The 72,089-nt window shown below is 40.5% G+C and overlaps 1 protein-coding gene across 1 annotated transcript; it reads right to left on the bottom strand.

Annotated features, from left to right (window-relative positions):
- Positions 1 to 33,317: 33,317 nt before the first annotated feature.
- LOC308254352 (polyunsaturated fatty acid lipoxygenase ALOX12-like) lies at positions 33,318 to 54,956 on the bottom strand (the record flags this gene model as incomplete). The annotated part of the gene is made up of 14 exons (XM_080680329.1): positions 33,318 to 33,497; positions 33,625 to 33,795; positions 34,348 to 34,448; positions 46,295 to 46,416; positions 46,915 to 47,084; positions 47,297 to 47,383; positions 50,301 to 50,510; positions 51,161 to 51,304; positions 51,854 to 52,014; positions 52,279 to 52,382; positions 52,476 to 52,598; positions 52,702 to 52,783; positions 54,077 to 54,278; positions 54,822 to 54,956. The coding sequence occupies 14 exons, from the start codon at positions 54,954 to 54,956 to the stop codon at positions 33,318 to 33,320; spliced, it is 1,992 nt and encodes a 663-aa protein (XP_080536455.1).
- Between the last annotated feature and the right edge of the window lie 17,133 nt (positions 54,957 to 72,089).

The raw sequence follows: 72,089 nt of genomic DNA, 5'->3' as shown, positions 1-72,089 counted from the left end.
TAAAATGTTTTTTATTTTTTAATTAAATGTTATTTATTTACTTATTTTGTTAATCCTCATCTGAGGATTTTTTTCCATTGAGTTTTAAGAAAATGGATGGGAGAGGGAGAGACAGAGGAACATCTATGTGACAGAGACACATGGATTGGTTGCCTCCCACAGGTGGCCCAGATGGGGCCTTGATTGAGCCTGCAACTGAGGTATGTGCCCTCGACTGGAATCAAAGCTGGCTGACACTCTATCCCCTGAGCCAAACTGGGTAGGGCTAAATATGTTTTTTATTGATTTCAGAGAGAGGAAGGGAGAGTAAGAGAGAGATAGAAACATCAATGATGAGAGAGAATCATCCATCAGCTGTCTCCTGCATACCCCCTATTGGGGATTAAGCCTACAACCCTGGCATGTGCCCTGACCAGAATCAATAGGTCCATGCTCAACCACTGAGCCACTCTGGCCAAGCAGAAGGCACTTCTTGAGTGACACTCCAGAGTTCAGGGATAAGTTAGAGTATTTCCTGTAATAAGATTTTTGGTGTCCATGCACCTAAAGTAGGTAATGTATCCCTCTTCTCCCTTTTGTTTTCTATCCACACCCCCACTCTAAGACAGACAACCAATGTCATATCTACTGTTTCTGCTTGCCCCCTTTTTTCTGTTACTAGGATTGCTTCATATGGTTTGGGTCATTTACTCCACAAAATGAGGTCACACTCTAGATTTTATTTTCCACAGCTAACAGTGCATAGCCCTGGCTCGTGTGGCTCAGTTGGTTGGAGCATCATCCAGTACAGCAAAGGTTTTAGGTTTGATTCCCATATACACAGGTTGCGGGTTTGATCCCTGGTAGATATTCATACTGAAGGCAACTGATTGATGTTTCTCTTTCTTTTCTTTTCTTTTCTTTTCTTTTCTTTTCTTTTCTTTTCTTTTCTTTTCTTTTCTTTTCTTTTCTTTTCCTTTTCTTTTCTTTCTTTCTTTCTTTTCTTTCTTTCTTTCTTTCTTTCTTTCTTTCTTTCTTTCTTTCTTTCTTTCTTTCTTTCTTTCTTTCTTTCTTTCTTTCTCTCTCTCTATCTCCCTCTCTCTCACCCTCCCCTCCTATCTAAAACAAAAACATGTTGACAATATCTTTAGAATCATAAATGGAGATTTAACTGCTCTCTTCACTAGCTTGAAAGTTTACTCTCTTTTTAAAACAACAACACTATTATTTATTTATTTATTTATTTATTTATTTATTTATTTATTTATTTATTTATGATTATCCTCACCCAATGGTATTTTTCCATTGATGGTTAGAGAGATTGGAAGGGAGAGGGAGAGACAGAAAGAAACATAGTTGTGAGAGAGGCACATCTATTGGTTGCCTCCTTCACACACCCCAACCAGAACGGGGGAACCTGTAACCAAGGTATGTGCCCTTGACCAGAATCGAACCTGGGACCCTTCAGTCCGAGGACTGATGCTCTATCCATTGAGCCAGACCAGCTAGGACAAGGATTACTCTCTTCATGGGTGTTTAGTATTAACTATCATGAGTGCTTTAATGAATACCTGTGTATGTATACCCTTACATTTATAGGATAGATTCTCATAAATGAGATTTTAGACTAAAATATATGTATTTATATATATATTATATAGAATGTTTTGTTTTTTTTGAAGACCAACTTCTTAAAAAATGTCTTAATTGATTTTCTAGAGAGGAAGAGAGAGAGAAAGAAACATAGATATGAGAGAGAGAAACATCGATCTACTACCTCCCATATATACCCCGACCAGGGATTGAACCTGCAGTCGAGGTATGTGCCCTGATCAGGAATAAACCATTGAAAGTTCGGTACATGGGACCACAATCAACTAACTGAGCCACAACAGCTAGGGTGTGAAAACCACCTTTTCAGGTATGCTTGACATGTAAAATCTGTACGTATTTGATGTCTGCAATTCAATGAGTTTGCCAATAAATATATACCAATATATATTATTATTAACTTGTTTAACAAAAAGGCTGTGGCATGGTACCAGAGGTCCCTTTTCTCTGCATCTCCACCAGCATAACAAGTGATCACTTTTGAATTTTTGCTAATAGGATGGGTGTAATTTTCAAGAATGGTGAAGGGTCTTTAAAAACTAGTTAGATATGACTAGTTGTTGTTTGAGGGATGGTAGCAGAAGACAGAAAACTTTTAGTTCAGTAATAAAGGGGACATTACTACATGGAGCAAAAGCAATAGCCACAGCTCACATTCACATCAGTCCCTCATGCCCTCCCAAGTCCCATGAGAATGATGCAGGTGGGTGAATGTGGATGTCAGCATACACAGTGGGCTGCATTATAGGAAAGGACCACCAAGTTTGGGGGACTCACCACTCTTGTGATAAGCAGGTCATGTCCATTTTCTGTCTTCAGGAACATGACCTCATTGCTCACGATTGCTCACTGCAGAAACATCCTTGATAAATACAAGTAAAGGCAGTCAGGGCGTTGCATTTCTGACATACCCAGCAGGAAGACCAAGCTGCATGCAAGGCCCATGACCAATCCCACTAGAATGATGGTGTCAGCTGCTTAACCCCTTCTAAGAGCTTCCTAATGAATATAAAATAAAACCTGTGTTCCTCACTAAGGTGTGGTTGTCACACACAGTTAAACCTGCTGTCAGTGAAATGATAAGGAAATATGTAGAAAAGGGAAGTATAGAAATGTAGCCCATAGAAATTTCTATACACATTAAGAAGGTGAACACCTGAGTTTTGATAGATTATGGCCTACACCTGTTCATGAAGCTAATCCTAGCAGCAAGCCTGTTTTTCTAGGCTCTCTGCCCTGGTGCATCTTCACTCTGCCTGAGTATAGCCACCACTGAACATCTAGCACGCCTCCACCAGAAAAAGGAGTTATGGAATCACAGCTACTTCACTCCACCAGACCTCTATGCCTGATCTTCACTATGTCCTTTAACCTTATACTTGCAGACTCAGCAACAGACTGACCTTAAGCCAATCCCAATCCCACATTTTGCCAACTTCTAATCCAGACATCTTTATGCAATATTTTACTTCTTAGGTATATTCAGGCTAATAAATGAAGCAGGAATGATGGAGTTAGAATACCAACAGTTTGTAAAACCTAATAAAATAATATATCTAAAAATGATTATCTATAGTGGCTAAATTCACAGGAAGAGATATTGACAATAATTATGTACCTATAGCAGAAATATTTAGCACCAACTATGAAGGCAACTTGAAACATAAAATTGTTAGCAATTCTTATAGAATCTATGGATATAACCACTAATGTGTATGAAGTACAGATGATAAGGGAACATGTTAAACCCCTGGAAATAATCAGCAAAATCTGTTTGAGGAGACAAACAACTTGTTTCATCACCAGAAATATGGCAAGAAATGAAAAGAAAGAGAAAAATGAGACACATAGATGAAATACAAGTGACTTCAGAAACAATTGCAAAGCATGAGCCATAAATAACATTGATTATGGGGTTGGGAGTTGGCAGGGGACTGTTGCTCTTCACTACAAATCTTTTGTGTCAGTAGAATGTTTGAACATGGTTTTGTGAGTGATTCATCGGCATGAAATTCGTGCAAGAGCAGGCCTTCCTTCCCCCAGCTGCCGGCACTGCCTTCCCTCTGGCACCCGGTACCTGGGCTTCCCTCTGGCTGCTGGCAGGCACCTGGGACCTGGGCATCCCTAGTAGCCCAGGCTTCGTCTGGAAGGTCATTGGGAAGGACATCTGGTCTAATTAGCATATTATGCTTTTATTATTATAGATAGTCAGCATGATTGCACTTACTGTAAGACATTTATATTGTTAAATGTGTTATGGCTATTCCTGACAACAGGATTTCCTTGTGCTGTCTTTATTCTTAGTACTCCCCTTACACCAAACACACACACACACACACACACACACACACACACACACACACACACACACAAACACACACACACACACACACAAACACACACACACACACACACACACCATGTTGCTCAGATCTCTCACTCTCTCTTCTCTTTCTTTATTTCCAGTCACTCTCACAATGCTCTCCCTTTCCCCATTTCTATTTTAATTATCACTGGAAAGCAAAAATTCTCCCATTTTATTTTAAAGAAGAATTCAAATAATTTGACCATTTATTGTTTGAGCAGCATAAAGTAAAGGCAGAGAGTTTGGGAGATCATTAACAGGGTCAATTCTTTGCCATCACCTCTTTCCCAGCAGTTGTAAATAGAAGGAAGTATAAATTGATTCTCCCAATTGTATGATTTAAGCACCACCAACACTCTCAAAGAAAAAGTGGCTACGATCAGTTTTCGGGTGGAACAAAAATATAAAATACCTTTCATTTAATCCTTGCAAAAAGTCAGTGAGGTAGCTCTTGTTGTACCACTTTTTAAAAATTATGTTTTATTTTTATTGTTGACATTATTACAGATGTTCCCCATTCCACCTTCCCATTTACCACCCACCCTGCCCTCCCCTCCCTCTGGTCCTCACCACATTGTTGTCTGTGCCCATGGGCAATGCATATATGTACTTTGGCTATTCTCTTCACCTTCTTTCATCCTGTCCGCCCCACCACCTCACCTCTGACATCTGTCAGTCTGTACCATGTATAAATGTCTCTGGTTCTATTTTGTTCATTAGATTCCACATGTAAGTGTGATCATATAGTACTTGTTTTTCTCTGGCTGGCTTATTTGTTTAGCATAATACTCTCCAGGTCCATCCATGCTATTGCAAAAGGTAAGAGTTCCTTTATTTTTACAGCTTCATAGTTTTCCATTGTGTAAATGCACCATAGCTTTCTTTATCCACTTAACTACTAATGGGCACTTGGGCTGGTTCCAGAACTTGTCTATTGTGAACAATTCTGCTATGATAGGGGTTAATATATTCTTTCTGATTGGTGTTTCAGTATTCTTAGAATATCTCTCTGATGATTCGTTATGTTGAGCATTTTTTCATGTCTATTGGCCATCTTTACGTCCTCTTTTGAGAAGTGTCTATTCAGGTACTTTTCCCATTTTTAAATTAGATTAATGTTGAATTGTACAAGTTACTTATATATTTTGGAAATTAACTCCTTATCAGATATATCATTGGTGGATATGTTTATCCATACAATGGGTTCCCTTTTCATTTTGTTGATGGTGGCTTACTGTACCAGTTCTTATAAGACACTCAAGTTCAAAGAGATGAAGAGATATCCCCAAAGTCACCTGAAATGCTGGTGGATGATCCCAGAAAGTGTCATGAACACTCACTGATTCAGATCCTAACCACCAATTGTCTATTTGGCCCTATGAGTATTGGCTTCTGGCCTTAGTTTTCTACTGAAACTTCTCCTAAAGCTTCTTGATGGCATGTTGATTCTTAAATCCCAAGGTTTTTTCTCAGTGATCACTGTTGTCAAAGCCTGTGATGCTTTGACATTTTGTCTTTTAGCTGTGCTGCTGGCTGAGGTTCCTGTTGTAGTTCATTGACCTCTGGCCATTCTTCTGTTTCATTTGGAGTTCAGGGAGCAAAGGAAATGTATGTCCACAAACCCACATCTCCTTCAGCCTCACCAAATCCCAGGCTATTTTATTTCCTATCCTCGACTAACCAATCCTAGAAGAGTAATCTGAGAATATACAGTATATATCCCTGTACCACCAAATCTACAATCACAAAATAAATTGCTCTGATGCTGATAGAGTCCACAGGGTCTATACTTCTACCTGATTACATATGTGTGTTTTTTTAAAATCTTTGTTGTTCAGATTATTACAATTGTTCCTCTCTCCCCCGCATAGCTCCATCCACCTGGTTCCCACCCCATCCCATTCTCTTACCCCCCTCCCCACTGTCCTCATCCATAGGTGTACGATTTTTGTCCAGTCTCTTCCCGCACCCCCCACACCCCTTTCCCCCTGAGAATTGTCAGTCCACTCCCTTTCTATGCCCCTGATTCTATTATATTCACCAGTTTATTTTGTTCATCAGATTTTTTTATTCACTTGACTTTTAGATTCACTTGTTGATAGATATGTATTTGTTGTTCATAATTTTTATCTTTACCTTTTCCTTCTTCTTCCTCTTCTTAAAGAATACCTGTCAGCATTTCATATAATACTGGTTTGGCGGTGATGAACTCCTTTAGCTTTTTCTTATCTGTGAAGCTCTTTATCTGACCTTCAATTCTGAATGATAGCTTTGCTGGGTAGAGTAATCTTGGTTGTAGGTTCTTGCTATTCATCACTTTGAATATTTCTTGCCACTCTCGTATGGCCTGCATAGTTTCTGTTGAGAAATCAGCTGACAGTCGTATGGGTGCTCCCTTGTAGGTAACTAACCGTTTTTCTCTTGCTGCTTTTAATATTCTCTCTTTGTCTTTTGCTCTTGGCATTTTAATTATGATGTGTCTTGGTGTGGTCCTCTTTGGATTCCTTTTGTTTGGGGTTCTCTGCCCTTAGTGGACTTGTAAGTCTATTTCTTTTACCAGGTGGAGGGTTTTTTTTGGTCATTATTTCTTCAAATAGGTTTTCAGTATCCTGCTCTCTGTCTTCTTCTGGCACCCCCATAATTTGGATGTTGGTATGCTTGAAGTTGTCCCAGAGGCTCCTTACACTATCTTCATATTTTTGGGTTCTTTTTTCTTTTTGCTTTTCCAGTTGGGTGTTTTTTTGCTTCTTGTATTTCAAATCTTTGACTTGATTCTTGCGATCCTCTAGTCTGCTGATGGATCTCTGTGTATTATTTTTTATTTCAGTCAGTGTATGTTTAATTTCTAGTTGGTCCTTTTTCATATCCTTGAGGGTCTCGCTAAATTTATCGGCCTTTTCTAGAAAATTCTTGAAAAACCTTATAACTGTGGTTTTGAACTCTATATCCAGTCATTTGCTTCCCTCCATTTCTTTCATTTGGGACCTGTTTCTTTGTCTCCTCATTTTGGCTGCTTCCCTGAGTTGATAGAGTGGCTTTGTGTGCTAGGTGTCCTATAGGGCCCAGTGGCTCAGCCTTCCTAGTTACCTGAGGTGGACACTCTTGGTGCACCCCTTTGTGGGCTGTGTGCACAGTCTTGTTGTAGTTAAGCCTTGATTGTTGTTGGTATCACTGGGGGGAATTGACCTCCAGGCCAATTGGCTGTGAGGATCAGCTGTGTCTACGATGGGGTAACTTCTGTGCTGGAGACACCCTTATGAGGCAAGACTTGCTTCAGTGGGGCTTTGGTGCTCACTGAGTCTGCCGCCTGAGTATGTCCCTTATGGATCTGAGGAGTTGTAATCAGGATGGTCCTACTCTGACCTCTGGGTACACTGGCTCTAGGATCTCCAAGGAGGTGCTAATTTAGCCTCTGCCTGAGGCCACCCAGCAGGAGCTACGGAGAGATCTGCAGATTCCTCTTCTTTGTTTGGGTTTTGGAGGTGCCCAGATGAGGCCCAGCTGTGAAGCAATGCAAGCTGCTGTGGGGCCTTGGGCCTTCTTTTGGATGTTCTGGGTCTTTCTGACTCAGCTGCAGTTTGTTAGGTAAGTTGAGCTTTCAAAGGACCAGGCCATTCATATGCAAAAGCCTCTGTGCACAGCTTGGCTGGGGTGGAGTCTCAGGGTGGAGCAAACAGCAATGGCTTCTCGTCAGTCCTGCCCTAGGGTCTCAGTGTCCCTTGGTAGTCACTGCAAGCACCTCTGAAAGAAAGCCGCCCTCGACTTCCGCCCGCTGCCAGACAGTCCAGTTTCTCCCTGTATGAGTCTGGGTCCCCAGAGTCTTGCCCGGGACTGGAGTTCAGAGCAGTCAGGAGCTTGTGTTTCCCTGCGGATTGAAAAAGCCAGCTGCGTACTCAGTTGCCAGCCCTTTCTGAGCGCGTGTGCACCTCCACACCTCTGCACTTTACTTCCGCAGCTCCTCTGAGTTTCAGTATGCTTTTCTCTTTCCTCTAGTTGTAGAACTTCCTCTCAGCCAGCCTTCCTGTGGTTCTGGATGATGTCCGTTTTGTCTTTTAGTTGTATTTTTGAAGTGGTTGTGCGAGGCAGCAAGTTCAGGTGTTTACCTATGCCACCATCTTGGTTTCCTTCAATTACATATGTTTTTAAAATAAACACCTAAATATGGTAGGATCTTTTAAATTTGGCAAATATCAACCTGATTCACAATTCTAAAATCTGAGTGTTGTATATAGGAGTCACTATGATACTGATTGATTATAATTACACCAAAGCATACATGCAGTATTTTATTTCTGAATATTAAATATATAATTTTTTTCCTGTTTTCTTTTTAATTGATCTATTTTATCACTTCATCATTTATGTTGCATTCTTGTTCATTAGTCTAAGTTATTATTTGATTTAAATTTTTTGTTTTATAAAGTACTGAAGGTTTTGCTTTTTCCTTTGTGGTAAAATAAACATACCATAAAATTTACCATTTTAACTACTTTTTAGTTTATAGTTGAGTGGAATTAAGTATATTGACATTGGTGGACTCATCCATCACCAGAACTTTTTTCATCTTCTGTAACTCTGTACTCATTAAACAAAAACTCTCCATTTCCTCCTCTGACCTGACCTCATCAACCACTATTGTACTTTCTATCTCTATAAATTTGGCAACACTAGGTACCTTATGTAAATGGAAATATAGCAGTATCTGTCCTGTATCTGGCTGATTTTACTTGAAATGTTCTCAAGGTTAAGCTATGTTATATCATGTGACTGAATTTGCTTCCTTTTTCAGGCTGAATAATATTTTGTTATCTATATATATAAAAAGCCAATGCCATAATGACCAGAATGACTGGTTGCTATGACACCCACTGCAGCCAGCAAACTGGCCTGATAGGGGGGTGGGGCTGGCTGGCCAACCTCCTGTGGCTCCTCCCTCCAGCCAGCCCCACCCCTGATCGGCCTCTCCCACCCCGATAGGGGGGTGGGGCCGGTGGCCAACCTCCCCCTTCCCATGGCCCTTACCCCCAGCCAGCCTTGCTCCTGATTGGCCTGCCTCACCCTGATCAGCCTGCAGCCCCTCCCTCCTGCTGGCCCCATCCCTGATGGACACCCTACTCCAATAGGGGGTAGGGCCACCGACCAACTTCCTGCAGCCCTCCTTCTAGCCAGCTCCACCCCAGATGAGCCCCCACCACCCTGATTGGCCCACAGCCCCTCCCCCTAGCCAGCTCCACCCTTAATCGGGCCCCCTACTTCGATCAAGGGCAGGGCCAGCTGGCCAACCACCCATAGCCCCTACCCCAGGCCGCTGGCCCCTGATCGGCCACCCCACACCAATTGTGGGTGGGGCTAGCTGGCCAATCACCCACAGTCTCCCCACCCCCCAGCCAACCTGGCCCTGATCGGGCTCAATAGGAGTGGACCCACCAGCCAACCTCCCGCCATCTCCTCCTTCCGACAGGCCCGGCCCCCATCCACAGATCAGGGCCAGGCTGGCCGGACCCCACCCCTGCACGAATTCATGTACTGGGCCTCTAATATGTATATATGACACTTTGTTTATTCATTCAGCTACTGATGGACACTGGATTGCTTTCACCTTTTGGTTTTTGTAAATGCTGCTGCGTGAATGTAAGTGTATAAATAACAAATGAAACTATACTTTCAATTCTTTTGGGTATATACCAGAAATGGGATTGGATCATATGCTAATTCTGTTTTTAATTTTCTGAGGACTCACAACATTGGTTTTCTTACACCATTTTATATTCCCAGCAGCAGTGCATGGGGATTTCAATTTCTCCACATCATTGTCAGCACTTACTATTTTCTGTTTTATTGATAGTAGGCATCCTAATGGGTGTAAAATGATAGCTCATTGGGGTTTACACTTGCATTTTCCTAATGATAGAAGTATCCTTTATTAATTGGACTTTAATAACTTATTTGATATATCATTAGTACATGTTTTCTCCCATTTTATGGATTCTGTCTTAATCCTCTTGCTAGTGACTTTTGATGTACAAAAGTTTTAAATTTTGATGTAGTCAAACTTATATGTTTTAAAATTTTTTGTTACCTTTACTTTTGGTATCATAGCTAAGAAATAATTGCAAACCAGTGACATAAAGTTTTCCCCTAAGTATTTTATAGTTTTACCTCTTGCATTTTGGTATTGTTTCATTTTGAGTCAATTTTGTATATGGCTTAAGGGTCCAACTTCATTCCTTTACATGTGGGTATCAGTTTTCCTAGACAGCACCATTTGTTGAAAAGACTGCCCTTTCCCAACTTAATGGTCTTGATGTCCTTGTTGAAAATAGTTTGACTATCTCTATATGCAAAGGTTTCTTTCTGAGTTATGTATTGTGCTCCATTGGTCTATATGTTTGTCTTTATTTCTGTACCACACTGTTTAGACTACTGTAGTTTGTAGTATTTTTTGTAATAACAAAATTGGGCCCTCCAATTTATTTGTCTTTATATGGTAGTTTGGCTATTTGGGGTTCCTTGAGATTCTGTATAAATTTTAGAATATATTTTTCTATTTCTGAAAATATGTCATTGGGTTTTTATAAGACTCATGTAGATTGTATTAGGTAGTGGTGATATCTTAACAATATTAAGTCTTTCAATTCATAATCATGCAATGTCTTCTCATTTATGGGTGTCTTTTTGTCAGAAACATTCTTTTAGAAACATTTATGGATGTAGTTTTCAGTGCATACATCTTTTGCTTCTTTGGTTATGTTCATTCCTAAGTAGTTTGTTATTTTTTAAAAAATATATTTTTTGTAATTTATTGATTTTAGAATAGGAGAGAGAGAGAGAGAAAGAGAGAGAGAGAGAGAAAGAGAGAGAGAGAGAGAGAGAGAGAGAGAGAGAGAGAGAGAGAGAGAGAGAGAGAGAAAATTGAACCCATGAACTCCTGGGGCAGGCGACGGTGCTCTAACCAACTGAATAGGTTGGCTAGGACGGTTTATTCTTTTTTGATCTATTGTAAATGCAATGGTTTCTAATTTCTTTTTTATTGTTCATTTATAGTAACACAACTGATTTTTTTTTACTTCTCTTTACTTTTTCTCTTTCTTTTAAAAAAACTTTATTGTTGAAAGTATTACATATGTCCCCCTTGCCCCCACCATTGACCTCTTCTAGCTCGCCCCTGCCTCTTGCCCCAGACCTTCACCACCCTATTGTCTGTGTCCATGGGTTATGTATATATGCATAAAAGTTCTTTGGTTGATCTCATCCCATCCCCCTAATTCTGCACCTCCTTCCCTCTAAGATTTGACAGTCTGTTCCATGCTTCTATGTCTCTGGCTCTATTTTGTTAATCGTTTATTTTGTTCCTTAGATTCCACTGTGAATGAGATCATTTTATATTTGTCTTTCTCTGGCTTATTTTGCTTAGCACAATACTCTCCAGGTCCCTCTATGCTGTCTCAAAGGGTAAGAGATCCTTCTTTATTACTGCTGCATAGTATTCCTTTGTGTAAATGCACCACAGCTTTTTTATCTATTCATCTACTGATGGGCACTTGGGCTAGGTGCAGATCTTAGCTATTATAAATTGCACTGCCATGAACATAGGGGGTGCATACATTCTTTCTGACTGGTGTTTCAGATTTCTTAGGGTATATTCCTAAAAGTGGGATCTCTGGGTCAAATGGCAGTTCCATATTTAATTTTTTGAGGAAACTTCATATTGTTTTCCATAATGGCTGCATCAGTGTACATTCCCATCAGCAGTGTTTTAAGGTTTCCTTTTCTCCGCATCCTCACCAGCACTTGTCATTTATTGATTTGTTGATGGTAAACATTCTGACAGGTGTGAGGTGATACCTAATGGTCATTTTAATTTTCATCTCTCTGATGATCAGTGACTTTGAGCATTTTTTTTATATGTCTCTTGGCCATCTGTATGTTTCCTTAGAGAAATGTCTATTTAGGTCCTTTGCCAATTTTTAAATTCCATTTTTGTCTTCCTTCTCTTAAGTTGTATGAGTTCCTTATATATTTTGGATATTAACCTTTTATCAGATATATCATTGGCAAATATGTTCTCCCATACAGTGGGCTCCCTTTTCATTTTGCTGATGGCTTCTTTTGCTGTGCAGAAGCTTTTATTTTTGATGTAGTCCCATTTGTTTATTTTCTCCTTAGTATTCTTCGCCCTACTGTATCTGCAAACATATTGTTACAAGAGATGTCTAAAATTTTGTTGCTTATGGTTTCTTTGAGGATTTTTATGGTTTCATGACTTACATTTAAGTATTTCATTCATTTTGAGTTTATTCTTGTGTATGGTGTAAGTTGGTGGATTAGTTTCATTATTTTTCCAACACCATTTACTGAAGAGACTGTCTTGACCTCATTGTATGCTCTTGCCTCCTTTGTCAAATATTAATTGAGCACAATGGCTTGGGTCAATTCCTGGGGTCTCTATTCTATTCCATTGATCTATATATCTGTTCTTGTGCCAGTACCAGGCTGTTTTGATTACAGTGGCTTTGTAGTATAACTTGATATCTAGTATTGTGATCCCTCCAACTTTGTTTTTCTTTCTCAAGATTGCCTTGGCTTTTCAGGGTCTTTTATGGTTCTATATAACTTTTTTTGGAGTATTTGTTCTAGTTCTGTGAAATATGCCATTGGATTGCATTGAATCTATAGATTGCTTTGGGTAGTATGGACATTTAAATGATGTTAATTCTACCAATCCATAAACATGCTATATTCCTCCACTTGTTTATATCTTCCTCTATCTCTTTTTTCAACATCCTGTAGTTTTCTGAGTATAAGTCTTTTACCTCCTTCGTTAAGTGTATTCCTAAGTATCTTAATTATATTTGTTGCAATGGTAAATGGGATTGTTTGTTTAGTTTCTCTTTCTGAGAATTTGTCATTGGTGTATAAAAATGCCATAGATTTCTGGGTGTTAGTTTTGTATCCTGCTGTACTGATGAATTCATTTATTAAATCTAGTAGATTTTTGGTGGAGTCTTTAGGGTTTTCTATGTATAATATCATGTCATGCATGAATAATGAGAATTTTATTTCCTCCTTTCCAATTTGGATTCCTTTTATGTTTTCTTCTTGTCTGATCACTGTGGCTAGCACTTCTAGTACTATGTTGGATAAGAATGGTGACAGTGGATATCCCTGTCTTGTTTCTATTCTTAGGGGAATTGGTTTTCGTTTTTGCCCATAGAGTATGCTATTGGCTGTAGGTTTATCATTATGGCCTTTATTATGTTGAGGTATGGAGGCTTCCTCTGTTCCCACTTTGCTGAGAGTTTTTATCAAAAAAAGGGTTTGGGGGCCCTTGCCAGTTTGGCTCAACAGATAGAGCATTGGACTGTGGACTGAAGGGTCCCAGATTCAATTCTGGTCAAGGGCACGAACCTTGGTAGCAGGCTCCTCTGAGGCCCAGGCCCTGGACGGTGTGTATGCAGGAGGCAATCATTCGATGTGTTTCTCTCACATTGATATTTTTCTCTGTCTTTCCCTATTTCTTCCACTCTCTCTGAAAACCAATGGAAAGATATCCTCAGGTGAGTATTTAAAAAAAAAAGTTCTTGGGTTTTGTCTAATGCTTTTTCTGCATCTAGTGATATGATCATGTAATTTTGTCTTTCAATTTGTTTATGTGATGTATCATGTTTATTGATTTGCAAATATTATACCAGCCTTGCCTTCCTGGAATAAATCCCACTTGGTCATGGTGTATGATCTTTTTAATATATTGCTGGATATGATTTGCTAATATTTTGTTGAGGATTTTAGCATCTATGTTGTTCAGGGATATTGGCCTGTAATTCTCTTTCTTTGTAGTGTCTTTATCTGATTTTAGAATTAGAATAATGCTGGCCTCATAAAAAGACTTTGAAAGTGTTCCTTTTTCTTGGATTTTTTGGAATAGTTTGAGGAGGGTAGGTGTTAGTTCTTCTTTGAATGTTTAGTTAAAGTGTCTGTGAAGCTGTCCAGTCCAGGGCTTTTGTTTGCTGGGAGTTTTTTGATTACTGCTTCAATTTCATCAATTGTTATTGGCCTAGTCAGGTTTTCTGAATCTTCCTGATTTAGTTTTGGAAAATTGTATTTTTCTAGGTATTTGTCCATTTCATCCACATTGTCCAGCTTGTTGGCATATAGTTGCTTATAGTATTTCCTTACAATCCTTTGTATTTCTGTGGTGTCAGTTGTTACTTCACTGTTTTTGTTTCTGATTTTATTTATTTGGGTTCTCTCTTTTTTTATTCATTCCAAATTGAAATAGATTTATTTATTGTGTCAAATGTTACAATTTTTAAAAAGCAATGTCAGGAAGATATCACTTTCTTCCCTTCTATTATGGAAGGTGAAGCCTATTTGCTGTCGAACTGTTTCCAAGCATGATACTATTCCACAGGTAATATTTTACAAGAGTATCCTAGATAGGCATGCTGCTACTTCAAGAGCTTCTCAAAGCAAAGTTTTACTCCAGGAAATATACCAGTAGTGCCTTTACAAACTGCCAGTCCAGATATATTCAAGAGGCATCAAAGTAATTTAGCACTTAAATAAAATGAAATAGAGTAGAACTCAGCTATTCAAGATGCAGTCTGAGAGACAGAAACATCCACTTAGGAGTTTGTTAAAATGTAGCCCCCTACCCGCCCCTCCCAATCCCAGATACCAAACCAGAATTGCATATTAACAAAATCCCTAGCTGTTTAACAGGCACACTGAAATCTGAGAAGCACTAGAAAATAAAATATATGAAAATATGACATATAAGTGTGTTTTTTCATGAGCCTTGTTGCAATTATCCTATCTAATAAAAGAGTAATATGCAAATTAACCATCACTCTGCCACACCCACAAGCCACGCCCACCAGCCAATCAGGAGCGAATATGCACATAAACCCAACAAAGATGGCTATTGCCACGGAGAGCAGGAGGGAGGCATGGGTTTTTCCGGCAATGGAGGAAGCCAAGCTTTCTGCCTGCCCTTGCCGGCCTGGGCCTCCACTCAAGGCTACAAAGTTTCAATGATAGAAGAAACATAAATCCAAACAGAAATGGTGGCAGCCATGGAGCTGGAAAGAGCAGGAGGCTAGGGTTGCCCACAGTGATGGAGGAAGCCAAGCTTATGCAGCCCTGGCTGGCGTAGGCCTCCGCTTAAGGCTACAAAGTTTCAATTAAAGAAGATACATAAATCCCCCCAAAAATGGCTGCTGCCATGGAGCAAGCAGAAGGCTTGACTCAGCTCCAGGCTACAAAGTTTAAATTGTAGAAGATAAATAAACCCCAGATACCAGGGCCTCCGCTTGCGTTGCCAGGGGGCGTGGCCAGCCTGCAAACCACCACAGGCCCCTCACCCAGGCCACACCACGCCCCAAGGGAACCCCCACCCTGATCCAGGACACCCTTCAGGCAAACCAGCTGGCCCCCACCCATGCACTAGGCCTCTATTCTATCTAATAAAAGAGTAATATGCAGATTGACCATCACTCCAACACACAAGATGGCTGCCCCCATGTGGTCAAAGATCCTGCCCCCATATGGACACAAGATGGCCACCACAAGATGGCCAGCAGGGGAGGGCAGTTGGGAGGGACCAGGTCTCCAAGGGAGGGCAGTTGTGGGCGATCAGGCTAGCAGGGGAGGGCAGTTAGGGGTGACCAAGCCAGCAGAGGAGGGAAGTTGGGGCGACCAGGCCTGCAGGGGAGGGCAGTTAGGGGTGACCCGGCTGGCAGAGGAGGGAAGTTGGGGGCGACCAGGCCTGCAGGGAAAGGCAGTTGGGAGGGACCCAGGCCTGCAGGGGAGAGCAGTTGGGGGAGACCAGGGCTTCAGGGGAGGGCAGTTAGGGGTGACCAGGCCTGCAGGGGAGGGCAGTTGGGGGGACCCAGGCCTGCAGGGGAGAGCAGTTGGGGGTGACCAGGCCTGCAGGGGAGGGCAGTTAGGGGTGACTAGGCCTGCAGTGGAGGGCAGTTAGGGGAAAACAGGCTGGCAGGGGAGCAGTTAGGCATCAATCAGGCAGGCAGGGGAGTGGTTAGGGGGTGATCAGGTGGCAGGCAGAAGCGGTTAGGGGCAATCAGGAAGGCAGGCAGGCGAGCAGTTGGGAGCCAGCAGTCCTGGATTGTGAGAGGGATGTCCGACTGCCTGTTTAGGCCCAACAGGGATTGGGCCTAAACAGGCAGTCGGACATCCCTTGAGGGGTCCCAGATTGGAGAGAGTGCAGGCTGGGCTGAGGGACAACCCCCAACCCCCGTGCACGAATTTCGTGCACTGAGCCTCTAGTCCTATATAATAAAGAGGTAATATGCAAATTGACCCTCACACCTTCACACAAGATGGCCACCCCCATGTGGTCAAAGATGGCCACCAAAAGATGTCTGGCAGGGGAGGGTAGTTGTGGGCAATTAGGCCAGCAGAGGAAGAAAGTTAGGGGCAACCAGGCCAGCAGGGGAGGACAATCGGGGGGGACCAGGCCTGCAGGGGAGGGCAGTTGGGGTGACCAGGCCAGCAGGGGAGGGCAGTTAAGGGTGACTGGGCCAGCAGGGGAGGGCAGTTGGGGGTGACCAGGCCAGGATGGGAGGGCAGTTAGGGGCGACCAGGCTGTCAGAGGAAGGCAGTTGGGGGCAATTGGACCAGCAGGGGAGCAGTTAGGTGTTGATCAGGCTGGCAGGGGAGTGGTTAGGGAGTGATCAGGCTGGCAGGCAGGCGAGTGCTTGGGAGCCAGCAGTCCCAGATTGTGAGAGGGATGTCTTACTGCCTGTTGTGGGATCAGGCCTAAACTGGCAGTCAGACATCTCCCGAGGGGTCCCAGATTGGAGAGGGTGCAGGCTTGGCTGAGCGATGCCCCCCAGTGCACGATTTTCATGCACTGAGCCTCTAGCATACATATGAAGATAAGAATTTGACCATAATGAAAAAATGTACTTTTTTTTTTCTATTTTATTCACCAGTTTATTCTGTTAATTAGATTTCTTATTCTTTTATTTTGATTTTTAGATTCAATTGTTGATAGGTATGTATTTGTTGCCATTTTATTGTTCATATTTTTTATCTTTTTCTTTTTTTTTCTTCCTCTTCTTAAAGAATACCCTTCAACATTTCATATAATGCTGGTTTGATAGTGATGAACTCTAGCTTTTTCTTGTCTGTGAAGCTCTTTATCTGACATTCAATTCTAAATGATAGCTTTGCTGGATAAAGTAATCTTGGTTGTAGGTCCTTGCTATTCATCACTTTGAGTATTTCTTGCTGCTCCCCTCTGGCCTGCATAATTTCTGTTGAGAAATTAGCTGACAGTTGTATGGGCATTCCCTTGTAGGTAACTAACTGCTTTTCTCGTGCTGCTTTTAAGATTCTCTATTTGTATTTAGCCCTTGGCATTTTAATTATGATGTGTAGTTGAGACTTGATTGCTGTTGGTGCCACTGGGAGGAATTGACCTCCAGGCCAATTGGCTGTGAGGACCAGCTGTGACTACAGTGGGAGAGCTGCTGTGCAGGAGACACCACTATTCAAGCAGAACTTGCTTCTATGGGGCTTTGGTGCTCACTGAGTCTGCCTCTAGAGTGTGTTGGTTATGGGTGTGTAGAGTTGTAATCTGGTATAGTCTGACACTGACAACTGGGCACACTAGTTCTTGGGTCTCCAGGGAAGTGCAAACTCAACCACTGCCTGAGGCCACCCAGCAGGAGCTACAGAGAGATCTGCAGATTTTTCCTCTTTGTATTAGGTTTGAAAGTGCCCATATGAGGCCCAGCTGTGAAGCAAGGCAGGTTGGGGCTGGTGCCAGGTCTTGGGCTTTTTATTGATAGGTTGGGGCTCCCTGACCTAGCTGCAGCTTGTTTGAGATATTTTAGCCTGAGCAAGGACAAGCCATTCATATGAAAAAGCTGCTGCACACAGCTTGGGTGGGGTTGTAAATTGGATGAGGCGGGGTCTTAGGGAATCACCAGGGTGGAGCAAAGAGAAATGGCTACCAGTCAACCCTGTGACTGGGAAGGTTGCAGCATAGGAATAATGATCCCAACTGGGAGAAAGCAGCCCCTGAGTTCCTGCCCCAGTGCCAAACAATCCAGTTCCTCTTCATATGTGTCTGTTCCCCAGAGCCTCGCCCTGGTGCTGGAGCTCAGAGGAAGCAGAACCTTGTAAGTTCAGTTCATGGTGCTGATCTTTTAAGAGGAACAGCTGGGTCTCCAGTAGCCTCTGTGTCCCTGAGCTCCAATCCACACTAGTTTTTACAGCCCATAATTCTTACTGCCTGTAGAGGCTTCTTTTCCCAGCTTTGGGACCCTGGGCTGGGGTCTGGTGTCAGGTTGGGACCCCTTGCTTCTCCAGGCAGCCTCCGTGGAGAGGATCTCCCTCCCAATTTAAAAAGCAGCCCACGTGGGTGCTGGATCAGCCTGTTCTGTACCTCTGCACCTCCTACCAGTTTCCGTGTGCTCTCTTCTTTACTTCTCTAGTTGTAGGACTTCCATTCAGCCAGCTTTCTAGCAGTTTTTGATAATTATTGTTACGTATTTTGGTTATAATTTTGATGTGGTTGTGGAAGGTGGCATTTACCTACGCCACCATCTTCCTGGGTCCTCTGTCTTTGTTTCTTAGTGAGTCTGGCTAAAGATTAATCAATCTTGTTTATATTTTCAAAGAACCAGCTCTTAGTTTTATTGATTTTTGCTGTATCTTCTTTTAATCTCTATGCCATTTATTTATGCTCTAATCTTTATTATTGCCTTTATTCTACTTTGGGCTTTTCTTGTTGTTCTCTTTCTATTTCTTTAAGTTGTAGGGTTAAATAGTTTATTATTAATTCTTCTTATTTTTTGAGGTAGGCCTGTAGTACTATGAACTTCCCGCTCAGACTGCTTTTGTTGTGTCCCAGAGATTTGGGGTGTTGTATACTCATTATTATTTGTTTCCAGGATGTTTTTTTATTTCTTTCTTGATCGCATTGGTAACCCATTCATTGTTTAATAACATGCTATTTAGTCTCCATGTATTTGAATGTTTTTGAGTGTTTTTTTACTGTAGTTGATTTCTAATTTCATTTCTTTGTGATCTGAGAAGATCCTCAATATAATTTCAATCTTCTTGAACTTGTAGAGACTTATTTTGTGTCCTAACATGTGGTCTATCTTTGTGAATGACCCAGGTGCACTTGAGAAGAATGTATATTCTATAGGTGGGTCTCTTGTAGACAGCATATAATTGGGTTATGTTTTCATATCCATTCAACTACTCTATGTCTTTTGATTGGAACATTTAATCCATTTACATTTTTTCTTTTTTTATTGTTTACAGTATTACAAATAGTAGTACATATGTCTCCTTTTTTTTTTCCCCATTGACCTTCCCCCAGCCTCCCCTACCTCTCGGCACATGCCCTCACCCCAACCCCACCAGTGTCTTATGTCCATTGGTTATGCTTATATGTATGCATACAAGTCCTTTGGTTGATCTCTTACCCACCCACCCCCAACACTCCCCAGCCTTCCTTCTGTAGTTTGACAATCTGTTTGATGCTTCTCTGTCTCTGTATCTATCTTTTTGTTCATCAGATTATAATCCATTTACATTTTAAAAAAAATATTTTTATTGACCTCAGAGGGGGGGGGGAGAGAGAGAGAGAGAGAGAGAGAGAAACATCAATGATGAGAGAGAATCATTGATCTGTTGCCTTCTGTGCATCCCCTACTGGATGTTCCCTGAGTGGGAATCGAACTGTGACCTCCTGGTTCATAGGTTGACACTCAACCACTAAACCTTGCCAGCCAGGGTAATCCATTTACATTTAAGGTTATTATTGATAGGTACTAATTTATTGCCTTTTTAATTCTTTATGCCTATGTTTCCCTCTCTTCTCATTACAGCAGTCTCTTTAGCATTTCTTGCAGTGCTGGTTTGGTGTTAATAAACTTTTTTAGCCATTTTGTATTTGGTCTGGGAAGCTCTTTATTATACCATCTATTTTTAAAAAAATATATTTTTATTGATTTCAGAGAGGAAGGGAGAGGGAGACAGAGACAGAAACATCAATGATGAGAGAGAATCATTGAACAGCTGCCTCTTGCATGCCCCACACTGGGGATTGACCCTGAAATCTGGGCATGTACCCTTGTCCAGAATTGAACCTGGGACCCTTCAGTCCGCAGGCCAATACTCTATCCACTGAGCCAAACCAGCTATACCATCTATTTTGAATGATAGCTTTGATAGCCTTACTGGATATAGTAATCTTGATTTCAGATCCTTAATTTTCATTACCTTGAATACTTCATGCCATTCCTTTCTGGCCTGTAGAGTTTCTGATGAGAAATTGCTTTTCTCTTGCTGTCAAGTCCTTTTTTTGTTGAATTGCATTTAAAATTTTATTTTAAAACTAGGGCCCAGTGCACAAAATTTGTGCACTGGGGTGGGGGGGCGGGAGGCGGCGGGTCCCTCAGCCCAGCCTGCACCCTCTCCAATCTGGGACCCCTCGGGGGATGTCTGACTGCTGGTTTAGGCCAAGTGGAATCAGGCCTAAATCAGCAGTTGGACATCTCTTTCTCAATCCGAACTGCTGGCTCCTAACCGCTCACTTGCCTGCCAGCCTGATAACCCCCTAACCACTCCCCTGCTGGCCTGATTAACACCTAACTGCACCCCTGCTGGCCTGGTCGCCCCCAACTGCCCTCCCCTGCCAGCCTGATCTTGCCCCCAACTGCCCTCCCCTGCTGGTCTGATCTTGCCCCCAACTGTCCTCCTCTGCCAGCCAATTTAGTTCTGATTGGTCGGTTTCTACGCCAGTCAGCGTCAAAAGCTCCACCTCCTAGGCAGCCATTGGCTCCTCACAGTTGACCCAGATTTGGTTCTGATTGGTCAGTTTCTATGCCAGTCAGTATAAAAAGCTCTGCCATTGGCTCCTTGCAATTCACCCAGATTTGATTCTGATTGGCCAGTTTCTATGCCAGTCAGCATCTCCGGGCCTATCTCCAGGCCTGATCATAGAGGCAGGGCTGATCAGCAGCTGCCCCAGGCTGCTGGCAAGTGGCTGAACTGCTGACCTCTGGGAGAGAGAGAGAGGCTTGGCTGCTGGTGAGGGAGAGAGAAGCAGGGTCTGATCACCCTGCTTCTCTATCCAGGCCTCGCCAGCAGCCACTGCTGTTGCTGATCAGCCCTGCCTCTCTCTCTCTGAGAGGTCAACAGTTCAGCCTGCTCACCTGCTGCGCATGCAGCCTGGCAAATGGTCGAGCCTCCCAGTCGTTGCAGATGTGACGGACCCAAGGTTTTTACATATTAGGATTATAGTTTACAATCAATATTATTTTGTATTAGTTTCAGGTGTACAGCACAGTAGTTAGACAATTATGTACTTTACAAAGTGTTCCCCTGATATTTCAAGTACCCACATGGCACTGTACATTATGAATTCAATATTATTGATTATATTCTCTATGCTGTACTTTACATCCCTATGACTATTTTCTAATATCAATTTGTATTTCTTAATTCCATCACCATTTTCACTCAGACCCTCAGTGGCCCTCCACTCTGCCAACCTATAGTTTGTTCTCTGTATCAATGAGTCTGTTTCTATTTTGTTTGTCCATTTATTTTTTTCTTTAAGTGAAATCATATGTTATTTGTCTTTATATAACTGACTTATTTTACTTAGTATAATACCATCTAGGTCCATTCTTGCTGTCAAAAAATTTTAAGATTTCATTTTGATGGTTGAGCAATATTCCATTGTATATATGTACCATAGCTTTTTGTATATTCATCTATTGATGGGCTTAGATTGCTTCCATATCTTGGATTTTGTAGCTAACACTGCAATGAACATAGGATTGCATATATTCTTTAGAATTCATGTTTTAGTGTCTTTGGATATATCCCCAGAAGTAAAATTTCTGGGTCATAAGGCAGTTCCATTTTTAGGAACCACTATACTGTTTTCCATAGTGGCTGCACCAATTTGCTTTCCCACCAATAGTATACAGAGTTTTGTTCCACATCATACCCAACTAGCTATCATCAGGATTCAGTTTTCTTAAAACTAGAAAGTGAGGTAAAGAGAGATGGAGGAAGCAAATAACAGAAATTGATAATATAGGAAATGGGGAAACAATAAGAATATGAGAATATACATAAAACATTTAAAATTGAAGCAAGTGAAATAAATATTAAGCAAGCTCTACTTTTTTTTTTTTTTTTTTTTTTTTTTTTACAAAATTAGAGAGAAAAGCAAAATTGTCTGAATCCTTAAAACTTCTAAGTGACCAATGCAGATTTTGGAAGTAAACTTTAGTAGATTATAGGTTATCTCTGAGACTCTCTTATATTATGGGAAGACAAGTTATGAGCTGAAGCTCCACATCTCCTGATTGGAGAGACAGGATTTGGAGAGTTAAAAATAAATTGACTATATATGTGAGGATTTATTATTATTTTTTTTTTGTAAGTAAAGTTTTATTAGAACACAGCCACATCTGTTTTTTGACATGTTGTTTCTGGAAGCTTTTTTTTTTTTTTTTTCTAGGTATCTTCATTCGAACACCTCTTACAGGTTTCTCTTTTTCTTAAATTTTTTTACTAAGGTATTATATGTGTACATATCTTACCATTGCCCCCCCCACCCCACTCCCATACATGCCCTCACCCCCTAATGTTTTGCATCCGTTGGTTACTCTTATATGCATGCATATAAGTACTTCAGTTGATCTCTTATTTCCCCCACCTCTCCCTAACCTTCCCGCTGTAATTTGACAGTCTGTTTGATGCTTTACTGCCTCTGTATCTATCTTTTTGTTCATCAGTTTATACTGTTATTCATTATCCCCAAATGAGTGAGATCATGTGGTATTTTTCTTTCATTGACTGGCTTATTTCACTTAGCATAATGTTCTCTAATTCCATCCAGGTGCCTACAAATGGTAATAATTCCTTCATTTTTATGGCAGCATAGTATTCCATTGTGTAGATGTACCATAGTTTTCTGATCCAGTCATCTGCTGACGGGCACCTAGGCTGTTTCCAAATCTTAGCTATTGTAAATTGTGCTGCTATGACATAGGGGTGCATAATCCTTTCTGACTGGTGTTTCTAGTTTCTTAGGATATATTCCTAGGAGTGGGGTTACTGGGTCAAACAGGAGTTCCACTTTCAGTTTTTTGAGGAAACTCCATACTGTTCTCCACAGTGGCTGCCCCAGTCTGTATTCCCACCAGCAGTGCATGAGGGTTCCTTTTTCTCCGCATCCTCACCAACACTTGTCGTTTGTTGATTTGTTGATGATAGCCATTCTGACAGGTGTGAGATGGTATTGCATTGTCGTTTTGATTTGCATCTCTCGGATAATAAGTGACTTTGAGCATGTTTTCATGTGTCTCTTGGCCTTCCTTCTGTCTTCTTTCGAAAAGATTCTATTTAGGTCCATTGCCCATTTTTTTATTGGATCATTTATCTTCCTTTTATTAAGTTGTATAAGCTGCCTGTAGATTAAACTTTTATCAGTGATAACATTTGCAGATATGTTCTCCCATACAGTGGGGTTTCTTGTTGTTTTGTTGATGGATTCTTTTGCTGTGCAAAAGCTTTTTATTTTGATGTAGTCCCATTTGTTTATTTTCTCTTTGGCTTCCATTGCCCTAGGGACAGTATCAGTGAAGAAGTTCTTTCGCATATGTCTGAGATTTTGCTGCCTGTGGATTCCTCTAGTATTTTTATGGCTTCCCGTCTTAAGTCCTGTATCCATTTTGAGTTTATTTTTGTGTATGGTGTAAGTTGGTGATCCAGTTTCATTTTTTTGCATGTATCTGTCCAATTTTCCCAACACCATTTATTGAAGAGACTGTCTTGACTCCATTGTATGTTCATGCCTCCTTTGTCAAATATTAATTGCGCATAGTGGTTTGGGTCGATATCTGGATTCTCTATTCTATTCCATTGATCTATATGTCTGTTCTTGTGCCAGTACCAGGCTGTTTTGAGAACAGTGGCTTTGTAATACAGCTTGAAATCTGGTATTGAGATCCCTCCTACTTTATTCTTCTTTCTCAGGATTGCTGTGGTATTCGGGGTCTTTTTTTTTAATTCCAGATGAATTTTTGGAGAGTTTTTTCTAGGTGTGTGAAATATGCCGTTGATATTGTAATGGGGAGTGCATTGAATCTATAGATTGCTTTGGGTAGTATGGACATTTTAATGATGTTGATTCTACCAATCCATGAACATGGTATGTTCTTCCATATGTTTACATCTTCCTCTACCTCTTTTTTCAGTATCCTGTAGTTTTCCACGTATAGGTCTTTTACCTCCTTGGTTAGGTTTATTCCTAAGTATCTTAATTTTTTTGGTGCGATGGTAAATGGGATTGCTTTTTTAGTCTATCTTTCTTTAAGTTCACTATTGGTTTATAGGTATGCCATAGATTTCTTGGTGTTAATTTTGTATCCTGCTACATTGCCGAATTCATTTATTAAGTCTGTTAGTTTTTTGATGGAGTCTTTCGGGTTTTTTATGTACAATATCATGTCATCTGCAAATAAGGACAGCTTTACTTCTTCTTTTCCAATTTGGATGCCTTTTATTCTTCTTGTCTAATTGCAATGGCTAATACTTGCAGTACTATGTCAAACAGGAGTGGTGAGACTGGGCATCCCTGTCTTGTTCCTATTCTTAGGGGAAATGGTTTTAGTTTTTGCCCATTTAGTATGATGTTAGCTGTGGGTTTATCATATATAGCTTTTATTATGTTGAGGTATGATCCTTCTATTCCCACCTTGTTGAGAGGTTTTATCAAGAAAGGGTGTTGGATTTTGTCAAATGCTTTTTCTGCATCAATTGATATGACTATGTGGTTTTTATCTCTCAATTTGTTTATGTGATGTATCACATTTATTGATTTGCGGATATTGTACCATCCTAGCATTCCTGGGATAAACCCTACTTGGTCATGGTGTATGATCTTTCTGATGTACTGCTGGATCCGATTTGCTAGAATTTTGTTGAGGATTTTGGCATCTACGTTCATGAGGGATATTGGCCTGTAATTCTCCTTCATTGTGTTGTCTTTATCTAATTTTGGTATTAGGGTGATGCTAGCTTCATAGAAGGAGCTTGGAAGTATTCCTTCCTCTTGAATTTTTTTGGAATAGTCTGAGGAGGATAAGTTTTAGTTCTTCCTTGAATGTTTAGTAAAACTCCCCTGTGAAGCCGTCTGGCCCCGGGCTTTTGTTTGTCAGAAGCTTTTTGATGACTGTTTCAATTTCTTCCATACTTACTGGCATGTTGAGCTGTTTAGATTCTTCCTGATTGAGTTTTGGAAGGTTATATTTTTCTAGGAATATGTCCATTTCCTCCAGGTTGTCCAGTTTGTTGGAATAGAGTTGTTCATAGTATTTTTTAACAATCCTTTGTATTTTGGCGGGATCTGTTGTTATTTCACCTCTTTCATTTCTGATTTTGTTTATTTGGGTCCTCTCTCTTTGCTTCTTGGTGAGCCTGGCTAGAGGTTCATCAATCTTGTTTATCCTTTCAAAGAACCAGCTCTTGGTTTTGTTGATCTTTTGTATTGTTTCTTTGGTCTCTATGTCGTTTATCTCCACTCTGATCTTTATTATTTCCTTCCTTCTGCTTACACTAGGCTTTTCTTGTTGCTCTTTTTTTTTTAACTCTTTGAGTTGTAGAGTTAGGTAATTTATTACCATTGTTTCTTGTTTTTTTTTCAGTATGCTTGTAGAGCTATGAACTTCCCTCTCAAGACTGCTTTTGCTGTGTCCCATAGATTTTGGATTGTAGTGTTTTCATTGTCATTTGTTGCCATGATGTTTTTTATTTCTTCCTCGATCTCTCTGGTAACCCATTCATTGTTTAATAGCATGCTGTTTAGCCTCCATGTGTTTGATTTCTCTGGGTTGTTTTTATTGTAGTTGATTTCCAGTTTTACGCCACTGTGGTCTGAGAAGATGTTTGATATGATTTCTATCTTCTTGAATTTGAAGAGACTTTGCCTATGTCCCAACATATGGTTTATCTTTGAAAATGACCCATGTGCACTTGAGAAGAATGTATATTCTGTGGCTTTGGGGTGAAATGTTCTGAAGATGTCAATTAATTCCATCTGGTCTAGTGAGTCATTTAAGATTGATGTTTCTTTACTGATTTTTTGTCTAGAGGATTTGTCCAATGGTGATAGTGGTGTATTAAAGTCTCCTACTATGATTGTATTGCTGTCAATCTCTCCCTTGATATCCTCCAGGAGTCTTTTTTATGTATTTGGTTGCTCCTGTATTGGGTGCATATATGTTTACCAGAGTTATTTCTTCTTGTTGGATTGCTCCCTTTAGTATTATGAAGTGGCCTTCCTTATCTCTTGTTATGTCCTTCAGTTTGAGATCTAATTTGTCAGATATAAGTATTGCTACCCCAGCTTTTTTTTTCAGTTCCATTTGCCTGAAAAAACTTTTTCCATCCCTTTACCTGTAAGGATTTATTTTTGAGCTCCCTATTCTATTCTATTTGTCTATGTCTATCCTCACACTAGTAACACACTGTTTTGATCACTGTGGTTTATAGGATGTTTTGAAATGGGGAAGTGTAAGTTCTTCAACTTCATTGTTTTTTGAGACTGTTTTGCCTATTCAAGGTCCCTTGAAATTCCATATGAATTTTAGGATTTTTTTTTTTCTATTTCCACAAAAAATGTCATTGGGAATTTTATAGGATTGTATTGAATCTGTACATTGCTTTGTGTAGTATTGTCATTTTTATCTTTATTTTAATTTAATAAATCTTTATTGTTCTGTTTATTACAATTGTTCCTCTTCCCCCACCCCATAGCTCCCCTCCACCCAGTTCCCATCCCACCCTCTGCCCTTACCTCCCCCGCACTGTCCTCATCCATATGTGTACGATTTTTGGCCAGTCTCTTCCCATACCCCCCACACCCCTTTCCCCCCAAGAATTGTCAGTCCACTCCCTTTCTATGCCCCGGATTCTATTATATTCACCAGTTTATTCTGTGCATCAGATTTTTTATTCACTTGATTTTTAGATTCACTTGTTGATAGATATGTATTTGTTGTTCATAATTTTTATCTTTACCTTTTTCTTCTTCTTCCTCTTCTTAAAGAGTATTTTTCAGCATTTCATATAATACTGGTTTGGTGTTGATGAACTCCTTATCTTTTTCTTATCTGTGAAGCTCTTTATCTGACCTTCAATTCTGAATGATAGCTTTGCTGGGTAGAGTAATCTTGGTTGTAGGTTCTTGCTATTCATCACTGAATATTTCTTGCCACTCCCGTATGACCTGTATAGTTTTTGTTGAGAAATCAGCTGACAATCATATGGGTACTCCCTTGTAGGTAACTAGCTGTTTTTCTCTTGCTGCTTTTAATATTCTCTCTTTGTCTTTTGCTCTTGGCATTTTAATTATGATGTGTCTTGGTGTGGTCCTCTTTGGATTCCTTTTGTTTGGGGTTCTGTGCACTTCCTGAACTTGTAAGTCTATTTCTTTCACCAGGTAGGGGAATTTTTCGGTCATTATTTCTTCAAATATGTTTTCAATATCTTGCTCTCTCTCTTCTTCTGGCACTCCCTTAATTCAGATGTTGGTACGCTTGAAGTTGTCCCAGAGGCTCCTTACACTATCTTCAAATTTTTGCATTATTTTTTCCTTTTGCTTTTCTGGTTGAGTGTTTTTTGCTTCTTTGTATTTAAAATTTTTGACTTGATTCTTGCGTTCCTCTAGTCTGCTGTTAGATCTCTGTATAATATTTTTTATTTCAGTCAGTGTATGCTTAATTTCTAGTTGGTCCTTTTTCATGTCCTTGAGGGTCTTGCTAAATTTATTGGCCTTTCCTAGGAAATTCTTGAAAAACCTTATAACTGTGGTTTTGAACTTTGTATCCAGTGGTTTTCTTTCCTCCTATTCTTTCATTTGTGATCTGTTTCTTTGTCTCTGCATTTTCGTTGCTTCACTGAGCTGGTAGAGTAGCTTTGTGTGCTAGGTGTCCTCTAGGGCCCAGTGGCTCAGCCTCCCCAGTTACCTGAGGTGGACACTCTTGGTGCACCCCTTTGTGGACTGTGTGTACAGCCTTGTTGTAGTTTAGTCTTGATTGTTGTTGGTATCACTGGGAGGAATTGACCTCCAGGCCAATTGGCTGTGAGGATCAGCTGTGTCTACACCAGGAGAACTTCTGTGCTGGAGACAGCCTTATGAGACAAGATTTGCAAAATTGCAAAAGCCTCTGTGCTCAGCTTGGATTGGGCGGAGTCTCAGGGCTGAGAAGACAGCCTTGGTTTTCTGTCAGCCCTGCCCTAAGAGGCCCCTGGGTCTCAGTGTCCCTTGGTAATCACTGCAGTCCTCTCTGTGCACACTCGCTCACACACCTCCAGACCTCTGCCTTTTGCGGCTCCCCTGAGTTTCCATGTGCTCCTCTCTTTTCCCAACAGTCCAGTCTCCCCCTTATTAGTCTGGGTTCCCGGGGTCTCTTCTAGAACTGGGGTTCAGTGCAGTTGGAACTGGGGTTCAGTGCAGTCAGAAGCTTCCATTTCCCTCCTGCTAGAGAAAGCCAGCCAGGCACTCAGCTGCCCATCCTCTCCGTGCACATACCTCAGCCTTTTGCAGCTCCTCTGAGTCTCCGTGTGCCCCTCTCTTTCTTTCTAGTTGTAGAATTTCCACTCAGCCAGTTTTCCTGTGGTTTTGGATGATGTCCGTTCTGTCTTTTAGCTGTAGTTTTGAAATTGTTGTGTGAGGCAGCAGTTTAGGTGTTCAGCTATGCTGCTATCTTGGTTTCTTCTCCAGTATTGTCATCTTTAAAATACTAAGCATTCTAATTCATGAATGCAGGATATCTTTCCATTTATTTAGGTCATTACTTTTGTTCAGTAATGTTTGGTAGTTTTCAGTATACAAGTCTTTTGTCCCCTTGCCTAAATTTATCCCTACATACTATTTTTTAATTTTTGATGCTATTCTAAATGGGATTGTTAGTTTTCTCTTTATATTATTCGTTACTCATGTACAGCAATACAACTGACTTTTGTGTGTTGATTTTGTATCCTGCTATTTTGCAGCCTGATCTGAAAAGGGAAGTAAATACACCTCCATCTTTTATTGCTGGAAATACACTCTACTTGGATTTGAGCCCAAATGTGTGACTCTAGGGCCCATGCTTTTCATGATGGGATAGTGTCTCCCCAAATGAATTCTCCCCATCCAGAAATGAATGTTTCTCCACTCATTAAGGTCTTGTTTAATATCCTTCAAAATAATTTTACATTTTTTCTATAGATGACTTGTTTCTGTCTTATTAAATTTATTCTTGTTTTATAATGTGTCACTAAGAGCATAGAATCATTTTTTTTTTTACTTCGAGTTTTAACTGGTTATTGCTATCTAAAAGCAAAATTATTCTTTTAAAATATGTCTATTTAGTATCTTGTTTTGAGTATTTATTTTATATCCTGTCTCTTATTAGTTCTGATATCTTTTATTGAGTCTCTTGAACTTTCTCATAATTCTCAAATGATTATTATTTTGTTTCCCTAAACTTCTACAATTGAAGCTTGAACAACATGGATTTTGAACTGCTCAACTATTTACTTATATGTGAATTGTTTTCAAGAAATACATGGCAGTGCAGAAATATAATTTCTGTTCCTTATTGTTTTCTTAACATTTCTTTCTCTTCTTACTTTATTGTAATAATATAGCATATAATACATATAACATACAAAATATGTGTTAATTGACTGTTTATGTTATTGGTAAGGTTTCTGGTCAACAAAAGGCTATTTGTTAGTTAAGTTTTTTTGGGGTCAGCTGTGGTGGGGGTTGGTGCCCTTAACTCCCTGTTGTTCTAGGTGAACTGTACTTCTTTTTCTTTCTTATTGTCCTGATTGGATTCTCCCAAAAACGTGAAATAATAAAGGTGAGAATAGTGTTTTCTGCCCTAGTATTGATTTTAAGTGAAATGATTTTGGTTAATATAACATTTTCAATTCATTTCTTACATATTTTGTCATATTAAGGAAGTTTTCATATATTTCTATTTTCTTAGATGCTTTATATGGGATGGATGCATAGTTATGAAAAAAGAATTTTTAGCATCTAGTTATAGAATTGTATTTTTAATTTTTTTCTGATTAAGGCAATAAATCATTTTGGCAGAGTGCTTGATATTGCCCCTCTGCAGGCCTCCATGGCTCCATAGTGCTTGCAGTAAGTTTACTCTTCTTCCCAGTTTCTTTGGGCAGCAGTCGATTTAGGGAAGTGCAAGGCTCTGGAGTAAGACTGACCCTTTGCCTGGGTCAGCAGGCTTCAAGTGAGTGCCTGAGAAGTGAGACCACATCTTTCTTCCTCACATTCTAAAACCTCATCATCTTAATCTGCCTTTGTATTATTGAGATTAATATTTCCACACTCTGTATCCCTGTTTATATCATTTGTTACAAGGAGTCCAATTTTCTGAACTCTAATCTCCAGGAGTTCCTGTCCATCCCTTTCCATGATTCCCATCAATTCTCTTTCTCCAGTGTTGAAATTTTAACATTGTTGTCCCCTGGCAGATTAATTGTTGTTATAGGCTAAATATTAATGTTTGTCTTTCCTCTCTCAATTCATATGTTGAAAACTTAATGTCCAATGTGATAAAATTATGAGTCAGGGCCTTTGGGAGATTCTTATGTCCTGAGGGTAGAGTCTTCATGAATGGGATTAGTGCCTTTATAATAAGGCCTTAGGGAGCTTCCTTGTGCCTTTGCCATGTGAAGATACAACGAGTCTGTAAGCTGGAAGAGTGCCCTGACCTAACTATGCTAGCACCCTGATCTTTGATTTCCAGTCTCCAGAACTGTGAGAAATAAATTTGGTGGTTTATAAGCCTTACAGACTGTGGTATTTTTTTATAGTAATCCCAGTAGACTGAGACAGGAAGTTTTTCTATATTTCTATTTTACTTAGATGCTTTATATGGAATGAATGCATAGTTTTAACAAATGAATTTTTAACATCTAGTTATAGGATTGTATACTTTGTTTTTATAACAAAATACCACAGTCCTTGTTCATCACTGACACTTCTTGATCATTTCCTCTTTCTCCTTCTTAAACATAACCAGTTCTGAATCTTTTCATCAATTTATACCAACTACTATTTCACCATGTGGTAATTATCTACTTATTCTCAAATCAATTCCCTTCACTCCTTGAAGATTTTATTTCTAGATCATGAACTCTATTCCTAAGACTATTATCATCATTCCTGATGAGTAAAAAGAGTGTTGATATATGCTGCCCTCTCTCTCTTTTCTATAGATGAAATATCCCTATCATAAAATAGGCCAACCTTCCACTTGTAAATTAGGTCCCCTTATCTCTCAAAGACATCTCTAACTCTTCCTATGCAATTACCAATCTTTCTGTCTCTCTTAGGTCATTCTCATCAGCACTAAAGCATGCTGTTAATTTTCCTAATCTTAAATGTCCCTCTACTCACTTCAGTTCTCTTTCCAGTTATCACACTCTTTCTCTAACAATGAAGTCACACTTTTAAAAGATTAAGCATCTAACTTATAAAATTAGAAAAAGAACAAAAGAAAAATCCCAACAAGTATAGGGGGAAGAAATTGTGACTATAAAACCATAAACTAACACATTCAAAAACAAAGACACAGTTGAGAGAAACAAAAAAGCCAAATATTGGTTCTTTCAGAATATCAGTATAACTGATGGCAAGACTGATCAAGAAAAAAGGAAGTTAAAAACAGCCATAGTCGCAATGAAAAGGAACCATAGTAGCAGTTGCTGCAGATAATTAATAAAAGAATATTGAAAAAATAAAATGACAATAAATTTAATCAAATGTAAAAAAATCAGGAAAAAGGTAGAGCTAAATATAACTGAGGAGGAAATAGAAAACTTGAATAGCCCTATAACTATTAAAGAATGTTAATATGTATTTTTAAATCTTACCATGGAAAAAAGCCACCATACCTAGATAATGGCAACAGGTGAAATTCTATAAAACACTCTAGGAAAAGGTAATTCAAATCTTATTGTAAAACTAGAGGCCCGGTACACAAATTTGTGCACACGTGGGGTCTGGCTGCCCAACCCAATGGGGGCTGATTGGGGCTGGGCCAGTGGGGTGGAGGGGATGCCAGAGATTGGCCACTGGCCCTGCCCCCAATCGGGGTTGGGGGGCACAACCAGATGCAGGGCTGGTGGAAGGAGGCCACGGGAGGTTGGCCAGCCGGCCCCACCCCCGATTGGGGTGGGAGGGGCAACTGGGGGTGGGGCTGGCCAGGGGGAGCAGCCACAGCAGGGTGGGGGTGCTGACTGGGGCCCTGATCAGGCCAGTTGACCACCGCAGTGCGCATCATAGCAACTGGTCGTTCTGTTGTTCCAGTCGCTTGGCTTTTATATATATAGATTTCCCCAAATGACACCAAATGAGGAATTCTACCCTACTTACTCTTTGGGGAAATGACAACCTTAACAAAAAAATGACAAGGATAGCTGAAGAGAAAATTATAGCCCAATCTTATTTATGAACATAAATGTGAAATATGTAAACAAAATAAGTAAATTCAATTCACAATGCTTATAGGTAACAGTGTATATTTTTCAAAAATTCAAAATTGGCTTAAGATTTTAAAAATTATGTAGATGCAAAGCAATTCTGATAAAAATTATGAGATGTTATTTTTGGAATTAGAAAAGCTGATCCTAATATTTTTATGGAAGGCTAGAAGTCCAAGGAAAGCCAAAGACCTCTAAAGAACAAATTAGATGAAAAGATCATCAAATGGTAGGCTACATTAAGTATAAAGCTGTAGTAGTTGTGTGAATATGGTATAATTACAGGACAGCTGAGAACTAGACTCATTCATAGATGCAAACTTGATTTATGTCAGCTTATAGAGTCATGGGAAGAATGGGCTTTTCAATGAAAAGTGCTATGATATCTGATTATCCAGAGCAGAAAAAAGAAATTGAATTGACTTTTATCCAACTGTATTAAAATATTAGTTCTACCTATAAAACAAATTTTTAAATCACTTATGTCAGTGATAATGTAATATCATTACATAAGGACTTTATGACAAATGGAGAAGACAAAATTTCCAGGGAAAAGAAAATGTTATATGAGTAGATAGTTGATTTCTGAGGGAGTCAGTTTCAAGGTAAAGATAATTATATTAGGGAAACTAGAAGTTAGGACAATGCCTCATACTAGTGAGATATTTAGGTAGGGAAATCAAAAGGAGAAAATAGAGCCATAGCAATTCAGACCCATGAAAACAATAAAAATTAGGGGGAAATGTTAAGCATGGTGGGGGCCTCAAGTATTTGAAGGGTGAACAATTTGGGCTCAGATAGTGATACTGCTCTCTATGAGACTGGGCTTCAGGTATTCATAGGGAAGTTCTAACTGCTCATTTCGGGCCACAATTTCCCTTTCTAGGTTGTCCAGATCTGTCTGAAACTGCCTTAAAACAGCCTTGGGCTCAGGACCTGAGAAATACTCTTCTTTGTGATGCCCCAGTGGTACCTGAAGCAGAAAGAAAGGATCAATCATCTTCTAGTTCTAAGAAAAAGGAACCCAAACTCCAGTCCCTCACCCTAAAGTCTCCTTGTCAGTCATCAGTCCCCTCAGAATTCCAGAGGTCCCCTCTCACCATGTCTGGTGACGGCTGGCTCAGGAGAGATGGGAGAAACATTTGAAGACTGGTCTGCCAGACATTAGGTAGTGAGCCCATCACTGTGTCCATTGTGACATCTTCCTTGGTGGTGGGTGGGGGCATCCGCATTGAGCACGGGGCATTAGGGACCCAGGCAAACCAGTCGAACTGGGGGAGGAAGAATCTGGAGTCACTCAGAAACTCTGATTCAGGACCCTATACTTGTTGGAAGCCACCCATTACCCTCACTAGCAGAGAGGTGTGGACAAGGAACCCAGAAGGCTGGTCAACCTTGAAGCTCTGAAAGGTCAGAGCCAACCACCCACTGTTTAGTTGAGACAATGGTAGCTAAAGCAACATCCACCTTTTAGTCTTATGTAAATCCTTGCTGATGGGCTATCATGGAGCTATTATTGGAATTGCCTGCCTAAAGGCTATGGGTGTATCCCATAGTCTTAATAAAAGGGATAGCAAGGCCAGAGCAGGGTGAAGTCCTTCTCCTTGAGTTGGGCTCCCGCCTGGCCCCCAATATTTCCAAATTTATATTTTCTAGTCTCTTTCATTTGCATGCGGCCTCCTCCAGAGCCCAATCCCTGAACCTGAACCCTGAACCATGCAGGATGTGGAAGGGGTTCACTACATATACTCAAGCTCTCTCCTTCAAGTATCCCCTAGACCAGATGCTTTCTCTCAGAGACTCAGACTTCCAGTTGTCCATACCTGGCCTGTGTTGACTGCTGCATGCTGGGCAGTACAAGTGAAGATGCACATAGTAAGGAAATGGCAGAGCTGAGCTCGAGACTGGAAGGACACAGGGAAACCTAGAGAAAAGAACAAAGCTTAGAAACTGCAGTTCCAAAGGAGATAAGGATATAAATGCTGATATCTTGGTATGTCTATATATTAGAACTAGTTAGTGTTCATTCATTCAAAAAGTCATGAACTAGTATGTACCAGACACTATATAGGCACTAGGAATATGCTGGTGGGCAAAACAGACTGTGGTAGTAAAGAAGGATAATAAACAGAATAACTAAGAAAAATTTACACACAGTTTGTTAGATAGTGATAAATATATAAGTAAGGCAGGAAAAGGAGATATGAGATGTAAAGGGGATAGTTAATAATTTAGTCAAGAGACCAGTCCTTGCTTTGCTGCTGACTAACTGCATTACTTTGGACTAACTGCTTAGCTTCTCTGAGCTGCTATTTAGTTTACTCTGAGAATAGAGATAATGGTAGTTACGTTATAAAGGGATGGTCCATGGATATGGTCTATATAAACCCCCTCAGTCCATTGTAGGTATGTTATAAGTTTGAGAGTGGGCAGGGCTGAGAGGCTGGTTGGTCAACTATCCAGTGTTCAAAAAGTGGTTAAAAGTAACAGGAGAGAGGTAGACAATCCAAAATAAAATGGCACAAAAAACTAACAGGCTCTGCACAAAGGAGGATATCCATGTGGCTACTAAACCTAGGACAAGTTCCTCGGTTCTACTAGTCACTGGGAGAATACAAGTTAAACTCAAATGTGAAAACACAACACATTCACAATGTGACCAAAGTATTTTTTCAAATATTTGAGAAGATACTGACTATATCTCATACTCTGTGGATGGAGTTAAATGTATACAAGTACATTGGAAAACTGTCAGAAACCACTAAAACTGAACATACACATATCCTATGACCATCAATTTCACTTCTAGATACACACCCAACAGAATTGTACACACGGCATTGTTCACAGCAGCAATGACATTAATAGCCTCAAAATGAGAACAAACCAAACACCCATCAATGAGAGAAAGGAAAAATAAAGTCTATCATATTCACAAAATAGAATAATATGATTAGAGATCCAAGATGGCAGTTGAGAGGACTGCAGTGAGAGAGAGAGTGTGAGTGACTGAGGGAGCGAAAGGGGAGTGCATGGGCGTGTGGGGCATGTTTGTGTGTGTGTGTGTGTGTGTGTGTGTGTGTGCATGCGCACATATTTGTGTGACAATTATATTCCACAGGACTTTTGGGGGCTGGTAGACCAGGCTCCCCTAGCTGGGTGGCCTCTCCCACCACTGCAATCTCTCCCAGGGTGGCTGGCTCTGCCTCAGAGGCCTTGCCATCTTGAAGGGGAGAGCTGCTGTGATGGGGAGCCCAGTCTCACCTCCACCTGGGGAGCCCACAGACACCACCTGGGACCCTACAGCCACACCAGCCAGGGACCTGCTGCCTTGGCTGTGAACCCAGTAACACAGAGCCTCCAGCCACCTGGCTGCGAGCTCCTAAAAAGTTTGTCTGGGGGGAGACAAAATGGTGGCTGAATAGGCAGATGTGTCCTGTGCCTTCTCACAGAGCAGTTAGAAGAAACAACTAAATCGAATAGCATCCACCTGGAATTGCTGAATTACACACAGCTGGTGAGACAATCCATGGCCTGAAAGGACAGAAGACACCTGGAGAATGGTAGGATCAGTGATCTGGGCTGGAGAGAAAAATGCATAAACACAGGGACTAGAGGGTCAGAAGGAAACTGTGCTACACCAAGTCTGCCTCCCAAGGGAACACGTGTAACATTTGACTGTGGAAGGGGGTCCAAAGGGCTGCTGGCAGTGGAGGACTCTAGATCTAACTCCACAGCCATGGAAGGCTGTGCCCAGAAAGACAGCCTGAAGTTCTGCACTGGCCATGCAGTGTTGGGGAGAGAATTGCGCAGTGGCATGGTTGCTCTGTCTTTATATTTTCCTTGCTTTTACTCGCTAAATCCAGTACATTGGATCTTTCAATTACAAATACTCACTGAGGCTGTGGTGCAGGTGGGTGTATTTGGTGGAGGCTGGGGAGCAAAGCAGGGAGAGGCGATCAGGAATCCAGCTCTGGGACAGCCCGGTCCCTCCAACCCTAAACAGCCATTTTTCTCCAGAAGAGCTAGCCCCTCCTAGTGGGCCCAGAAACTAACACAGCAACACTGCTGCCTAGAGCCCGTGTCAGAAATAGACACTTGTGTAAATACGACTGAAAGCAGGGAGACAAACAAAGCGGGCAGATTGGTCCTGCATGCCTAAATCCAAGCCTCTGAAGACAGACACAGAGGAGCAGTAGGTCGCTGGGAACTTCAACATGGTCCTGACTACCTAACAGGAAACTGAGAAGTGCCAGACAGAACAGTAGAGAGGGGTCTTAATCCAGCCCCCATGGGACATTAAAACTCAGCTGAAACTTCACTACTTCACTTTTTAATTTTTTATTTTACTTAAGAAAAAAAAGTTTTTTTCTCTATTTTATTTTCTATTATTAACCTTTTATTTTTTTGATTAGTGTTCTACATTCTATTTTTATTTTTTATCATTATTTTACTTTATCTCACTTTTCCCTTTTTGCCAACCTTTTCTTCCTCACTTCTCCCTTTTTCGTCCTGTTTCTCTTCTGTTCCTGCTTTAGTTTTTCTCTCTCCTTTCTTTTTACTCCTTCTTAAATTTTGATCTTTTTAGTCTGCTTTATTGACAGGTTACTATTATAGTAGTCTCAGTTGGCTTACTCATATATGTAATTTCCTCTCCCCTGCTCCAAGTTCATGCACCATTCACTTTTCTCTTTCTTAGCTAGTCAATTTTTTTTATGCTTTTGTTTTTCCTCTCCTCACTTGTGTTCTTCTTCTCCTAATTGCTTAATTAGTTTCACTCACCAAACTCAAGCCAATTTGCTCTCTATTCTATTCTCCTTTTCCAAAAATAGGTGAATATATAGATAGATAGATTAAAGAAAGGGGAAAATTTTATTTATTTATTTTGTTTTTGACTTTTCTTCTTATCTACTCATTCTCTTTCTACCTGCTCTATACTGAACCGTAGCTATCCCCCCATTCATTCAATTCCTTTACCTTACTTTCTGAAAATAAGCTCTGCCTCTTCAGATTCAGTTCCCCCCTTTTTCTCTGGGTGTTTATTGTTTGCATTTTTTGGTTTATTTGTTTGTTTTGCAGAGTTTTCTCCCCATAATACATATATTTTTTCCCCTTCTTCTTTCTTCCTTTTCTTTTCTCTCTTAACTTTTTTCCTTTTCTCAATATCATTTTTGTGCTCTTTCTCTCCCCTAATTCTCTTTTCTCTGGTGGTCACCTTTACTGTGGTTATCGGTGTCATGAATACGGTGTCATGAATACATTTGTGTTTTGTTCCCTCTGTGTTGTGTCTTGTCATGTTGTATTTTGTATCTTTTGGTCAATGTGGTAGAGAGTGAGCCACATAACCAGACACCCTGAGAGGAGCAAAAATGGGGAGACAAAGAAACAGCCCCCATATGAAAGAAAAAGAGGAATCACTGGAAAAGGAAGTAAAAAAAATGGAGGCAAGCAATTTGTCAAAGAAAGAATTTACAGCAATGGTCATATGGACACTGAAAAGGATGGAAGGCAAATTCAAAAACATGTGTAAGAATCAAGAGGAAATGAAGAAGAACCAGGAGGAAATGAAGAATGACATAGCTGCAATAAAGAACACAATAGAAAGCATCAACAGTAGACTAGAAGAAGCTGAGGATCACATCAGCGAGCTAGAAGACAAGGTAGAAAAAAACACCCAAGCAGAGCAGCAACTGGAAATAAAAAAACACCTTAAAAAGCAGGACAAGAGCCTAAGGGAGCTTTGCGACAACACAAAACGAAACAACGTCCACATAATAGGGATGCCAGAAGGAGAGGAAACTGAGCAAGGAATAGAAAACCTGTTTGAAGAAATAATGACAGAAAATTTCCCTGACATTGGGAAGAAAAAACTCACACAAGTCAAGAAGCTCACAGAGTTCCAAACAAGATGAACCTAAAAAGACCAACGCCAAGACACATCATAATTAAATTGGCAAACACCAACACAAAGTAAGAATCTTAAAGGCTGCAGGAGAAAGACAGAAAGTTACCTATAAGAGATCTCTCATTAGACCAGTGGTTGCCAACCGGCAGTCCGCAGATCACTGGTGATCCATGAGATCTCAAAGGTTGGCAACCTCTGCATTAGACTATCAACAAATTTCTCAATAGAAACACATCAGGCCAGAAGGGAATGGAATGAAATATACAAAGTGATGCAAATCAGGGGACTGAATCTAAGAATACTATACCCAGCAAGGCTATCATTCAAAATTGAAGGTGAAATAAAGAGCTTCATAGACAAAATAGGGCTAAGGGAGTTTATTACACCAAGCCAGCAATGTAAGAAATGCTAAAGGAACTGCTGTAAAAAGAAGAAATAGGAAGGGAAGAAGGAACACAGGTATCCTATCTAATAAAAGAGTAATATGCAAATTGACCATCACTCCAAGACACAAGATGGCTACCCCCATGTGGTCATAGATGGCTGCCCCCATGTGGACACAAGATGGCTGCCACAAGATGGCCTGCAGGGAAGGGCAGTTGGGGGCAGTTAAGGGTGACCAGGTCAGCAGAGGAGGGCAGTTGGGGGTGACCAGGCTGGCAGAGCAGGGCAGTTGGGGCAGACCAGGCCAGCAAGGGAGGGCAGTTAGGAGCGACCCAAGCCTGCAGGGGAGGGCAGTTGTGGGCAATCAGGCCAGCAGGGAGGGCAGTTAGGGGTGACCGGGCCAGCAGGGGAGGGCAGTTAGGGGAAATTGGGCCAGCCGGGGAGCAGTTAGGCGTCGATCAGGCTGGCAGGGGAGTGGTTAGGGGGTGATCAGGCTGGCAGGCAGAAGCAGTTAGGGGCAATCAGGCAGAGGCAGGTGAGTGGTTTGGAGCCAGCAGGGTGGTTGGACATCCCTCAAGGGGTCCCAGATTGGAGAGGGTGCAGGCTGGACTGAGGGACAAACTTCACCCCCCCGTGCACGAATTTCATGCACCGGGCTTCTAGTAAAGAATAAAAATGGTGACAAATGAGTACCTATCAATAATAACCTTAAACATAAATGGATTAAATGTTACAATCAAAAGACATGGTGTAGCTGAATGAATTAGAAAACATGAACCATATATCTACTTTCTACAAGAGACCCACCTCAGAACAAGGGACTCACAAAGATTGACAGTTAAGGGATGGAAAAAAATTTCTCAGGCAAATGGAAATGAAAAAAAAACAAACAAAACACAACAAAAACACCCAAAAACCTGAGGTAGCAATATTTATATATGACAAAATAGACCTCAAAGTGAAAGCCATAACAAGAGATAAGGAAGGCCACTTCATAATACTAAAGGGAGCAATTCAGCAAGAGGATATAACTCTGGTAAACATATATGCACCCAATCTAGGAACAACCAAATACCAAAAAAACAAACTAACAAAAACAACAACAACAACAACAACAAAACAACCCCCAAACCAAATCAAACAAAACAAAAAACTCCTGGAACATATTAAGAGAGAGATTGACAGCAATACAGTCATTTTAGGGGACTTTAATACCCCATTGACACCACTGGATAAATTCTCTAAATAAAAAATGAGCAAAGAAATATCAGTCCTAAATGACTCACTAGATCAGAAGAAATTAATTGACATATTTAGAACATTTCATCCCAGAGCTACAGAATACACATTCTTCTCAAGTGCACATGGGACATTTTCAAATATAGACCACATATTGGGACACAGGCAAAGTTTCTTCAAATTTAAGAAGATAGAAATCATATCAAGCATCTTCTCAAATCACAATGGCATAAAATTAGAAATCAACTACAATAAAAACAATGAAAAAAAATCAAACACTTGGAGCCTAAATAGCATGATACTAAATAATGACTGGGTTACCAAAGCAAGCAAAGAAGAAATAAAAAGCATTCTGGTAACAAACAACAATGAAAACACAACAATCCAAAATCTATGGGACACAGTGAAAGCAGTCCTGAAAGGGAAGTTTATAGCTTTATAGGCCTACCTCAAAAAACAAGAAAAAATGGTAATAAATATTTAACCTTGCAACTTAAAGAATTAGAAAGAGAGCAATAAGAAAAGGCCAGAGTAAGGAGAAGGAAGGAAATAATAAAGATCAGAATAGAAATAAATGACAGAGAGACAAAAACAAAACAAAACAAACAAACAAACAAAAAAAACGCCCCAAAAAACAAAAAAACGCCACAAAAATAAAAACAAAACAACAATACAAATGATCAATAAAACCAAGAGCTGGTTCTTTGAAAGGACAAACAAGATTGATGAATCTCTAGCCAGGTTCACTAAGAAACAAAGAGAGAGGACCCAAATAAACAAAATCAGAAATGAAAGAAGAGGAATACAAAGACCCCATAGGAATACAAAGACCCCATAGGAATACAAAGAATTGTAAAAATTTACTACTGAACAACTCTGCTCCAACAAACTGGACAGCCCAGACAAAATGGACATATTCTTAGAAAAATACAAGCTTCCAAAACTCAATCAGGAAGAATATAAAAACCTGAATAGGCCCATAACTACCAATGAAATTGAAGCAGTAATCAAAAATCTTCCAGCAAACAAAAGCCCTGGTCCAAAGAGCTTTACAGGGGAGTTTTACCAAACATTCAAAGAATTAAAACATATCCTCCTCAGACTATTCCAAAAAATTCAAGAGGAAGGCACACTTCAAAGCTCTTTCTATGAAGCCAGCATTACCCTAATTCCAAAACCAAATAAAGACACCACACAAAAAAAAAGAACTATAGGCCAATATCCCTGATGAATATAGATGCTAAAATCCTCAGCAAAATTCTAGCAAATCGGATCCAGCAGTACATTAGAAAGATCACACACCATGACCAAGTGGGATTCATTCTGGGGATGCAAGGATGGTACAATATCTGCAAGTCAATAAATGTGATACATCACATAAACAAATTGAGAGACATAAATGACATAATCATATTAATTGATGTAGAAAAAGCATTTGACAAAATCCAACACCCTTTCTTGATAAAAACTCTCAGCAAAGTGGGAATATAGGGATCATACCTCAACATAATAAAAGCCTTATATGACAAACCTACAGCCAACATCATACTCAATGGGCAAAAACTAAAACCATTTCCCCTAAGAACAGGAACAAGAGGGGGATGCCCACTTTCACCACTCCTGTTCAACATAGTAGTGGAAGTGCTAGCCATAGCAATTAGACAAGAAGAAGAAATAAAAGGCATCCAAATTGGAAAAGAAGAAGTAAAACTGTCCTTATTCACAGATGACATGATACTGTACATAGAAAACCCTAAAAACTCCATCAAAAAACTTCTAGACTTACTAAATGAATTCGGCAATGTAGCAGGATACAAAATTAACACCCAGAAATCTATGGCTTTTTTATACACCAATAATGAACTCACAGAAAGAGAAACTAAAAAAAAATCCCATTTACCATTGCACCAAAAAATTAAGATATTTAGGAATAAACTTAACTAAGGATGTAAACAACCTATACTCAGAAAACTACAGGACATTGAAAAAAGAGATAGAGGAAGACATAAACAAATGGCAGAACATACCGTGTTCAAGGATTGGTAGAATCAACATCATTTAAATGGCCATACTACCCAAGCAATTTATAGATTCCATGCAATCCCCATTAAAATACTAACAGCATATTTCACAGACCTAGAACAAACTCTCCAAAAATTCATCTGGAATAAAAAAAAAAAAAGACCCCGAATAACCACAGCAGTTCCAAGAGAGAAGAACTAAGTTGGAGGGATCACAATACCAGATATCAAGCTATTTACAAAGCCACTGTTCTCAAAACTGTCTGGTACTGGTACAAGAACAGACATATAGACCAATGGAACAGAACAGAGAACCCAGAAATTGATCCAAGCCATTATGCTCAATTAATATTTGACAAAGAAGGCAAGAGCATACAATGGAGTCAAGACAGTCTCTTCAATAAATGGTGCTGGGAAAATTGGTCAGATACATACAAAAAATGAAACTAGATCACCAACTTACACCATACACAAAAATAAATTCAAAATGGTTAAAGGACTTAAATGTAAGACAGGAAACCATAAAAATCTTAGAAGGCTCCATAGGCAGCAAAATATCAGACATATGTTGCAGCAATATCTTTAACCATACAGCTCCTAGAGCAATGGAAACTAAGGAAAAAATAAACAAATGGGACTACATCAAAATAAAAAGCTTCTGCACAGCAAAGGAAACCATCAATGAACCAACAAGAAAGCCCACTGCATGAGAGAACATATTTACCAATGCTATCTCAGAGAAGGGTTTAATCTCCAAAATTTACAGGGAACTCATACAACTTAACAATAGGAAGATAAACAATCCAATCAAAAAATGGGCAAAAATAGACACTTTTTGAAAGAGAACATCCACAAGACCAAGAGACATATGACAACATGCTCAAAGTCACTAATCATCCATGAGGTGTAAATCAAAACAACAGTGAGGTACCATCTCACACCTGTCAGAATGGCTATCATCAACAAATCAACAAATGACAAGTGCTGGAGAGGATGTGGAGAAGAGGAACCCTCATGCACTGCTGCTGGGAATGCAGACTGGTGTAGCTACTGTGGGAAAAAGTATGGAGATTCCTCAAAAAACTAAAAATGGAACTCCCATTCAACCCAGTAATCTCACTTCTGGGAATATATCCCAAGAAACCAGAAACACCAATCAGAAAGGACATATGCACCCCTATGTTCATAGCAGCACAATTTACAATAGCTAAGATTTGGAAACAGCCTAAGTGCCCATCAACAGATGAGTGGATTAAAAAACTGTGGTACATCTTCAGAATGGAATACTATCCTATATAATAAAAGCCTAATATGCTAAGTGTCCGGTCGATCATTCAACCAAAGCGTAATACGCTAATGATATGCTAAGGCTGCTCAACCGCATGCTATGATGTGCACTGACCACTAAAGGGCAGACAGTTGACTGGTCGACCAGTTGCTATGATGCGCACTGACCACCAGGGACTGGATTCTCAATGCAGGAGCTGCCCCCTGGTGGTCAGTGCGCTCCCACAGCAGGAGTGCAGCTCAGCCAGAAGCTGGGCTCATGGCTGGTGAGTGCAGCAGTGGTGGTGGGAGCCTCTCTCACTTCTGTGGCAGTCGGACATCCCTCAAGGGCTCCAGGCCGGGCTGAGGGACCCCCTCCCCCACCAAGTGCACGAATTTTGTGCACTGGGCCCCTAGTGCTGCTATAAAAAAGAAGGAACTTTTACCATTTGCAACAGTGTGGATGGACCTGGAGAGCATTATACTAAGTGAAATAAGCCAGTTGAAAAAAGATAACTATCACATGATCTCACTCATATGTGGGATATAATGAACAACATAAACTGATGAACAAAAATAGATCCAGAAACTAAGAAACACTGAACTGACAGTCCAACTTCAGAGAGAAGGGGAGAGGGTAAGAAATCAACCAAAGGACTTACATGCATGCATATTAGCATAACCAATGGACACAGACACTGGGGCGGTGGGGAGTTGTTTTGGGGGGGGGGAGTAGCAGGGAGGGAGTCAATCAGGGATAAAGGAAACATATGTAATACTTTAAACAATAAAAATATTAAATTACAATATTTTTAAAAAAGAAAAAAGAATAATATACAATGAGAACAATGAACTACATGCTGCATGTCACCACAGCACGGGTAAATTTGAAACATTTTTTGAGACATTAGTGAGTGCATGTTTGTATTTTCATTTGTGTGAAGTTCAAACAGGTAAAATTAACCTGTGCAATATGAAGTGGTTACTTTTGGATGGGGAAGGACTGGAATAGCACAAGGGGCTTTCTGGGGAGCTGGTAATAATGGTTTTTGTTCTTTGTGCTAATTATATAGGTATGTCACCTTACTAAAAGTTCAAGTTGTAGGCTAATAATTTATAACGTTAACTTTGCTCCATATTTGTTTTATTTTAATAAAATTTCTACCCTCTTCAAAAGTCATTAAGAATACTGAGATTGTGCTAGCTGGTTTGGTTCAGTGGATACAGCATCAAGCTGTTGACTGAATGGTCCTAGGTTCAATTTCAGTCAAGGTCATGGACCTCGGATGCAGGCTTGATCTCCGCCTGGGTCGGGGCACATGTGGGAGTCAACCAATCGATGTGTCTCTCTCACATAAATGTTTCTCTCTCTCCCTCCCTTCCACTCTCCCTAAAAGTTAATGGAAAAATATCCTGGAGTGAGGATTAACAACCAAAAAACAACACTGAGGTTGCCCTCCTATTCCCAGAAAGTATTTTCCAGTATTTGGGTTATAATGTAGAAAAAAAGAGAAGTAATAGACTCATGTTGGAACTGGAACAGCATCAAACCCACTGTCCTATTCACTCAATTTACAGTTGAGATGCTGCTCAGGAAGTTTAAGGACCTGCTCACCTCTTATATTTGCTGACTATATTGGGGAGGTAATTTTTTGGAGTGGGGCATATGATCACAATCATTTTACATCGATTGCTTTACACATGTTTCAACTTTTCACATTTATTATTTCATTTGGGACAAGAATTATATTCACTTCAGAGAAAGTATATTAAAAGTCAAAGAGATTAAATGGCTTTCTCAAGTCATAGGTCTGGGAAGAGAAAATCTTAACACTCTGCCTTTAATGAGGGTGATGAGAGAATAATGGCACAATGAGAACCATGAAAGCTGAGGGAGAACAGTGTGGGTGCAAGTGGTTAAAGCTCACAGTCAAATAAGCATTACAAGTGCTCTGAGGTGGATATTTCATGGGGAGAAGCATGAAGGAGAGAATGAAAGGGTCTTTTGGATCATGTGGAGCTTGAGAGACAGAACTGAGATGTACTACATAAATTTTGGTCGACGAAGTGCCATTGGGTGAATGGGGAAGATACAGCCCCAGATACTTTGAGGTAAGACTCCACTCCGTGGTAGGTGTGTGGTTTACTGATATGTGCATTACCAGGGCCTGGTTACAGGTAATAGCTCTTAGCTGTTCGCTACAGTTATTGCATGGAAGGAATCAAAGGGATTCAAGGTATTGGTGTGAAGTGTGAAAGGGGAAGGATGATTCAAAACAATCCCGGCTGGCCTACGTGTACTAGAGAGAGGAATATGAATCTGAGATGTGCTCAAAGGCTATTTTTTTTTATTATAGATTAAAAAATGGGGTAGGGGACCTGAAGGTAGTTCACCAGTGTGGAGGGCACTTTTATCTAAGAAACTTGAGTTCCAAAGATCATGACACTGAGTTTGGGTTAAGTCAAAATATATACAGTATTGAGACTACATCGAGAAACGACCTTGCGCTGTGGCAGGTGTGCGTGATGTCTGGATCCTCTCTATGTGCTGGACAGTAGAAGGAAGGAGGAAAAGGGAGGGAAAACTAGGATGGGCTGTCATGTGCTTTGGTGAGGATAATCTCCCCATTTCTATCCTTAAGTAAGAAAATAGACAGTCATTAGGAGAGAGCCTGGCAGGGCCTGGGCAGATTCCTTACTGGCTGTAGTTCTGGCCTTATTAGTCCCCTTGGAAGGTTAAGGGATCTATGAAAAAGCATGAAGGTCTCTGTGGAGGACAATCCTTGAGTTTCTAGAATTGTCCTGGGTCTTAGGAGATGGGAATGGGATTCAGATTTTTATGTGTGGAGGAATGGGCATGATGAGGGGTTGGGGTCAAGTCCCCAGATGGGCAAGACTGAGATGGGGTTCTTTCAGAGTGTCCAAAGAGTTCTCTTCTCTGGGGAGAGATCTTACCTCGGTCCTGGGCCTGGCACAGCCCCACCTCAGTGATCTCCCGACACCAGGCCTGCAGCTCAGGATCCCCTCTCACGACGTCATCCCCATGGTAGAAGAGGTGGATGATCCCCTCCACGTATCTGCCCAGAGGAGAAGGGAGCTGACCTCCTTAAGAGTGGAAGGCTGTAGCCTCAGACTGCTACTTCTTTTCTGTGGTGTCTATCCATCTGACTCTCACTGTATCTGGGGACAGATCTGACAAGGCTTGCCTTTTGGGACATCCCTTAGTTCTTTCTACACACTAGTTTAGAAAGGAAGAAAATGTGGATCATTCATTTAAAAATTCCATATATATGGTTGATAGTCACTCTCCATAATAAAATCCCTGATTCTACCAAATCCCTTGGTTTTACCCACCCACACAATTCTGCCTACTTACACTGGCTATTTCAATCTCCCCATTTTCAGACCCCATCCACTGTCTTATTCTTTCTCATCATTCCCAGGATTGAGTCCTCTGCTTCTCCTGTCTGGACCTTCTTCTTTCATGTTCCTTTTGTCCCATGCTGACCTCAGGCCAAACCCCATTTTCATTATTCCTAATGACCCCTTTTTACTCAGCTCCCCCTCTCACCCACCGAGCAATGATCTCCCAGAGTCGTAAAGCATCATGGGCATAGAGGGCACTTGGGATTCCCAGGAGGCCCCGGTCAGCCAGATCATCAGGAGGACAGAGAGATCGGTAGGTCAGCTGAGTCATGGCCCGACAGATCAACTGCACATGCCCCCCTCCACCTGTGCTTCCTGCCTGTGCCAATAGACATGAGAGGTCTTGAGGGGAGAAACAGAGCTGGAGAACGTAGCATAGTATATAAAGTGGATTCAATGACATTGGCATAAAGGGACAAGGCTCCTGGATTTAAGGGTCAGGACATTCATACAAGGGGGACTAGAAGCTTGAAAGTGACAGGAGGTCATGCAGATTTGGATGATTAGGTGGCCACTCCATTACCTTTTTACCTTATCAAATAAACCTCCATCTGAGATGAGTTGAGTTCGTGCCCGGGTGTTGATGTCCAGCGTGTAGCGTGTGTGTGGGATCAGGAGCTGGATGGAGAAGGTTGAAGGGGGTGGTTTATGTACGACATGCTTGGGTCCTTCTTTATTAGGGAGTGGCAGTCAGCATGGAGACTTTCTGTCCTCTTGATGCTTGTCTACCTGCTAGTGCCTTTGCAGGCTGGTCTCATTCTTCTCTGATTTCTTAGTCTCATGTTTTCCTATTGCCCTGTGAGTTGAACTTTGGAGTCTGACTGACCAGGATTTTAATTTACACTTCACCACTAACTTTCATACTTGAACAAGATAATAAACCCTCTAAGCGCCCATCTCTTTATCTCTTTACAGGGGATGACAATATGGTCTCATTACGGGTGCTGTGGTGATGCTTATGTGTATAATGTATGAGAGTGTTCAGCACATTGCCCAGCACATAGATGTCCTTGAATAGTAGCTGTTATCATTACCTTTATTATTTCCACCTTGAGTATAGATGTTCTTTGAGAATCAGTCCTTTAATTTTTGACTTTTTAAAATAATTTTTTTCTATCATACACATCCCTACAGTTTAAACTTGCCTTTCTATTAATTTTCAAAGCTGCTCCTTTAACCTCTAGTTGTTTTACTCACATTTTTTAAAATTTCAGAATTAGGGATTGCGTGGGTAGGGTACTTTCAGACAGAATTAAAGGAACCATATTGATCTATCTTCTTTATCAGCCAAGGGGCTGTTGTCAAACCTCCTTCAACCACCAATTAGGCACTGTTAATTTCTCCTGCTTTCCCTTGGTCATTATAAATAAGCCATCTGATCCTCATGTGCATTTGCTTTGTGTTAAACAATTTTGTTTTCATCCTGAGATGGACGATTCAGACATTATTATTATTTATGTGAGTTAGTGATGCTGCAGAGAAGAAAGGACCCAACTGATATCTTTGGTATCAACATATCAAGGCAACTCATATTGGTCTGAAACTTCAGAAAGATTAAAAAAGATGCTGAATTTCACAGAAAGCCCAAGGTCTACATCAAGAGTAGATCAGAAAACAAAGAACTAATCATAATAGCAAGAACTACCAATTTTTGTAGCATTTAGCCTGTTTAATGCTGCTGTTCTGTTATTCCTCATTAACTCCATGATGCAGCTCCTATTACCCCCATTTAGAGATAAGAACACTGAGAACACATCTGGTAAGAACTGAGGCCAGGATTCATATCCCAGCAGCCTAAATGCAGAGCTGGCACAGGTAAATAGATGAAATGGGCAGGCTTAGCCCTCCTGGGTGGCCAGCCATGGGAAGAAGTTGTTGTGGTGAGAGGAGACACATGTAGAGGGGGCTGTGAAAAGGGGAATTAGAAGAGTAAAAGTGGGTTCAACCACTAAGATACACAGAAGATGGTGCTGCAAAAGCATTATAAAGTCAATCAAATCCAAGATCAATGAATTCTGTTAGTGTCTACCATGTCTATGTTACTCTAGAACGGTGGTTCTCAACCTTTTTAATGCCGTGACCCTTTAATACAGTTCCTCATGTTGTGGTGACCCCAACCATAAAATTATTTTTGTTGCTACTTCATAACTGTAATTTTGCTACTGTTAATGAATCGTAATGTAAATATCTGTGTTTCTCGATGGTCTCAGGCTCTATAGCAGCGGTTCTCAACCTGTGGGTTGCGACCACAGGTTGAGAACCGCTAGCAGGGTCGCCTAAGACCATCAGAAAACACAGATATTTACATTACGATTCATAACAGTAGCAAAATTACAGTTATGAAGTAGCAACGAAAATAATTTTATGGTTGGGGTCACCACAACATGAGGAACTGTATTAAAGGGTCGCGGCATTAAAAAGGTTGAGAACCACTGCTCTAGAACCCTAAGGGGTCATCACTTCCAATGGACAAGTTTGGAGATGAAGGTGGGGTCTCCTGGAGGAAGCACAATTCAGATGTTCTACCTAGCATGTACTGACATATATTGCTACCACTTCAAACTCCATGTACCTAAAACTGAACATCTCATCTTTCACCTACAAACTGGATTTTTTTATTGCATTGTTTCTGACAATTGCTCCTATTCATAAGCCTGTATCATTTTTCCTCCTGTTACTATATGTGAAGTGCCATAAAGATTTCAAAAACATTTTTTTGCAAGCACATGGCTATTTTTGCTGCCTTCTAACTAGCAATAGATTCTAGGCTCATTGTTTTATAAAATCACAGTATTTCTAGATCAGTACAACTCTGTCTACCAGGGGGCTCCCAGTTATTGCAGCAGCTCAGACCTCTGAGCTTTCTCTCCAATCTTGCACCCAGGCATGCTGCAACTACTATTTCCTCTCATCACAAGGTCTTTGCATTTTCCTTTCCGTTGATCTAACTACCATGCCACACACCTCTCATTGGGCAGGATAAATAACGTATGGGGCTGCTCTTTTATTCATTTGGTCTTCTACTTAATTATTTCCAAGTTGTAGTGGAATATTCTCCATAAAAATATAGTGTTTATTGCTTTCTTTCTTTATTTCAAAGTCTATTTCTAGATACTGTTTTTTTTTAAAAATAAAATTATAATCCTACTCTACAATGGACTATGCTGGAGAATGTCAGAGCTGCCTTATAATAAATGCTAAATAAGTGACTTGACTTAGTACAATAGATGGCATCTCTTTGTATTATTTTTAAAACTGCATGAAAATCTATGATAATCTCAAAATAAAGATAATTTAAACATTAGAAATAAAGCCACAAGGCTCGAGGTCCTGAAACAACGATCTCTTCTTCTCTAGTTACACATTCCTATAAAGATCTTTTGTTATAATAAAATGGACACTTGCTCAATTAGAAGAAAAATTGTTAACATGTTCCCAACTAGATGGTTTAGGCTTTTTAAATCTGGGAGAATTAGTTTGTGTTTCCTGTCTCTGGGATGTGAGAGAGATGGGACATGGAAGGTAGAGGATGTACCTTGAAGACAGGGTGCAGTCCTGGGAGGCACCTCATGGTGGCCACAGCGAAGACCTCAGACAGTAGGTGAGTGTTCAGAATGTGATAGTGGAGCTCATGTAGATGGAAATCTGAACTTCGGACCCAGGTCTTTGCCAGGAGCCAGGCCAGTGGAGGATCTGAGGGCAGGAACAGTGATGGGGTGGGGTTGCTGGGATTGGGAGGCTCGATCTGCAATGAAGATAAATTAAGCATTCATTAACCTTATCACAGGTTAGATGCCATGCTTAGTATTCTGGGGGAAACACTGGTGACTGGAGATTGTTATCTCCCAGAGGGTTATAATCTAGTAGGAGGAATGAGGACCATTCCACTCATCCTCACACTACCTGTGGGGAAGCGTGAGTGCCTTACTGGCCAGGTTCAAAGCCAGAGAAATTGGAAGGAGGTGTCCAGTATGACTGAGAGAAACCTGATGAGGGTGTAAGTTAGGATGGTAGAATAGGAAGGAGAAGCTGGACGTGTGAAATACCTGACAGTTCTCATCAATTGATTGAAGAGAACAGTAAAAATTAAAACTTATTAAAACCAAGGGAATAAAGACATCTAAGAAAGAGGAATATTCCACAGATTCTAAGGTCAGAAAGAGATTGACCTTAGCCTTAGGGTGAGTACCAACAGAGACCATTATGAGTCTTAAAAAGGCAATTTTGGGTGAGTATTGAGCAGGTTTCAAGGTTGAAATGAGAGACTGGAGATGAGGACAGGTCTCCCTGACTGAGGCAGGTGTAGGTGACAAGAGCCAGCTGTCTTTGTCCCTTGGCAGAAGTTGGGGATGAACACAGAGTAGTGTTAAGAGGAGGATACCATTATCACCTCACCTGGATGACCATGGGCAGCAGCTTCCCACTGGGTTCCATCTTCAGCATGACAAGGGGGGCAGCTAGGTACTGCTTCTCTCCTTGGATCACATTGGCTGGAATTCCATCCAGTAGGATGAAGTCAGCCTCAAACAGGGAACCGTTCTGAGGAACAGAGGACCATATCCATGGTTAGTTGAAAGCATACTTCCACATGGCCAACGCAAAGGGGCAGAAACGTAAAGACATTCACTCTCTTTTCTTGCCATTATCCTACATCAGTACCAGAGTCCCAGTGGCAGAAGTAAAGGAAGCACTAGAGCATCAGGTTCAAGGTCTCTCAGTTTACAGGGAGGGCTAAGACCCCATGAAAGGAATCTTCCCTAGAGACATGCAGCTTACCGGTGTCAGAGGTAGTTTTGGCAGTGGGTATGCCAGTTGATTGTGTACCACAGGTATGCCAACTCTTTCCTTGTCAAGTTGCCCAAGTTCCTTTCCCTAATATCTTCTAATGGTCTGCTTTATTGGCTGTATCAAGCCTTGATGCTTTCCCCTACATACTTTATCTCCTATAGGATTTCTAGCAGAGGACTCTGTATCCAAGGACAGTGGCTCATCATAGCCTCCCTTCCCTGACTCACCTTTGGTCCTTCCCCTTCACCACTTGACTCCTCACACAGACAAGAAGAAGACAATAAAGGGCTGGGGGTGTACCTGGAGCTCTTTCTCCAACTGGGCCTGAAGGTCCCCCATCCCTGAGGGCATTACCAGCCGGGAGGGCAGAGAGGTGGAGCGTCTCAACAGCATGGGGTTGGCACCACTGAGGAACTGGTAGCCAAAAAGCTCATCATCCTGCCAGCACTTTTGAACCTTCTCTGTGGGGTCAGAGTGGAGGTTAGGAGGAGGATATTCACCACAACTCGATTTCTCTCTTCCCCAGACTCTAACCCAGGGATTTAGTTACATGGCTCCTCCATACCCAGCACACATATTTTCATGCCTGAGACATCTGTGAGATCCCCATGCATAAGTTTTTGTGTTGTTTTTTTTTTTTGGCAAGCAATTTTGGGGACTTTGGAGTATGACACCTCATTAACAGGACCATCAAGGTGTTATGGAGACCTGGGGAAACCACTGACCAGCCAGGGCTGTCTTTTGTCCCCAGAATAATTCATCAAAATCTTCTAGGCTGTTCCAGGATCTCAGGAGGGCATAAACATGTTTGATGGCAATCTCCATAATCCTAGAACAGACATCAAGGATGAAACCATCAATTTATCAAATCCCACCTGTTTCTGGATCCACCAGCCCCACTTCACTCTGACCATTTCCTCACCCTGCAATTGCTGACCACTCATAGTCCAGCCTCTTCTTCTCGTGGAATCTTGTATTTGCTGGTAGATCATCCTTACTGTCTGCAGCTATTGTCAAGGGTAACCCTTCCTTCCAGGTAGCCCAGCTAGCAGATGGGGACAAAGGTTAATGAAGGGGATAGAAGTCAGTGATGGAGGAATTTGTCAGGGAAGGGGTTACAATTGGGAGGCTTGTAATAGGGTGGTCACCAGTAGATTTGCCGTCTTTCCTCCAGTTCCTGTTCTCGGTGCTTCTGGAACACATCCCAGGTATTGTTTCCTGCCAGGCGGGCTGGGGAGACATTAAGGCAATTGACTTCAGTGCTTTCTCCAATCTCATGCTATGCCCTGGCTTCTTCCAATCTCCTGTTTCTTAGTTGCATGGCACCATACTCTTTTGCCATTTTTTTCTGGCTCTGTCTCCCTACTTACTAGTAATTTACTAATCATTCATTTTCACCCACTTCCCTTTTCTTCATTTTACCAATGTCTGATCTCATATTTGTCCTGAGAGGAAAATCCCATTTTTTGACACCCTAATGTAACACTTAACTCTAATCTATCTATCTATCTATCTATCTTTCTATCTATCTATCTATCATCTATCTATCTATCTATCTATCTCTTCTTCATTATCTATGAATTTCATTCTTAATCAGCTGAAATGTCAACATCTATCATATATTATCAAACATTCCTTTGTTAATTTCCCCTGTTCTGGTCCTTCCCTGTCCACACCTTAAGCTGTTCTCCAAAATGACATATTTCAAGTTAGGTACACTTACATCCTCTGACCTCAGCCTACTTCCACTGTCACCTGTTCCCTGGGATAAGGTATTCTATGTGTGCCAAACCAAGTAGTGTATCCATATTGTAACATTTACCTGGCTTCACCTCACATATCCTCAACTTCACATAGTTTATAGTTGGCAACCTGGCTTAATCCTGCCCTCATCGGTACCTATACTTACTTGTGCCTCAAAGACATTTTAGTTCAGGTTTCCAGTCTTACCTGTCATTTCCCTCAATTGTCTCTTGTACTTATTTCCTAAGGTGACAGATTCTGTTTGCTGTCCTCAGTCATCCCCACCCCAGTCAGTGTGCTCCCTGCCCTCCCAGTTGTCTTCCATGTTTTCACAGCCAAACCAGCTCTTCATGTCTTATTGTTTGTTGCTCTCCTTCCCTGCCTCCTCTCAGGGGTCCCATGTGCTAGCCTTACCTGTCCCTGCCCTAACTTGTTCCCAGTCACATGGAGATCTCCTTTCCCCTTTACTTTGGCTCTTCTGTTTTCCAGCATGGCTGCACCTCCCATTCTCTGTGATCACCTTTTTGAGAGGTGGGATCTACACACATCACTCATTTCCCTGTCCAGTACCATTTCCAGTCCTTTTCATTCTATGTATGGAATTCCACCAGAGTTTTCTTTCTAGGCTCTCATTTCCCCCAACCACACATTCCACTCTTTCCTGTCTTGTCCATCTTTAACCTGCTGTGCATGTACTTTTCAACCCCTCTAGGACCTTCCTCAGTGTTACCTCCAGTAGTCCTTAGGTCCTGTACCCACTTCCCTGAGGTGGCCCCTCACCAGTGCCCTCGGGCAGGGTCAGCAGGCCGTCGCCCTGCACCCAGCAGTAGCAGGGGAAGGTGGCCTCCTGGAAGGCTCCTGGGCCCTGCACGGTGATGCGGTCGCAGAACCAGGCGTCGTCCACCAGGGAGTGGTGTTTGCGCAACTTCACGAACTGCAGTGGCCCCAAGTCCTGGGGAATGTCCTGTTCAAACTCCTCCACCTGTGGGGACCAGTGAGACTTAGTAGCGGGGACCCGGGAGAGCATGTTTAACTGAGGGTGCGGGTCCTTTGTGGAGTCAGGGGACAAGCCCTCCAGGGACAGCATTGCCTCCTCCCAACACCTGCGCGGTGGGTCTCAGATGCCCCATTGCACCAGGAGGATTAAGGACGCGGGCAAGGCCTGTGGTGTCTTGAACACTGAGCATCATCACCTACATCCATGCACTAAATGAGCTCGCACTGCGCCCATGCCTGCGTTCTCAGAGGACCCTCCTGCTTTGAACACAGATCCCATAATGACACTGGCTTGGGGTCACTTGGGAAAGGAGTTGAGGCTGAGTGGAGGGGGAAGAAAGAAAGGGATTGAGCCCCTAGTGGCCCTGGCTCTGACCCTCTCACCTATCCAGGCGCAGTTACCCCTTCTCACTGGAAGTCCCAGCCAGCATGGATACTACCTCACTGGCTGCAAGCTTCCTGTGTCCCGCCCGCCCTATGAGGCAAGCCTAGCCCCACCAGGTTCTGAGTCCCAGCTTCTCCTGCCCACCTGTCCCCGTGATGGCCGCAGCTGCAGCTCCAGCTCTGCCTCCCCACGCTCCCCGACCAGCCACAGCTGCACGCGGTTGAAAGACCCCGAGAAGAGCCAGGCCCCAGTGGCCACTTGGATGCGGTAGCGGCCCATGGCAGCAGGTGGGCTCTCCTGGATGGCAGAGGTCCCGTTACTGGTACCAAAGATTCCGCGGCCAGGCTTGGTCCTGCTGCCTCAGGACAAGTCCAGGGCTTAATAAAGCAGGACTGGGTGTCCCAGCCCACTACAGGATTGGGCCCCACCCCAGACAAACCAGAACCTGGATTAGCCCAGAGGGTGGGGGAAAGCAGCTGCTCCTCTCAGCAAAGTGCTGAGAATGGGGCTTAGGGGAAGATGAGGGGCTGAGCCTGGGTGCAGGAAGAGAGGGAGAAGGGGAGGGAGATTCCACCAGTTTTCTTCCTAGGCTCTCATGCCCCCCAACCACAACACCTCCCCCCCGCCCGGTTGTACTACTAAATAGCATTTTCTGAAGGGGTCCTGGGTGCCATCCCTTTTCTTTCTTGCAGTGCCTGGTGCCTCTGGGCAACTGTACTCACTTTCTATTCACTTACCAGGTCTGTGTGCCAAAGAGGCACTGGGATTGCCATTGTGGGCTAGAGAAAGCCCTTCTTGCGAAACTTCAGAGGTCAAGGGTAAGTTAGAGTATTTCCTGTAATAAGCCTTTCAGGGCCCATGCACCCAGAGTAGCTAATGTATTACTCTTCTCCCTGAGGCAGCAATCTCCATAATCCTAGAACAGACATCAAGGATGTTTTCTATCCACACCCCCATCCTAGACAGACAACCAATGTCAATATCTACTGTTTCTGCTTCTCCACTTCTTTTTGTTAATCATATTGTTTCATATGATTTATGTCATTTCTTCCACCAAAATGGTCACACTATACATTTATTTTCTTGGAAGTTGCTTCCCACAGTTAACAATTCGTGATGAGAATATCTTCATATCAATAGATGGAGATCTAACTGCTCTCTTCTCGAGCTTGAAGGATTACCCTCTTGATGGTTTTCAGTATTAATTGTGATGAGTGCTTTAATGAACACTGTTTTATATATACCCTTATGTACCCTCATATTTATAGGAGAGATTCCCAGAAATGAGATTTCACAGTAAAATGCTTGTATAAATTGTATATTGGCTATCCCTTTTAAACCATGATTTTGAGGTATACTTGATATGTAAAGTCCACACATATTTGATGTATAAAATCAATGAATTTGCCAATAAGTGTACACCAATGTATATTATTGTCAAATTGCTTCCCAAAGGCTGGTACCAGAGTGCCCTTTTCTTTGCAACCCCACCAGCATAGAAAGCTATAATTTAAAATTTTTTTTGCCAATAGGTTGGATGTAATTTTCAAGAACAGTGAAGGGTCTGGGATTTTACCCAACTTAAAAACCAGTAAGATTTGACTACTTGCTATTTGAGGAATGGTAGCAGAAGACACAAAACTTCTAGTTCAGTAACAAAAGGGATATTATTAGTCAGAGCAAAGCAGTAGCCACAATTCATATTCACATCAGCTCCTCATGCCCTACCATGTAAAGCGAGTGTGATGCAGGTGGGCAGAAGTGAGTGGCAGCAAACACAGTGGACTGCGTTATAGGAGAGGACCATGAGTTTGGGGAACTTGCCACTCTGTGGTAAGCAGATCCATGTCCATTCACTGTCTACAGGATATTACCTCATTTTCATGGTCCCCCTGCTGCTGAATCAACCTTGACAAATAGTAATGAGCTGTCAGGGCTTTGCATTTCTGACATACCCAGCAGGAAGACCTAGGGGCACTCAGGGTCCACTGCAGATCGCCAATTTCAATAGAATGAAGTGTTTTAACTGCTTAACCCCATCTAAAGCTTCATAATGAAAGAAAATAAAACCCGAGTTACTCACCAAGGTGTGGTTTGCACAATTAAACTTACTTTAAGTGTGATGAAGAGGAAATACATAGAAAAAAGGAAGTAATAGATGTGGCCAGAAGAAAGTTCTGTACACATTAAGATGGTGAACTCCTAAGTTTTTTTTTAAAATAAATATTTATTCAGATTATTACAATTGTTTCTCCTTTTTCCCCCCATACCTCCCCTCCACCCGGTTCCCACCCCACCTTCTGCCCTTACCTCCCCACCACTGTCCTCATCCATAGGTGTACGATTTTTGTCCAGTCTCTTCCTGAACCCCCCATACCCATTTCCCCCTGAGAATTATCAGTCCACTCCCTTTCTATGCCACTGATTCTATTATATTCACCAGTTTATTCTGTTCCTCAGGTTTTTAATTCACTTGATTTTTAGGTTCACTTGTTGATAGATATGTATTTGTTGTTCATAATTTTTATCTTTACTTTTTTCTTCTTCCTCTTCTTTAAGAATACCTTTCAGCATTTCATATAATACTGGTTTGGTGGTGATGAACTCCTTTAGCTTTTTCTTATCTGTGAAGCTCTTTATCTGCCCTTCAATTCTGAATGATAGCTTTGCTGGGTAGAGTAATCTTGGTTGTAGGTTCTTGCTATTCATCACTTTGAAAATTTCTTGCCACTGCCGTCTGGCCTGCATAGTTTCTGTTGAGAAATCAGCTGACAATCGTATGGGTGCTCCCTTGTAGGTAATTGACTGTTTTTCTCTTGCTGCTTTTAATATTCTCTCTTTGTCTTTTGCTCTTGGCATTTTAATTATGATGTATCTTGGTGTGGTCCTCTTTGGATTCCTTTTGTTTGGGGTTCTGTGAGCTTCCTGGACTTGTAAGTCTATTTCTTTCACCAGGTGGGGGAAGTTTTCAGTCATTATTTCTTCAAATAGGTTTTCAATATCTTGTTCTCTCTCTTCTTCTGGCACCCCCATAATTTGGATGCTGGTACGCTTGATGTTGTCCCAGAGGCTTCTTACACTATCTTCAACTTTTTGGATTTTTTTTTCTTTTTGCTTTTTCGGTTGAGTGTTTTTTGCTTCTTTGTATTTCAATTCTTTGACTTGATTCTTGTGTTCCTCTAGTCTGTTGTTGGGTCTCTGTATAATATTTTTTATTTCAGTCAGTGTATGTTTAATTTCTAGTTGGTCCTTTTTCATATCTTCGAGGGTCTCGTTATATTTATCGGCCTTTTCTAGGATATTCTTGAAAAGCCTTATAACCGTGGTTTTGAATTCTATATCCAGTTGTTTGTTTTCCTCCATTTCTTTCGTTTGTGATCTGTTTCTTTGTCGCCGCATTTTCACTGCTTCTCTTAGTTGGTAGGGTATCCTTGTGTGCTAGGTTTCCTATATGGCCCAGTGGGTCGGCTTCCCCAGTTAACCTGAGGTGGATACTCTTGGTGCACCCCTTTGTGGACTGTGTGTAAAGCCTTGTTGTAGTTAAGTTTTGATTGTTTTTGGTATCACTGGGAGGAATTGACCTCCAGGCCAGTTGGCTGTGAGGATCAGCTGTGTCTATGCTGGAAGAAGTTCGGTACTGGAGACCCTTATAGGATTAGACTTGCCAAATTGCAAAAGCCTCTGTGCTCAGCTTGGATGGGGTGGAGTCTCAGGGCGGAGCAGACAGTCTTGGCTTCCCGTCAACCTTGCCCTTGTGCGCGTGCCTCCAGACTTCTGCCTTCCCCGGCTCCCGAATCTCCGCCCGAGAGTCCAGATTCCCCCTGCAAGAGCGTGGGTCCCCAGGGGCTCGCCTGGAACTGGAGTTCAGTGCAGTCAGAACTGGGGCTCAGTGCAGTCAGGAGCTTCTGACTCCCTTCTGCTAGGGAAAGCCTGTGGCAACCTCCGCAGCCTTTGTTCACACTGGCTCGCGCGCCTCCCCCAGGTCTCCCCCGGGTCTCCAAGTGTCCGTGTGCCTTTCTCTCTACCTGACAGTCCAGACTCCCCCTGTATGAGCCTGAGTCCACGGGGTTTCACCCTGAACTGGGGTTCAGTGTAGTCGGGGGCTTCTTTCCCCCTCCTGCCAGAGAAAGTCAGCCAGGCTCTCAGCCGCCCTTCCTCTCTGCGCGCACAAAGACCCTTTGCTGTTCCTCCAATTCTCTGTGAGCTTTTCTCTTTCCTTCTAGTTGTAGAATTTCCAGTCAGCCAGCTTTCCTGTGGTTCTGGATGGTGTCCGTTCTGTCTTTTAGTTGTAGTTTTGAAATTGTTGTGCGAGGCAGAAGTTTAGGTGCTTACCTATGCCGCCATCTTGGTTTCTTGAACTCCTAAGTTTTGATAAAGCATGACCCACACCTTTTCATGGATCTAATGCTAAGCAGCAAGCCTATTATTCCAGGCTCTCTGCTCTGGTGGGTCTTCACTCTGCATGAGTACTGTGACCACTGAACTTCTAGCACGCCTCCACCAGAAAAAGGACTCAACATGGAACCACACCTACTTCACTCCCCCAGACCTCTATGCCTGATCTTTGCTATGTCCCTTAAACCTTATACTTGCAGACTCAGCAAGAGACTGACCTTAAGCCAATTCCAATTCCACATTCTTGTCAACTTCTAATCCAGACATCTTTATGCAATATTTTACTTCTAAGTACATTCCAACTAATAAATGACACAGGAATGATGGAGTTAGAATACCAACAGTTTGCAAACCCTAATAAAATAACACATCTAAGAAATGGTTCTGTGGATAAATGCACAAAAACAGACATTGCCAATGATTATGTGCCTCTGGTAGAAATATTTTGCACCAACTAAGAAGCCACCTTGAAATATAAAACTGTTAGTGTTTCTCATCCAATCTATAGATATAACTACCAGCATGTAGGAAATACAGGGAATAAAGAAACATGTTAAACCATCAGAAAATAAACATCAATATACATTTGGGGAGATAAACAATCTTGTTTCATCACCATAAACATGGCAAGAAATGAAAAGAGAAAATGAGACGTAACAGATGAAATACAAGTGACTTCGGAAACAATTGTAACACATGAGCCATAAATAACATTGATCTTATGTTTGGGAGTTGGCTAGGGATTGATTGTTGCTTTTCACTACAAATCTTTCCAGTCAGCAGGATATTTGAACATAATGCTGTGAATGATAAAAATCACACAAAAATTCCTACAACTATAAATAATAAATGAATTTCAAGCAAGACAAATATGAGGTCACATTGATGTTATAGTGAAAGGAGGGGCTAGAATGCAGTGAGAAGTATGAGAGATTGAGGCAGGAATTCACAGTCTGAGTGCTGAGCCAGAACTGCCTCACTGACCTGCTCAGATTTCTCTTTCCATCTTGGACAGGCAAGGTTAAGTTCCAAATGAGAATGGAGCCCTCTGAGGCTACCAAGGGGGCAAAAACTACCTAATTTAGGGTAAGAGTCTCTGCTTATAGTTCCAAGCTCTATTTATAATTATTTTCATTAGTTCACTTTTATTGAATTTGTTGGGGTTACATTGGTCAATAAAATTATATAGGTTTCAAATGTACAGTTCTGTCATACATCATCTGCACATTGCACTGTGCATTCACCGTCCAAAATTTCATCTTCTTCCATCAGCATTTATCCTGTGTTTACTCTCTTCCACCTCCCTCGCCCGCCCCCCCCCCTCCGCCCGCTCCCGCTCTTCAGCATTCCCTCTGGTAATCACCATATTGCTGTCTGTGTCCATGGGTTTGTTTGTTTTTTATCTTACTCCCTTCACTGATTCATTAGCTATTGTTCTAATATCTTTCCCTCATTATTTTCTCAACCTAACTCATTACTTGCCTACTGGTGCTGGTCTCTGCTCTGTCCTGATTTCCCAAACTTATAAGCTATCTTTCACAGGATGTTGTTGCTCATGTAGTCACACAACAGAAGTTTTCTAAATGTTGGCATAATAGAGTGAATGATTATTTCAATACCTAATACAGCCGGGACAATGACACTTACGGTAAGGCATTTATATTGTTAAATGTTTTATGGCTATTCCTGATAACAGGCTTTCCCTCTGCTGTCTTTATTCCCAGTTCTTCTGCTAACACACACACACACCCACCGATACACACACACCATGTGGCTCAGGTCTCTCATTCTGCTCTCCTTTTTTTTTATTTCTGGTCACTCTCACGTTGCTCCCCTTTTTCCCATTTCTATTTCAAATATTATTGGAAAGCAAAAATTCTTCCCATTTTATTTTATAGAAGAATTAAAATTATTGGATCATTTATTGTTTAAGCAGCATAAAGCAAAGGCAGAGAGTTTGGGAGACCATTAACAGGGTCAATTCTTTGCCATCATCACTTTCCCAGGAGTTGTAGAATGAAGTAGAAAGTGATTCTGTCAATCATATGATATAAGCACCACCAATACTCTCAAAGAAAAAATGGCTAAGTTCACTTTTCTGGTGGGACAAAAATATAAAACATCTTTTATTTAATCTTTGAAAAAACTTACTGAGGTAGTTATTGCTGTACCATTTTAAGTAAATGAAGATATTCAAGTTCAAAGAGATGACGTGATGTCCTCAAAGGCACCCACAATGCAGGTGGATCATCCCAGAAAGTGTCATTAGCACCCACTGATTCATATAGTAACCACCCATTCTCTATTCGACCCTATGGGTGCTGGCTTCTGGCCTTAGTTTTCTATTGAACCTTCCCCTAATGCTTCTTTACGGCCTGTTGATTCTTAAATCCCGATTTTTTTCTCAGTGATCATGGTTGTCAAAGCGTGTGATTTCTTGACTTTTTGTCTTTTAGCTGCATTGTTGGCAGAAGTTCCTATTGTAGTTTGTTGACTTTTGGCCATTCTTCTGTTTCATTTGGATCCCCTGGGGTTCAGGGAGCAGAGGAAGTGCATGCCCACAAACCCACATCTCCTTCAGTCTCACCAAATCAAGACCTGTTTTATTTACTATCCTTGACTAATCAATCCTAGAAGCATTGCATGAGATTATACAGTATGTCCCTGTACCACCCAACCTACAATCACGAAATAAATTGCTCTGATGCTGTTATATTCCATAAGGTCTGCACTTTTATCCTGTTTCATATGTTTTTAAAATAAATACCAAAAGATGGTAGATTTTTTTATAATTGGCAAAGATAAACCTGATTCAAAATTCTAAAATCTGAATGTTGTATATAGGAGTCAGTATGATACTGATTCATTGTAATGACACCAAATTACACCATACGTGCAGAATTTTATTTCTGAGTTATTACAAATATACTTTTTCTGGTTTTGTTTTCATTGATTTTTTTTTTTTACCATTTCATCATTTAATGTGTTGCATTGTTGTGGGTCAGTCTAAGTTATTATTTGACTTAATTTTTTTTTGTTTTATAAAGTACTTAAATTTTTGCTTTTTCCTTTGTGGTAAAATAAACATAACATAAAATTTACAATTTTAACTATTGTTTAGTTTACAGTTTAGTGGCATTAAGTATATGGACATTGGTGGGCCCATACTTCTCTAGAGTTTTTTTTCATTTTCTGTAACTGAAACTCTGTACCCATTTGTTGGAACCACACCAGAGTCTCCGGATAGTCAAGGCTAATTAGAGTGTGGAGGCCTTGTTGTTAGTGTGCTGAATTGCCAAGGCTACTCTGAACATGGGAATCTTAATCAAATGTTCAAGGCTAGATCCATAAGCAAGCACAACAATCTCATGGTCGCTGTGCCCTTCTATAATCCAAATGATTGATGTCATTGTTGGCTAGAGGCCTCTTTTGTCTAAGTAGTAATATACATGTTGTTAACCAGCTAGTGGGCTAGGGGAAAAGGCTAGAGAGCTCAAACAGAGTTGAGAGCTGGTACGATGTAAGGCTAAGAGCCCATAGAGAGCACAGATATAGCTACTATGTTAACCAACCATTGTGCTGGGTAGGGGAGACAGGAGAAGCTGCTGAGCCAGAGAGCTCAGATACCACTACAATGTGCATCTAGACACAGCGTGTGGCTGCTCAGAAAATAGCTGTAGATACAGGGGCTATTAGAGGTGCTGCTGCTTTGTGGGAAAGCTGTATTTATCAGCCAGTGTACGGCTGCCTGATTGGGACACTGTTATGAAGAAATGTTTTATCTGATGGCCAATGGCCACTGGCTTCTGCAGTAAAGATTCATTCTTATACACCTACAACTTCTCATGACTTCTCCATCTAAGACCCAGTGTCCAAGATGGTGCAGGCCCTAGACAGAGGGGCTCAGACTCAACAGTTAGTGTAGCGAGTAGGGTTCGAGAAGGAACCTACTCTGGCATAGTTGGGAAGAATTTAGAAGACTACATGGACTTAGAACAGCAGTGCTGTGCAGTGCTCTTGCTGTCTCTGACACCATCAAACAAAAAAACAATTTCCTCCTCCTACCAGATCCCACCAACCACTATTGTATTTTCTATCTCCATAAATCTGACAACTCTAGTTACTTTATATAAATGGAAACATGCAGTATCCTCTGCGGCTGGCTGATTTTTCTTAGCCAAATGTCCTCAAGTTAAGCCATGTTATACCACGTGTCTGAATTTGCTTCCTTTTAAAGGTGAATAATATTCTGTCATATGCGTATGTCACATTTTGTTTATCCATTCAGCTACTGATGGACACTGGATTGCTTTCACCTTTACGCTATTGTAAATGGACACTAGATGCTTTCAATCCTTTTGGCTACATACCAGAAGTGGGATTACTAAATCATAAATGCTAATTCTATCTTTAATTTTTTGAGGATCCACACTGTTTTCCACTGTGGCTGCACCATTTTATGTTTCCAGCAGCAGTGCACAGGGATTTCAGTTTCTCCACATCCTTGACAGCACTTGTTATTTTCTGTTGTATTGGTAGTAGCCATCCTAATGGGTGTGAGATGACATCTCATTGTGGTTTTGATTTGTATTTTCCTAAAGATTTGTAATGTTGAGTATCTTCTCATAAGTTTGTCGGCCATTTGTATACCTTCTTGGAAAAAATATCTATTAAAATCCTTTGTTAATTTAAAATCAGGTTGTTTGTTTTTGTTGTTCTTGAGGTTTTATTATTTTAGTTGACTTATTGTATTTTAGGAGTTCTCTTTATAAATTGGGTATTAACACTTTATTAGATATATGACTTGCACATATTTTCTCCCATTCTATGTACTTTTGATGTACAAATTTTAAAATTTTGATGTAGCCCAATGTTTTTAATTTTGTTGCCTGTGCTTTTAGTATCATATCCAAGAAATAACTGCTAAATCCAATGATACAAAGTCTCCCCATATGTTTACTTCTAAGTATTTTGTTGTTTTAGCTCTTGCATTTTTGTATTGATTTATTTTGAGTCAAGTTAGTGTATGGAGTATGGTAGGGTCCAACTTCATTCCTTTACCTGTGGGTACCCAGTTTTCCTATCCAGCACCATTTGTTGAAAAGACTGCCATTTCCCCCACTGAATGGTCTTCGTGCCTTTGTTGAAAATCATTTGACTACATATGGAAAGGTTTCTTTCTGAGCTATGTGTTCTGCTCCATTGGTCTATATGTCTGTGTTTATTTTAGTATACCACACTGTTTAGATTATTGTGGTTTTATAACAGTTTTTGTATTCACCAAGTGTGGACCCTCCAACTTGTTCTGTTCTTTAAAATATATTTTTATTGATTTCAGAGAAGAAGGGAGAGGGATAGAGAAATAGAAACATCAATAATGAGAAAGAATCATTGATCAGTTGCCTCCTGCACGCCCCACACTGGGGATCGAGCCTGCAACCCAGGCATGTGCCCCAATCAGGAATCGAATAGTGATCTCCTGGTTCATAGGTCAACGCTCAATCACTGAGAGTGACATGGAATATGGATGTGATGCCTGGAGATACAGAAGCCATTTGTAGTCATGAAGACAAAAGGACAACAGATCTGAAAGATGGAAGGAGCAAGGACATCAGCCTTGGACAGCTCACTGCAGTTATGTTACATAAGAAAAATAAACAACTCACCTACTAGAGTCATTCTTATTTGAAGCTGAATGCCACCTCAATTAATGGTTTCAGTATTCAATTTTATTAAAATTAGAAAAAAGTACAACTTAAACAGAGTAGTGTTGTGGAGGGAACGCGAGTGAACGACCACTGGAGTCCAAACCAAATTAAAATTAGGGAGCCTTTATTAGCCAGCCGGCCAGCCAGCCAGCCAGCCGGCGACTGCTCTGCCTTTCTCCATGCAGGGAATCCAGAGAGCAGCCCCGACCCTTTGTGCAGGACCACTTTTAAGCACATTAACCACATCCTGTTTTTGTAGAGCAGGCAATTTAAGACAAAACAGTTTTTCCCAAGCAACGTCAGAGTCATGCCATTGACGACCATGTTATTCACAGGGTCATCCTGTTTTTCAGAAAGCTGACAATGTTCTATGAAAGAAGGCCTATGTGCTGGGAAGGGGCCATGAGACCATATTTCAAGGCCTGGCCTGATGTCAGCACTGACAACTCTATCTGGGGCATAGTCCACGGCCTCTCTGGAATGGTAGTAGTAAGCATGCTCAAAAATTCCCACTCTCTAACAGTAGGAGTAAGCAGATAACAGAAATTAATGTAGGAAATGAAGAAACAATAAGGATACACATAAAACATTTAAAAATGAAGCCAGGCCCTAGCCAGTTTGGCTCAGTGTATAGTGCACTGGCCTGTGGACTGAAGGGTCCCTGGTTTGATTCTGGTCAAGGGCACTTACCTGGGTTGCAGGCTGTATCCCCAACCCTGGTTGGGGTGCATGTGGGAGGCAACCAATTGATGTCTCTCTCATGTGGATGTTTCTCTCTCTCTCTGTCTCTCCTCCTCCCTTCCACTCTCTCTAAAAATCAATGGAAAAATATCCTTGGGTGAGAATTAACAAAACAATGAAGTCAGTAAATGAAGCAAGTATCTAGCAAGCTTTACTTTTTTACAGAATGAGAGAATAAAACAAAACTGTCTGAATCCTTCAAACTTCTAAGTGACCAATTCAGATTTTGGAAGTACACGTTAGTAGACCATAGCTTATCTTTGAGACTCTCTTACTATCCACATGAGAAGACAAGTTCTGAGCTGAAACTCCACACCTCCTGATTGGTGAGACAGGGTCTGGAGAGTTAAAAGGTTGATGGCATCAAATGGTGAATTCTGATGGCTCATACATATTGGGTTCTAACTTATTGACTGTGTTATATTGACCTTATTTAAATTGCCTCAAGTATTTATGGGAAACTGTGGGTCATAGATAAATGCTGTGTAATCATTATCACTATACATTTTCAGAACTTTTTCATTGTGCAAATAGAAACTTTATACCCATTAAGCAGTAAGTCTCCATTCCTCCTTCTCCTAGCCTGTGGTAACCTCTCTTCTACTTCCTGTCTTTATGAATTTGCCTATTGTACATCATATAAGTGGAATCATGTAATATTTGTCCTTCTTTATCTGTCTTATTTCACTTAGCATAATGTTCTCAAGGTTCATTCATGTTATAGCATGTATCAGAACTTCCTTTTTATGGCTGAATAATATTCCATTGTATGTATATACCACATTTTGTTTAGCCACTCATCTGTTTATGGACAGGTGGGTTGTTTTATTTTTTTTCTATTATGAATAATGTTGCTGTGAACATTGTTGTACAATTATCTGTTAGAGTTCATAATTTTAATTCTTTGGGTATATACCTAGGTGTGGACTTGCTAGATCATATGGTAATTCTATGTATAACTTTTTGAGGAATTGCCAAACTGTTTTCCTCAGCAGCTGTACCATCTTACATTCCCACCAGCATGTACAAAGGTTTCAATTTCTCCACATTCTCATCAACACTTATATCTGTTTTTTATTTTAAAACGTTGACCATCCAAGTGGGTATAAGAAATCTCACTGTGGTTTTGATTTTCATTTCTATAATTGAGTATATTTTCATGTCCTTGTTGGTCATTTGGATGTCTTCTTTGGAGAAATGTCTATTCAAGTTAAATTTCCATTTTTAAATTATGTTATTTTGTTGTTGTTGAGTTGTGTGAGTACTTTATATATTCTTAATATTAATCTCTTATCCGATATATGAGTTGCAAGTGTTTACTCTCATTATATGGGTTGTCTTTTACTCTCTTAATAGTGTCCTTTAATGCACAAAAGTTTGCAATTGTAATGTAGTCCAATTTATCTGATTTTCCTTTTGTTTCTTGTGCATTATATATTTTTTAAAAATTGCCAAATCTAAGGTACAAAAATTTCCTCTTAGGTTTTCTTCTAAGAATTTTATAGTTTTAGCTATTAAATGTAGGTCTTTGATCCATTTAGAGTTAATTTTTTATATGGTATAATGTAAGGGTCCATCTTTATTCTCTTGCATATGGATATACAGTTTCCTTATCATTGTCATTTGTGGAAAGAACTGTCCTTTACCCATTGAACAGTCTTGAAACCCTTGATAAAAAAATCAAAGGGTGGGGGGTGGGGACATCTGTAATAGTGTTGACAACAAAAATACAGTTAAAAATGAATAAGCATTCTTTTGGGTTTGAATCTTCAAAAAAATCAATTGACTATATACATGAGGATTTATTTCTGAGCTCCATATTCTATTCCATTGGTCTATATCTATCCTCATGCCAGTAACACACTCTTTTAATCACTATAGTTTTATAGGAAATTTTGAAATGGGAAAGTGTGAATCCTCTACCTTTGTTTTTGAAGATGTTTTGCCCATTCAGGGTCCCTTGAAATTCCATGTGAATTTGAAGGTGGGTTTTGTGTTTCTACAGAAAAAGTCATTGGGATTTTGATAGAATTGTATTGAATCTGTACATTGCTTTGAGTAGTATTGTCATCTTTAAAATAGTCAAGCTTCCAATTCATGAATATAGGGCATCTTTCCATTTATTTAGGTCTTTTTAAATTTTGTTCATTGATGTTTTATAGGTTTAATTATACAAGCGTTTTGTCCCATGGTTAAATTTATCCCTACAAACTATTTTTTTATATTTTTAATGCTATTCTAAATGAAATTGATAATTTCCTTTGTGTATTATTCATTACTAATGTAAAAAAATACAACTGACTTTTGTGTGTTGATTTGTATCTTGACATTTTGCATCCTGGTGTGAAAAGTAAGGGGAGTGAATACACCCCCATCTTTTATTGTTGGCAATACAATATATTTGGATTTAAGCCCAAATGGTGTGACTCTAGGGCCCATGTTTTTCATGTCTATGGGATAGTGTCTCCCCAAATTAATTCTTCCCATCCAGAAATGAAGGTTTCTCCACTCATTAAGGTCTTTTTAAATATCTTTCAAAAGAATGTTATATGTTTTTCTATAGATTACTTGTTTCTGTCTTAAGTTTACTCTTATTTCATAATGTGTTACTAACAACATGGAATCATTTAAATTTTTAACTGGTATTGCTAACTAAAAGCAAAATTATGCTTTAAACTGTTTATTTAGTATCTTAGTATTTAGTTGTATTTTGTATCATATCTCTTATTAGTTCTGATATCTTTGATTGTCTCTTGAACTTTCTAGTAATATTATTATATTCTCAAATTATGATTCTTTTGTTGTTTCCATAAACCTAACTACATGTGACCCCTGAACAACATGGGCTTGAAATGCATGGAGGTTCACGTATGTGTGAATTTCTTTACAATAAATAAATGCAGTGCTGAAATGTATTTCCTCTTCCTTATATTTTTCTTATCATTTCTTTCTCTTATTACTTTATTGTAATGATATAGTATATAATACATATAACGTACAAATGTGTGTTAATTGATGGTTTATGTTATGGGCTTCTGGTCAACGGTTGGCTATTGGTAGTTAAGTTTTGGGGGAGACAACTGTGACGGGGTTGGTGCCCCTAAACCCCTGTTGTTCTAAGTGAACAGTACTTATTTTCCTTTCTTATTGTCCAAATTGGATTCTCCCAAAGAATGTGGAATAATGGAGGTGATAATAACGATCTCTGTCCTAGTGCTGATTTTAAGTAAAATGATTTTGGTTAATACCAAATTTTCTTTTTTAAAATGTTTTTTTAAAATAAAATTTTTATTCATTTCAGAGAGGAAGGGAGAGGGAGAGAGAGATAGAAACATCAATGATGAATGAGAATCACTGAACCCGGGATCCTTCAGTCTGCAGGCTGACACTCTATCCACTGAGCCAAATTGGCTAGGGCAATATAAGATTTTTAATTAATTTCTTATATGTTTTGTCATATGAAGGAAGTTTTTCTACAGAGTATTTCAATTTTACTTAGATGCTTTATAGTTACAACAAAATAATTTTTAGCATCTAGTTATAGAATTGTATTTTTAATTTTTTTCTGATTAAGGCAATAAATCATTTTGTCAGAGTGCTTGATATTGCCCCTCTGCAGGCCTCCATGGCTCCATAGTGCTTGTAGTAAGCTTGCCCTTCTGCCCAGTTTCTTTGGGCAGCAGTCGATTTAGAGAAGTGCAAGGCTCTGGAGTAGACTGTCCCTTTGCCTGGGTCAGCAGGCTTCAAGTGAGAGTCCCAGAAATGAGACTTCATCTTTCTTCCCTAAACCCTCCAAACATTATCATCATAATCTGCCTTTGGGTTATTGAGACTAATATTTCCACACTGTGTATCCCTGTTTATATCACTTATTTCAAGGAGTCCAATTTTTCTGCACTCCAATCTCTTAAGAGTTTCTGTCCACTCCTTTCCACAATCCCATCAATTCTCTTCCTTCAGGCTTGAAATTTTAACATTGTGTCCCTGGCAGATTAAATGTTGTTATAGGCTAAATGTTAATGTCCACCTTCACCCTCTCAATTCATATGTTGAAATTCTAATGCTCAACATGATGCAATTAGGAGTTGGGCTTTTGGGAGATGCTTAGGCCATGAGGGTAGAATCTTCATGAATGGGATTAGTGCCTTTATAAAAGGCCTTAGAGAGTTTACCTGTCCCTTTGCCATGTGAGGATACAATGAGTCTGCAACCTGGAAGAGTACCCCCACCTGACTATGCCAACATCCTGATCTTAGACTTGCAGCCTCCAGAACCAGGAGAAATAAATTTGCTGGCTTATAAGCCATACAGACTGTGATATGTTGTTATAGTAACCTGAATGGACTAAGACAGGTCTCCTTGCTCCTCACTGGCAATTCTAGATACTTTCCTCCTCCTCCTCCTTAAACGTAACCAACTCTGAATCTCTTCATCAATTTATACTAAGTACTATTTCACCTTGTGGTAATTATCTACTTATTCTTAAATCAGTTCCCCTAATTCCTTGAAGATTTTAGTTCTATGATCTCTATTCTTAATAGTATTATCATCATTCCTCATCAAAAGGAGTGTTGATATATTCTGCCATATCTCCCTTTTTTACAGATGAAATATCTCCATCATAAAATAGGCCAAGCCTTCAATTTGTGAGTTAGGCTTTATTACCGCTCACCTACCCAAAGACATCATACTAACTCTTTCTATGCATTACCAATCTTTCTGTCTCTCTTGGATCATTCTCATCAGCACTAAAGCATGCTGTTAATTTTCTTAATCTTAAAAGTCCCTCTACTCACATCAATTCTCCTTTCAGTTATCACACTCGTTCTCTTACAGTGAGGTCACACTTTTAAAAGATTAAACTTCCAATTATAAAATTAGAAAAAGAACAAAAGAAAAATCCCAATAAGGGTAGGGGGAAGAAATTGTGAATATTAAAACACAAAATAACAGATTGAAAACAAAGACACAGTTGAGAGAAATAAAAAAGCCAAAAATTGGTTCTCTCAGAATATCAGTATAACTGATAAACTGCTGGCAATATTGATTTTTAAAAAAGGAAGTTACAAACAGCCATATGAAAAGGTACCATAATAGCAGTTGCCTACCGAAATATTTCACCTGCATGAGGCATTGTCCTTACTTCCAGTTTCCTTAATAGAACGATCTTTAACTTGAAACCAACTCCCTTAGAGAAATCAAATAGCTATTCATGTAATGTTTTCTTTCCTCTGAAAATTTGCCTTCTCCATTTGTCATAAAATTATTATATAATGACAATATATTATCATTGACATAAGTGATTTAAAGATATATTTTAATGGTGGAACCTCTTTTTATTTTTTTAATATATTTTATTGATATTTTACAGAGAGGAAGGGAGAGGGATAGAGAGCTAGAAACATCGATGAGAGAGAAACATCGATCAGCTGCCTCCTGCACACCTCCCACTGGGGATGTGCCCACAACCAAGGTACATGCCCTTGACCGGAATCGAACCCGGGACCCTTCAGTCCGCAGGCCGACGCTCTATCCACTGAGCCAAACCAGTTTTGGCGGTGGAACCTCTTTTTAAATACCATGGGAGTTAGAAGTTAATTCCATTCTTTTTCCTGCTCTGGATAATTAGTTATCACAGCACTGTTCATTAAAAAGCCCATCCTCCCTAATAATCTATAATACTGACATAGATTAAGTTGCCATCTATGTATAAATTAGTTCTTAGCTGTCCAATAGTTATACTGTACTTACATAACTAGTACAGCTTTATACTTAATGTAGCCTGCCTTTTACTGACATATTCATCCAATTTGTTCTTTAGAGGTACTTGGGCTTTCCTTGGACTTCTGGCCTTCCATATAAAAATTAAGATCAGCTTTTATACTTTCACAAATGAAACCTCTTATGATTTCTGCAGAAATTGCTTTACATCTATGTTATTTTAAAATCCTAAGCTAATTTTGCACTTTTGAAAAATATACACTGAGTTATCTATAAGCATTGTGAATTGAATTTGCTTATTTTGTTTACATATTTCATATCTGTGTTCATGAATAAGACTGGTTTATAATTATCTCTTGAGCTATTAGTATCACATTTTTTACACCGTGATGTAACACTTAACTCAAATTTACCTACCTATCCCTATTCTTCATTATCTGTGAATGTCATTCTTTTTTTTAATATATTTTTATTGATTTCAGACAGGAAAGGAGAGGGTGAGATAGAAACATCAATGATGAGAGAGAATAATTGATCAGCTGCCTCCTGCACACCCCCTACTGGGGATCGAGGCCACAACCTGAGCATGTGCCCTTGACTGGAATCGAACCCAGGACCTTTCAGTCCTCAGGCCATCGCTCTATCCATTGAGCCAAACTAAGGCTGAATTTCATTCTTAATCAGCTGAAATGTCAACACCTATCCTCAAACATTCCTTGTTACATTGTTAATTTCCCCTGTCAGCACTTTAACCTGTTCTCCAAAATGACATCTTTCAAGTTGGGTATACTTACATCCTCTGACCTCTTCTATCTCCACTGTCACATGTTCCCTGAGATAAGATATT

Source organism: Plecotus auritus (genome assembly GCF_963455305.1).
Source record: "Plecotus auritus genome assembly, chromosome: 7".
Taxonomy (NCBI): domain Eukaryota; kingdom Metazoa; phylum Chordata; class Mammalia; order Chiroptera; family Vespertilionidae; genus Plecotus; species Plecotus auritus.
Note: the sequence above shows the minus strand (reverse complement) of the source record. Positions and strands in the feature narration are given on the sequence as shown.